This window comes from Vitis riparia, chromosome 17 (genome assembly GCF_004353265.1).
Source record: "Vitis riparia cultivar Riparia Gloire de Montpellier isolate 1030 chromosome 17, EGFV_Vit.rip_1.0, whole genome shotgun sequence".
NCBI lineage: Eukaryota > Viridiplantae > Streptophyta > Magnoliopsida > Vitales > Vitaceae > Vitis > Vitis riparia.
In genome coordinates this window covers 2,703,040-2,775,128 of record NC_048447.1, presented here as the reverse complement: position 1 = coordinate 2,775,128, position 72,089 = coordinate 2,703,040, and the positions used below count along the sequence as shown (strand labels likewise).

General features: G+C 31.8%; 1 protein-coding gene across 1 annotated transcript; it reads left to right on the top strand.

Moving 5' to 3' along the window:
• The first annotated feature begins 28,624 nt into the window (after positions 1-28,624).
• LOC117905001 (succinate--CoA ligase [ADP-forming] subunit alpha, mitochondrial-like) lies at positions 28,625-46,630 on the top strand. Its single transcript, XM_034817856.1, is given in 8 exon segments — positions 28,625-28,863; positions 28,865-28,973; positions 30,711-30,920; positions 33,643-33,813; positions 34,590-34,713; positions 37,170-37,231; positions 43,232-43,313; positions 46,160-46,630. Coding segments are annotated over 8 exon segments (1,020 nt in total). The 5' UTR covers positions 28,625-28,744; the 3' UTR covers positions 46,303-46,630.
• Positions 46,631-72,089: the final 25,459 nt, after the last annotated feature.

The window sequence follows — 72,089 nt, the reverse complement described above, 5'->3', positions numbered from 1 at the left end:
TGGAAGAACTAGGAATGATAAAAAGGTCAAAAGAAGAAGGTGTAAAACCAAACATCAATATAATCAAGATAATCATTTGAACTTGGTTTGAAGTTTTGAGAAAACATTTTGTGGCTATTAGGAAACTATCCCCACTAAATTTTTAAAATGATTTTGAAAATTTTGCATTTTGAATAACAAATATTTGTGGAATCTTTGTTTTGAATGTGAGTAATTTCCACAAAATCTATGTCAACAAGGATAAATTCATAAAATTTCCTTAGTTTTTAAAAATCATTTTGAAGAAAAAACTTGTTTTTTGAAAAGATTTTTGAAATATCTAGCGAGTCAGATTTCGAATAATGATGAGATTCAAGAATTTGAACTTTCATCAAATGGCTTTTTGTAACATAGTTACAAGAAGCTTGGTTTGAAGCAGTTGCCTAGGCAAAGGTTTGCGAAGGTTTAGGAATGCTTTCTAAGACTTGGAATTGGTTTGAAATGGGAGTTGGGGTTTTTGATACTTTGGGCTTCTCAATAGACATAACATAAGAGGCTTTTGAGTTGGCCCTATTTTTGGACTTTGAGCTACTCATTTCCCCTGTAGGAATTCCCATGAGAGAAAATCATGGAGAGAGTCTCCTTTTATGAATTCGATTTCAAAATAAAAAAATTAAAATTGTCTACCATCGAGCAAATATTTATTTTGAAAAACATTTTGAACATCTTTTTGAAGAATTTCTTTGGCACTTTTGCAATCTACTTGAAGAAGAAATTTTTTATTGAAAACATCCTCTTGGAATTTTTTAATACATAAAACAATTGCTAAAATTTCTTTTTTAATAGTTGAATAGTTTTTCTAAGGTCCACTCTATACGCTAAAATGGAAACAGACAATGGAGATTTGATTTTGAAATTCTTGTTTGAGAATACCATCATATCCTATGTTAGAGGTGTCTGTCTCTATAATAGGAAAGACTAAAGGGTTAAGAATTCCTAAATAAAGAAGACTCTTAATTTGTTGTTTGACTATTTTGACTATTTTTGTGCGTTCCTATGTCCAAGGCTTGGGATTTTGTCTAAGCCTAAGTTACAAGGATTTGATAATGGTTCTAAGGTTTGGGTAGAGTCTAACACATAATTAAAACTCCCTAAAAACCTTTAAAGTTAGGTCTTATATTTGATTTCATTAGGGAACTTACTTGCAAATTCTATGGATATTTGAATGGGTTTGATATTTCCTTGGTATATCTCAAATTCTAAGAATCTAATCTTAGTTTGAAATAGTTTAATCTTAGGGGTTAAGACAACTAAGCCATTTTCTTTGACACTCTTTTGGAATATGTTTAAATATTTGAAGTGATGCTCAATAAAATTAGAAAATGTAATTACATCATCAATATATACTATGGAGAAATTAGTATAGGGATTAAAGATGTCAGTCACTATATTTTGGAATTCTAAATGAGCATTCTTCAAACCAAATGTCATTACATTCCATTCATAATGCCCAAATGGAACAGTGAATGTCATTTTGTACTTGTCTTTTTCATGAAGTTGGATTTGCCAAAATCTTGATTTCATATCAAATTTTGAAAAGATTGAAGCATTATATAGGCGTCCAACAACATCTCGTTTATTAGGTATTAGGTACCTAATCCATCTGAGAACCTTATTTAAAGGCTTGCAATTTATTACAAGTCTTAGAGCACCTTGTTCAATATTTGAGGGTTTTTGGACATAAAAAGCCGCACAACTCTAAGGTGAGTGACTTTTTCTTATTAATTTTTTATCTAAGAGATCTTTTATTTCTTTCTTACAGTACTTTAACATTTGTTCATTCATTTGAATTGGTTTTATCTTAGTAGATATTTGATTTTCATCAAATCTTTCTATATATGGCAAAGAAACCTTGTGTTTCTTTCTATTTCAAAAAGCATTAGAACAGAAAAACACAATTTTGTTTCAATTTTATTTTTTACTTTACTTATCCTATCTTGGATTTATTTTTTAAGAAAATTTTCTTCTATTCTTTGATAATGAATTTCTTTACTTAGAAATTTGATATGTTGTTTTTTCTTTTAAATTAAATTCAATAGTTTATCTTCATTATCTTAGAGGAGTTTAAGTTCTCGAAGTTGGATAGGACTAACAAATTCGAAATAGATTGTTTGTACATTATATTGTGTTTTTATCCCTTCTTTTTCCACCTTAAAGGGATAAAGCAAAGTTAAGAAAGGTGTTCTTAGCACAACTTTTGGTTGCGTATTCTTAACTAAAAGGAATGAGGTTTTGTAGTAGACATTTTGATTACATATATGAACATTTGAAATTTTACATTCTATGTCTAAGGGTAGTAGATTTGCTCTTACTGCTCTTTGAGTAGTTTTTTCAAAATATACAGTAAGAACTAGTTTCTGTATACAATTTAAGTCTACCCTTGAATCTAGAATGAATAAGAATCTTTTAGAGAAGTTAAGCTTTATTTGGAGTTGTGTTTTGACATACAATTTTTGAGATTTCATCCTAGTAATATTATTAATATATAAATCAAAATTGAATTCGTCTTCTTCTGCCTTATCATTTTATTTGAAAGTTATTGGATCATTTTCTATTTTTTGAAGTCTATTATCTAAATTTTGGTTTCGAGTTATTAAGTCTTTGATTTGAAGCATAATGTGACTAATTTCGTTTTGAAGATCTTGAATATTGGTTGGCTAAGGTTTAGAAAACTGATCTAATACAGTTTTTAAGTTGTATTGATTTATATTTTCTTCCCTAGTTTCCCTTTATTGTCTTTGAAATTCCGTTTTTTATATATACTTGTTGAATTTGTGGGTCTGAAATTTTATCTATCATTTCAATTAATAGGTTCTATTCACTTGTTAACATGTTTAATGTTTTGACACCACAAATGCAGTTTTCTACAAAATCACAAGATGATTGTGAGAAAAGAGTTAGAGAAGTCTACTCTAATTAGAAGATGTTTTTTTACTACTTGTCTCATTTGAAGTCATTTGATCAGATGAATATGATTTTATTAGAATAATCATCTGTTGTTTGAGATATCTTCTTATGTTTAGTTCTTCTATAATTTCTTTGATTTTGCAATCTAGGGTTACATGTCTCTTCTTGCCACATTTGAACATTTTTATTTCTTTTTATATTTTCTTTTTGAATGTTCTTTTGATTTTCTATAATTTTTTTTTCCTTTAAATTTGATTATTTTTTACTTGATTTTCACTTCCTATGTTTTGATCTATAGTATTTTTCTTGTTTGATAGAAGGTGGAAGAATCTTCTCATACCTATAATGGGCATAGAAAGATCCTAACTCTTTCTTTGAGGTTCTAAGATCTTCCTTAATCTTAGCATTAACTTTGATAAAAGAGCAAAGAGATAATGCTTCCTAGTTTATGAAGTCTATCAGTTCTCCGTAAGTTGGGAAATTATAAGGTATTATCCCATTAGATTTTTCTTTGATCTTAATTTGAACCCTTTCTACTAGGGTTCTAGGAAGATCATGAAGGAATCTTTCCTTCCAATAGAATTGTTTTGTGTCTGTCCTAGTATATACCTTTGAAAGGTATACATCTTTGTACTTTCTGACGTCTCCTAATTTCTTTCATCTCAAGTTAGCAAGAATTTCTAAGGCACGTTCTTGGAAATTTCTTGGTTCTCCAAGGAAGTGTTTGTTTATTGCGAAAATAAGGGTATGTACCGCATTTTGATTTCTATTTTCATCTATATTGTGTAGGGCCATTCTTTTCTCTTCATCGGTTAGGACATTGTCTCACCAACCTTTGAGATGTTTAGTAAATCCTGCCACTATATGTTTTGCAAAAGAATGATCAATATTTCATTTTGATTTATAAGATATAAAGGCCATGATCATTTCTTGAAGAATGTTCAAGATTTGGTGTTCACTTTTACCATCTATGTTTCATTCATAGATACCATCACCATCATATTTTAATTAGATAATTTGATTCCTTTCTTCCTATTGAAGATTGGGAAGGGTTGGTCTAGGATAATAATTCCTAGTTTTAGTTTGTTGTCTAAATAGATGTGTTATTCTATTTATTTGAAGGTCATCTTCCTCAAATATCTGTCTTAACTCGTCAAGATTGAATTTATGAGTTTTTGTAATGACATTAACAATCTTTGTATTTGAAGTGGAAGGTCTTATTGTAAGATCTAATTTTTCTAATCTTTCTATTAAACATCTGATTAGTTCATCATTTGTTTTTGAAAGTTTTAATGTTTGATCTCCTACTTCCACTCGTTTGAAAATAAGACGATTTTTTATCAAAATTCTTATTTAAGATTTGAGGTAAAGTAATTTGACTATTGGTTCTAGGAGTCTCTAATTTTGTTTCTTTCATATCAAGTTGAGAGGATATTGTTTCTAGAATCCGATTGGTAAAGTTGTTTTATTGTTGAAGGCTTTTATAGTCTTTTAACAAAGCATTTCTTCCTTCATTTTCTTTTGAATTTATGGTTTTGAAGGGTGAAGCTATTACTTATGTGTTTTGTATTTTAATTGATATTTCTTCTAATGGAGGGTAGTTTGAGACCACTATTTTGTTTGTTGTAGTCTTCCAAATTTGACCTTGTTGAAACATTTTGACTTCCCCAAAAAGAAAATCAATATTGTTGTTTAAAACATAGATATCAAAATAGGTCAAAATTGGAACATTTATTTCATTTGTTTCCATATATTGATACCAATCTTCTTTGAATTTTTCCCTAACCTCATTAGTAAGTTTAGAGAAAAACCATTTTCTTTTTTTTTTAATTATGTTTTGATTTTTTTACCTCGTCTTAGATATTCCTTATCTATTTCAAAAGGTTCTTGTATTTTGATCATTAGGAGTTGTTTTGGTTCATTATCCATCATTTGTGAAGGAGTTGGAAAGAAAACATGTGATTCCTGGTTAACATACCTTGGTTGAGGAATGTTTGGAGTAAAATCTACCTCTTCTAACTTAACAGACACTTTTTAAGGTTTGTATTCAAAGGAAGGTCTCGTAGAGGAGATCTGACTACTAGGTCCTTTTCTTTTTTTAAATTGAAGTCTAACATTACCCTTGTTATCTTCCATGATATACAAGGGTTTTGAAAGTTCTATTGGTTTGGAAATAGTCAATTGTTGAAAATCCCAAACATTTTATTGAGAGAATGATTCCTAAGGTAATACTTATGGTTTTTATTAAAGAAAATAACGTCTCTTCTTTTTTTTTTTTCTTTTTTGTGCAGTTTGGAAAAGTCTTTTTTCATAAAATAGATTTTTCCTTTTCTTTTGTAAGCATTATTAATAAAAATAAAAAACTATTACTTCTAATGAAATCGAAAGCATTTTTTTTAACATTTAGAATTTTTTTGTTAATAAAATCTTTTCCAATAAAATCAAGGAATTTACTTTTAACTATATATATATATATATATATATATATATATATATATATATATATATATATATATATATATATATATATATATATATATATATATATATATAATAGCTGTATAAATCATTTTAGAATAAAAACTATTTTGGAATTTGTAAATAAATTTGTAAAATTCAATTTTCTAAATAAAAGTGTTAAAAAAAATTGTTTTTAAATAAAATGAATTGCATTAGTTTTGTAAATAAAATGGTAAAATCTATGTTTAACAAAAGTAAATAAAAATTCAACTTTTTAGATAAACTCATAATTTATTTTATTTTTATTATTTTTATTATTTTTTAGAAATAAAAATAAAAAAATAAATCTTTTTTAAGTTAAGAAAATATTTATATTTTTTAAAAGACAATTTTTTTTTCAGTAAAGTTAAATAAAAATTCTTTTTTAATAAAAGTCAAACAAAATTTCCTTCTTATATAAAATTCTTTTTTTAATAATAAAAGTAAATCAAATTATTTTCTTTTTTTTTATGAAAAATAAGGCTTCATGTTACCTTCTGAAATGCCCAAGATTAAAATTGGTTGTTTTACTGAGCAATTTTCTCGCCTTAAGTCATGAATGGAACTACGAATATGAGAACCATTCTTTTCTCATAGCATAAGAGCCTTGGCCTTTGTTTTCATAGAGAAAAATAGGAATAACTTTAGAAAGGACTTTGTGTTTTTTCAAAAAAAAAAAAAAATTGTATTCTTTCTCTTGTTTTCCTGGAAAAGAAAAACATATTTCTTCACTTTTATTTCTAGGGAAAAAAAGAAGAAAAACGTATTCTTTCTTTGTTTTTCCAAAAAGAAAGAATTCTCATAAAGTGAGAGTTTTCTCTTAAGAGAGAAAAAAAATTAAAAAAAACAAAATAGTGACAGTTTCTGAATAGTTTTAAAACTCCTAAAAACTACTCCCCTTATTCATCCCATTAACTAGGTTGGCTTAGGTCAGCCCACTTGGGCACCCAAATCCAACTCCAACATCTCTCACTTACACAAGAAGGGTTGAATTAGCCCGATCACTCATCCAACTTCATTATATTCCACTTTTGAAGACCATTCATACAGGCAAATGAGTCTTGTGATCATGCAAGCACACCTGCAATTTGAGAGCTATAAACTTATGCACCTGTTAGGAATACTTAGTAGCTCAACCTTTCAAAATTATGAGTGAATAGTAATAATCATGTCTCGTTGTACCCCAGACTTATTTAGTTACATTTTTAATGTACACACTTATTCCCTCGAAGTTGTATACTATCTAACATTATAAATTTATTCATAATTATATCAGCTACAAAAGTAATATAATTGGTTAACCATGAACACATCTTTATCAATGTAATTCAAAAAAAAAAAGTCTTCCTTTTTGAGTTCATGCCTTTTAGATCTAAATTAACTGCTTGCCTAATATGTTCCATAAGGATAAATTATTTCATTTTTGTTAGAAACATACCAAAGTAGCAACATTAATTTGTCACCTCAAAACATAGTCAAAAGTACAAAGAGTACAATAATGGATTGTTATAATTGTAATAAGCCCTAAGGATCTCACACAGTGAGGATGTAGGGATTAATCACTCACTTTCCTTATCAATCACATTCAAACACATGCAGTATGAAATTCATGTTGTGGTCATTTCTCTTCACTTAGAGAGTGTATGTCAAACTACCACCATACACACCTCAACTAAAAGCTTCACACCAGTGGCTTGTTTGAGTTTTGCATTTATGGTTCTTCTTAAACCTTTTATGCTAAAACTCAAGTCTAGTTCAAATAGGCAAATGTAATTATGGGTGATTACATTCGGTCAAGATGTCATTTATTGTGGACCTCATCTTGATACTTTATCAAGGTGACACTCATCATCTTTTGTATACTTTTCACTAATTTATCATCATTAGTATACTATGTTTCATTCCAACTCATAAACATATAGATTGGGGCAATTGCTCGTGTGAGAGAGCCAACCTCTTCCTGTTAACATACATATATATGTAAGTACCAATTACATATTCAATTATATGAATAACAAATACTCATACCATTTTATCATATATAAAGTATCATATATCCAAACAATAACGATCCATGACATATGATACACATAGATCATAACCTACATAGTCATAATGACTTTACATGTACAGAAAACATGTTTCTTAAAATGAATTTCATGAATGGATCAACAACCATTTCACATGTAGGTAAATATTTAGGATCATTTCCTTTTTGTGCAATAATATCTCTTTTAAAATTGTTCTTAGTATCTAGATGTTTAGTTCTTCCATGATATTTCAGGTTTTTTTACATAAATGGTCACAAATTGACTGTCACTTTAGGTTGTCATTGGCTAAAAAACATCTCGACTATTCCCAAGCTTTGCAAAAATCTTTTCAACCATACAACTTCTTATATTACAGCTGAACAAATTGTAAATTCAGCTTCGATGGTTGACAAAGCTATACAAGTTTGTTTCTTACTTTTCCATAAGCTGACATCATTATTAAGCAAGAATGTGTATCTAGATGTTGATTTGTGCTCATCTAGACTACCTACCCAAATGGCACGTGAATAACCCACAAGCGCAATTCTTTACCTTGATAACAAAATGAATAGTCCACAATGCCTATTAGATACTGAAGAATTCTCTTTATTGTTTTTCAATGCATTATTCTAGGATTTTCTTGGTAACGACTCACCATCCCAACAACATAGCAGATATATATAGTCTTGTACACACTGTAGCATACATTAGACTCCAAATAGCATTGGAGTAGGGAACATTATTTATTTTTCTCTTTTCTTTTGAAGTCTTTGGACTCATTTCCTTGCTTAGATTTTCACCCCTTACAAATGAAGTGTCAATGGGATTAAAATCTTGCACATTAAATCATTCAAGGATATTCTTAATATAGTGCTCTTGTGAAAGAGCGACTAGTTTATGAGAATGATCTCTATTGATCTTTACTCCAAGAATGTAAGATGCTTCTCCCATATCTTTCATCTCAAAAGTAGACGACAACCATCTTTAAATGGTTTATACAAACTCCAAATCCTTTCTAGCTATAAGTATATCATCCATGTATAAAGATAATAACACATTTATCTTTATTTTGCTTAAGAGAAGCACAATGGTCATCATCAATCATTGTGAAAACATACAAAGTTATTGCACAATGAAATCTTAAGTACCACTACCTGGATGATTATTTAAGGTCATAAACCAATCAATTTAACTTGTACACTTTGTGTTCTTGGCCTTGGATAATGAAATCCATTGGTTATTCCATATAAATTTCTTCACTCAACTCTCCATTAATGAAAGTTGTCTTAGCATCCATTAAGTGTAGCTCTAAATCCATATAAGCTGTTATAGCTAGAATGAGGTGAATTGAGGCAAATCTAATTACTATAGAGATGGTTTCCTCATAGTTTATACCTTTTTGTTGGGTATACCCTTTAGCCACTTATCAAGTTTTATAATTTTCAATGGATCCATCTACCTTTAGTTTTATTTTAAGAGTCCATTTGTTCCCAATAGCTTTTCAATCTGAAGGCAGATTAACCAAGTCCCAGACTTGATTCTTTCACATCGACTCCAATTCCTCTTCCATTGTTTTTCTCCATTCGTCCTTGGTTATGAGTCTCTTGAACCAACTTAGGTTCAACATCATCATATTGAGTGACAATATGAATTTCCCCTTCAATCTCAAATCGTCGTTAAGGAATAATTTATCAAAAAAAAATTCTCAACATTGACTCTTTTACTGTACTTGCTACAAGTACTAGTTCACTCCCACTCGATTTAAGCATCAATTGTTGTTCGGGTGTAAATCTTATGTCGAGATTCATCATTTCATAAAGATGTAAATCCGTACATGGGAAATCGTCCTCTAAGAATGTGACATCTCATAATTCCAATTCAGTTACTGTTCCATCTTCATGCTCATCTATGAACACATACTCTTTAGAGTGTTCACTGTATCTTATAAAGATACATTTCCTTCCTCTATGACCTAATTTTCCATATTTATGAAAAGAATTGTGAACATAAGCCAATGACCCCTAAGGTTGAAAATTGCTAGGATCAGGTTTTTGGTTATTCCATAATTCATATGGAGTAGATGAAAAAAACTTTGAGGGTACTTGGTTAAGGACATGAAAAGTAGTCAACAATGCATCTTCCCAATATGAAATAGGAGGATTGACTTGAGTCACCATTGACTTAACCATGTGTAACAACATTTTATTCCTCCTCTTAGCAACAACATTTTTTTTGTAGAGTCCTTGGAATAGTCTATTATGTACCAATACCCTTTTCATCACATAAATCTTTAAATTGTTTTGATAGATATTCATTACACCGGTTTGTTCTTTATGTTTTAATCCTTTTATCTAACTGATTCTCAACTAAATTAGTGTAGTGTTTGAAACAATCTAATGTTTCTAACTTATGAGAAATCATATTAACATAACCGTAACAAGTAAAGTCATCTATAAATGTGATGAAGTACAAGGCCTCATACCTCAATTTAACACTCATAGATCACAAATGTTAAAAACGGATCAATTGCAATGATGTTTTAGTTCTAGTTCCCTTTTCGAATGGTTTTCTTGTAGTTTTATTAGCTAGACAATATTCACAAGTTGGCATATCAATTTTAGTGAATTAACCAAGAAGATTTTTTTTAGCTGGTCTATTCATTCTTTCTTGTCTAATATGCCCAAGTCTAGCATGTCATATGATCACATTATCACATGCATTTCTAAAAGTAGTCATCAATGAATAATAAATATCATTAGTATTAGACAACACACAGTTATCAATGTCAAGAACAATAAAACCATTCAAAATAAATCAAGAACCATATTATGTTGCTCCCAAATACAACTCCATTATTGAATCATGAAAATTCAAATTGAAACCTAAACCAAGAAGAACTAACACAGAGACCAAATTTCATCGAATATTCGGAATATAAATAACATCGTATAGGAATAGGGTACATTCTCTACACAACTCCAATTTACACGTTCCAATACCCTTGACCTCAACTTTAAAGTTGTTTCCTACATAGATTCATCTTGTACCGAAACTAATTTGCCGAAACTTTATATATTCTCCTTGGTCTCTAGCTATATGGTTAGTGGGGACTGAGTCTACTTTGACTCAGTGCACTCATGAGTAAAATGACCTTTGTTGCCACAGTTATGACATTTAAACTTGCTCTTATCCTTCTTTGTACACTTAAACTTCTTGTGTGTCTCAATCTTTCCTTTCTTTGAAGCATCATCAGATCTCTTATTCTTCTTAAAGAATTTTCTATTACGCTTAAAGCCGGAAGTTTTTGCGAGAACTGGATTCAACTACATGAGCTTGCTCATTAGTCCTAGCAACCATAAGTCGTTTGACTTCCAATTCAAGCTGGCAAACTATATCATCAAAGGTCTTGACACTCTTATTATGTGTCATATTCACTACCATATGTTCTTAACTCTTTGGTAAAGATTTGATGACCACCTCAACTTTTTGCTCATCAATGAAGACATGTTTGGATGTATTAAGCTCTCTTATAATTCTTTTTATCTCCTTAAGGTGTTGTTTCATTATATGGTTCGGTCGCATCTTGTAATTTTCAAATTTCAGTACAAGTTCTCTCAACTTAGTAGCTAAAAGTTCACCATACTTTTCCTTTAGAGCTTGCCACATTTCATAAGCAGTTAGTAAACCTCATACTCAATCAAGATATCATCTTACATACATTTTAACAATGTAATGTGAGCTAAAAAACTTTTTTTCTTCCAAGCCATATAAGTCTTCTAATCTCTTCTATGTTGAACATAGTTTCTTTGTTTAGGTTCTTACATGATATGATTCAGTGTTTCAAGAGTCTTTTGCTCTACAAGGATATACTAAACTTTGTGATGAAAAACCTTGTAGTTATCATCATTCAGTTTCTCATCCTTGTTTAATTCTGCTATGATGTTCCCAGTTGTAGTTGATATATTCAACTACTTGTAGATATTGTACAATTTTATTAATTGGTACTTTTATGGATATTGATACTTTTACTTGCTCTAATCATCTTCTAATGTATAATAACCTTAAATTGCAATAGAAACGAAAGTTCACTATGTTCTCAATCAGTTCCTATATATAATTATAATTATTACAAATTAGAAATAATCTATGCAAGTATTTCTAATTTTAGGCAAGAAATTACTTCAATTTCTTTTTAGCCTAAAACCTCCCACTCCATATATATATATATATATATATATATATATATATATATATATATATATATATATATATATATATATATATATATATCATACAACTAGCATGTATCAATAACATATACAAAAGAATTGAAGACATGAATGTACATAAAAGACATACTCATTTATCAAACGATAAATATTCATGTCATATCTTGCATATAAGATATTTACATTACATGTATAAAGCATAAAAAAGTAACATGTAGAAAAAGAACTAATCTCCTCACTTGAAGTTAAAAGAAACAACAATATTAGGATTATTCATAATGCCTTCTATAACTCTAGATGTTGTTTTGAATAACCATAATCTTTCTATGAAAATAAAAAAACATACAGCCTAGTTGGTAGAATACAAGACTCTTATTCTTATGGTCAAGGGATCAAGGCTCTTCATAGGCAATTCCTCCTTCATTTTTATTGATTTATCATTTTTTTCAACGAGTAATGAATACTCATAATTTAAGACCCTCCTTTTTATTTTTATTTTTATAGTCTAATTATATTTGAACAAATCAACATAATTTGTCTTCAACTCAAAATTTTATCTCAAAAAACATGAGAGAAGTTCTAACCAACAAGAGTAATTCCACTTTATTTGTCTTAAAGAAGGGCTTTTTTGGGAACCATAACCAAAAAATTGTGGCTCTTGTCTTTGCACCCATTGTACCTATTTTTTCTCCAAGTGGCTCTAATCAATTTTTTTTCCTGAATTTTATTATTATTATTATTATTATTATTATTGATCTAGAACAATATCCAGCATCATATTTATCCTTTTTTTTTTAGTTATTTTTTCAATTTTTCTGAAACACAACCAGAAAAAAAAGTTTCTTCCTTGTTTATTTTTTTGTCAGGAAAAAAAAATATTCTTCTTCCTCTAAAACACAGAAAAATAAACAAAAAATAAAAATAAAATATAGAAAACAACCTAATAGGGTTTTGATACCAATAATGAAAAATAAGGCTTCTCGTTACCTTCTAAAATGCCCAAGATCCAGATTGGTTGTTTAACTTATCAATTTTCTCGTCTCAAGTTATGAATGGAATTACGAATACGAGAACCATTATTTTCTCACAGCACAAGAGTCTTGACCTTCATTTTCACAAAGAAAAATAAGAACAACTTCAAGAGAAAGGACTTTGTGTTTTTTCAGAAAGAAAAATTGTATTCTTTCTCTTGTTTTACGAGGTGAGAAGAAAAACATATTTCTTCACTTTTGTTTTCACGGAAAGAAATGAGAAAAGCACGTATTCTTTCTCTATTTTTCTAGGGTGAAAGAGTTCTCACAGAGCAAGAGTTCTCTTTTAAGAAAGAGAGAAAAACTTTTTTTTTAAATAGTGACATTTTCTAAATAATTTTAAAATTCCCAAAAACCCTTATCTCTTCTATTAATTGGGTCAAGTTGAGTCAGCCCATTTGGGCACCCAAACCCTACTCAAAACTTTTAAATAAAATTGTCAGATGTAAATTCCATTTTTAAGTAGTAAATAAAGTCATTAAAAAAAAACAAAAATCAAATTGAAAAATCAAATTGGATTGCTTTTATGTATAAAACTTGAAAATTTATTATTATTATTTTTTAGCAAAATTGGATAAATGTTTTTTCTTTCTTTCTTTCTTTTTCCTTTTTTCAAATTAGAAACATCTAAATTGAAATCTCTCTTTGTGGAGTTGAAGGATGATTTTCTTTTTTCTTTTTTTCTAATTAAATTGAATAAACCATTTTTTAAATTAAACAAAATAAAATTTCTTTTTATAAATCTTTTCTAATAAAATCAAAGAATAAGTCATTTTTGGTAAATAAAAAAGGGATTGAAACTTTTTTTAATTGAAATATCTCTTATAGATAAAGTCATACAAAAATCAATTTTATAAATAATTTGTAAAAAAACACTCTTCTAAATAGAAATTAAATTGAAATAATTTTGTAAATAAAATTGTGACAATAATGGTAAATAAAAATCATTTTCTTGTAAATAAAATCATAAATGAAATTGTTTTTAATAAATTATTTTAGTAATAATAAGTGTAAATAACTTTTTTGAAAATTGAATATCAAATAAATTTGAATCAAATCATTTATTGAAAATAAATTGACTCTTTTTCTATAAATAAATATATTGAAATCATTAATTCAAAAATTGTTTTAATAAACTCCTTTGGTAACTTTTGAAATATTTTTTTTAATTAGTTAAATAAATCAATTTACATAATTTGAGAATCATTTATCTTGTACATTCTTATAATATGATTTCATCATTCTTTTTATATATATTTATTTGTGTCTTTAATCTTGGTATGTGTGATTAATTAATTAATTGTTATAATTCTCTTGATTCATTTAGTAGAGAGCATAGGTATATGGGCTTAGAGGGGTGATTACTACTCAAAAAGTGCTATTTTATAACTTGTAATTAACTCTTTCAAACACTTTTGAGTAGTAGTTATTACCTTTTAACTCAATTGGCATGTTAAGGCCCCTTGCAATCGTTTCTAATCAAATTGTGTTAAGTTTTGGTGTTTTTGATAGATTTTTTTATCGCCAAAGCAATCTAAGATGAGGGAGAGCTTTATATAATCCATGTCAAAGCAAATGGAAGCTCATTTACATGAAGAATCCAAGCTTTGGAGCTTCGTAGTTCTTTGCCAAAGCCAATCAAGAATGCAAGGAGGAAAAAGAGAGGAATCTAACATGAAGAATTCAAGAGGATAGCAACTGTTGGACATATTTTGAGTACTTCCTGGAGTCCATTTCATGCATAATATATGTCGTTTCAAAGCTTGGGAAGTCAGAAGTCCAACGCTTCAAACGGTGCATGAATTGGAATTGAAACAAAGAAGTTATGGCCGTTTGAAGACAACCGCATCAAGCTATGCGAAATGAGCTGCGAAATGAAATCCACTTGCGAAATTTCACAAGGTGCCACTTGCGAAATTTCGCAAGGTGTTTTGCAATTGCGAAACCACCTGTAAGCACATGTGTGCCACTTTGCAAGTTGAAACTCCATTTTCACAGCTGCGAACCATGTTGCAAAATCACCTCCAAGCCGCAAATCAAGTTGTGAATCATCTCCAAATTGCAAAATCATCTCCAAGTTTCGAAATCACAAATTCAACTTGCAAAATCAAAGTTCAAACTTGCAAAATGGATAATTCAACGCGTGAATCACTTTGCGAAATCCACCTGTGCAATCTCATATATTTGCAACCGACTCAGTTAGATTTTTTCTCAAGATATTTTGTAAATTTCTATTTTCTCCTTGTAATCAGTCAAATATATTATTGGGATATTTCTTAGAAAATATCTTCTCTATATATATCTTTGAACCACTATAAAGAACCAACTAATCCATCATAGATCCGATATATGTAATTCGACGAGAAGAGGATCATAGTAAGAAATATATTTTACAGAGCACTTGCTCTGCTTTTCCTTCATATTTTTGTTTTCTTGTTATTTTTATTTCTAGCCAAATAAACTCTGAGGATGTTTCCTCAAAGGATAAGTGGCTAGGCTCTTTGTTTCTTGGAGTGAAGAAAACCGGGTAAGTTTCCGCATGCAAAAATTGGAAGTTTTGTTGTTTCAGCTTTTAATGAAGAGAAAGTGTGACTCGTTAATGGTTTTTATCTTTTTAGTTAACTTAAAACACCTTGAAATCACCTGGGCCAACACTTGATAAGGCAAGTGATCTCCGTCCATTGAGATGCACTAGTTTATCTCTTGCGAGCCTTTGGGAGGTGGTTTAAAGGTAGGATTTTCTATAATAGCCAACACTTGGTAAGCTTTTGGACTCCAAGGAGACATCCATTAGTTATCTCTTGAGAGCTTTTGACGGGTAATCCAAGGTTAAGGATCACCTTGAATGGCCAATAGGTATGAACCATTGCAAGATGCATCAGTGAGAGGGATTTAGTGTTTGAACCCATTAATGGGAAGCATCTGTACTACACCGGTTCGAGAAATAACTATATGTTACATCCCCAATGCGAGGAAAAGATTCAAGTGACCGGAACTCCCTTTTTGTATAAGGAACTTGAGCCTAGTGATCTGAAACTCCAAGAAACACTTTTCTTTGTAAGTAATTTCCGTTATTTTATTGGTTTCACTTTAAAACCAACATTTTCAAACATATTTATGTTTTTTTTTAGAGCTAACCTTGAAATGAAAAAGCACCAATTCATCTTTGAATTAATATCAATTGTGAAGTGAAAACCCATTCCAGTGAACGATCCTAGAGCCACTATGCTATGCTAGCTGAGGCTATCCTAGTACATGGTGTAATAGGTTATAAATTTTGTTGATTACTCCCATTTGAGGACCGGAATCAAGGTACACCAACTGGGCAAGAATCAAGGGGGTGCTACAATTTTTCACCGTACCATCTTGATAGGTAATCTGAGCTTCGAATCTAAGCTCAGATTTTTTTTTTTTTTTTGCACATCTTTTCCAAATAAGGAGTCACATAGGGCTTTTTTTTTTCCCCTTTAAAAAAAACCTAAAATAAGTTATGACTCCAAGTTTTTTTCATAAAATCAAATTTTCACAATAAAAAACAAGTCTCACTGATCGAGAGGGAATGCACATGAAAAATGCAGGTCCACAATAATGAAAGCAAACGATAGAATGAAAATCATGAAGTGGCTTTGTTATTCATACTTCTATATTCACACATTTTTTTCATCAAATAATTGTTCAAGGCAATTATACAAAGTTCATGTATCCTTCATTTGAAAACTAAATATAAAATAAAAATAAGTATAATTTGCTAATGTATCCTTTATTCTTCCGCTTCTTATATTTACACTATGAATTGTGAGTCTTTATCTTATCAAATGTCTCTTTTTTTTTTTTTTTTTGTACTTTATCTATTATATATATTCTTCACAAACTCATATCTCTTTCATAATTTTTTTCCCATCAATTCTTATCATTTATTTATATATATATATATATATATATATATATATAAAAAGGTCTCTTGAAGAGATAATTTTGGATCTAACATGACAATTTTTATTGCACTTACTTTCTTACATAACTAAAATTATAGTAGTTTTGTAAATATTTTTTTAATATTGTATATTATAAATTATTTTTTTAATCCACCCTATAATATATTATGAGAATGCAATTCTACAATTCGTATTTTGGAAGTAACATGGCTCTTTAAATTTGTTGTATTGCCATTATTTGTGTAGGTAGCAATAAGAAAGATGATAGCATCGTGTCTTAATATTTTGTGTAAATCTTCATTATATTATTAGTATATTTTGGTTTGTTGTTTAATGTATTTACTTTATCTATATTTTGGTATTTATGGTTTGCTAGCACAAAACAATAATTTTTTTTTTTTTTTGGGTAATTGTATAGTTGTGTCCATAGATGATTCAAATGTGAGATTAGAATACTGTTTACAAAATGTATGATGAGTATCATTAAATATGAAGGAAAGTCTTATAGTTTAGGGTTAATATAATCGAAATTGAAATTGCGATTTTTAATGAGTAAATGAAAAGAAATGATGCAATTTATTTTTACCTTCAACATAGATAAAACATTATAAGTAGTGATGATGAATAGATACATATATAGAGTCAAAATACCATTGTAATTGATCCAATTGAGAATCAATTGGATAAAAAAATTAAAATATTAAGAACAGACGAGGGTAAAGAATATTTATTAGAACAATTTAAAGGTTTATGTAATGAAAAGGGTATTAGTAGATAATTGAGTATTCCAAGGACTCCACAATAAAACGGTGTTGTTGAGATGAGGAATAGAACATTGTTAGACATGGTTAGGTCAATGATGGGTCAAGTAAATCTTCCCATTTCATATTGGGGAGGTACGTTGTTGACCACTACTTAACCCTCAAAGATTGTTGCCTATACTCTATATGAGTTATGGAATAATTGAAAACCTGATCTTAACAATTTGCAATCGTGGGGGTCAGCAACTTATGTTCACAATCCTTCTCATAAATATGGAAAATTAGGTCTTAGAGGAAGGAAATGTATTTTTATAAGATATAGTGAACACTCCAAAGGGTATGTATTCATAGGCAAGCATGAAGATGAAACAATAACTAAATTAGAATAAAGAGATATCACATTCTTAGAGGACGATTTCCTACATACAAGTAAAAGTGATAGAGATTTACATCTTTAAGATATGATAGATCCAGACATAAGATCTATACTTGAACAACAATTGATGCTTGAACCTAGTGAGAGTGAACTGATAACTATAGCAAGTATGGTAAAAGAGTTGATGTTGAGAAAAAATTCTCAACAAATTATTCCTCAATGACGATTTGAGATTGAAAGGAAGGTTCATATTGTCACTCAATATGATGATGTTCAAGAGGCTTTTACTTGTCCAACTAAGGATGAATAGAGAAAAGCAATGAAAAAGGAATTGGAGTCAATGCGAAATAATCAAGCCTAGGACTTGGTTCATCTACATTCAAATTGAAAAGTAATTGAGAACAAAAGAGTTTTTAAAATAAAACGAAAGGCAGATGGATCCATTAAAAGTTATGAAGCTTGATTATACCCAACTGTAGACCCTCCATTTTGTCCTCTTGGCATATACCTTAATCAAGTACCCTTTCAATACTTTATAGCAGTTCTTGGAAGCCTATTGTTACTCATATGTCTTATCTCTTTGAGTCATTCTGGATACCTGATACACATTTATGACAATTTGTTTAGACTTATTTAAGCCCATTAGACACGCCTGGCCCATTAGGCACACTTGGCCCATTTAGGTACGCCTAGTCCTTTAGGGTTTGCTCCAACACCCCTAAGCCATTTGTATGGCTTACATGGCTTATGTAGCTTGCATGGCTAACATGGCTTACGTAGTTTGCATGAATATGTGTCACGTACTTATATTTATTTATCTTTTTATTTATTTATTTATTCATTTGTTATTTACTTTTTTATATATATGGTCATTCTATATTTTTGTTATCATTATTTTTATTATTATCATTATTATTCTTACCATTATATTTTATTTTGATTACTTTATTATTATTATTATTATTATTATTATTATTATTATTTACTTTATGTTTTTATTTTTTATATCTTTTTTTATTTTATTCATTTTTTTTTTCAAAATGCTTATTTTATTTTATTTTATTTACTTAGGCTAAAAAAAAAAGTTTCTTGAAGAAAAACAAAAGAATTATTTTTGATAAGGAATGAAGTCCATTGGAAACTACATGGCTGCTCCGCACGGTTTAGTTAGCAATGCCACTTTTTATGCATCATCTTGTATGCATCGGTACCAGGCCCATTCTTTTCTTTCTCCTGTTACTAGGCCCATCACAACCTTCAAAATTCCAATGGTAGCCCAATGGGGCTACATCAGAAGTTGTGGAAGCAATGGAAAGACACGAAAAAAGAAAGAGAATTGGGAAGGAGGAAAATAAGGGGCTACATGGGAACCGGTGGACTACATGGGAAAAAAAAAAAATTGATTTTTGAAAAACTAATGGTGAAAAATGATGCTTGAGAAAATGGGTAGTTTAGGGTTTCCGAAGGGACTGAAAGAAAACTTAAAAGGAAGCTAAAGTTTTTTTAAGAATGAGGAAAAAAATTTATAGGGGGGTTAGAAAGTGAGAAAAAAAAAAGTTATAGAGCGACGAAGAAGAAAAATTTTGTAGAAATGGAGCCAGTAGAACAAAAAAGAGGAAGGAGAAAAGAAAGTTGGAAGTGAGACAACTCCGAAGTTTATAAGTGAGCATTCTAGGTAAAGCCACCTCAAGCTTCTTTGTATCTAATTTTCGCATTGTTTCATTCCCATTTCTAGCAACTATTCTAGGCATTGCTTTATTGATTGGAGCGCTCATCAAGGGCCGCTCGTTTGCTTTGCTAGATCTACTCCTTACATGCATGCTCTATTTTTGGCTTTATGTTTTGGTATCTTTGTTTTTCTTTGGTAAATACCTGATGCATTGATCTTTGCTTGAGTTTGATACATAAGAATCATGCTTGCTTTCTTTGCTAAATCCACTTATTCCTAACTCTTTGATGATCCATGAAAAAGAGCTAAGTTCATACTCTATTTTTCATGTTTTTTTTATTCTTCTCTGTTTCCTGTTGATGGTAGGATGATATCATCAATGGTCGGGTTATGGTTGGAGAAAATGAGATTTTTTTTTTTTATTTGCTGAAAACGGAGTTCAATTATTCCATTTGTGCTTGCTGAAGCTAAACTAAACTTGTTGAATTTTTATTGTTGTTGGTGGATTCTTGGAGAATGAATTTTTAGTGGAGTTCAGGTGGTATTATGGGCTACATATGGAGGTTTTTATGGTGAGAATCTAGTGAGGGAATGTAGTCGAATTTCAGCGCATGTTTCAATAGAGAATGTGGCTGAATTTTCAATATTAAAAAGATGAATTTAGGCGGCTGCATAAGGTGTATTGGTGGCTGAATTTTCAATAGAGTTAAGGTGATATTGTGGGCCACATATGGCGGTTTTTATGGTGAGAATCTGGTGAGGGAATGTAGTCGAACTTCCATGTGTGTTTCAATAAAGAATGTGGCTAAATATTTAATGTTAAAAAGATGAATTTAAGTGGCTGCATAAGGTGTATTGTCAGCTGAATTTTCAGTAGAGTTAAGAGGAAATTGTGGCTACATAATGAAGATTCTTATGGCTGAACATTAAGGAAGTTGTGGTTTCATAATGGAGAATTCTTATAATTGTTTAAAGTGGATACAATATGGGAAGTTTAATGGTTGAAAGTGGCAGCCATCAAATGGTTTTTTGGTGGCTGAAATAATGTAGAATATATGGTTGCATGAGTGCATGTTTTAGTGGATAATGCTCTTGATTTTTTTTTATGCCATTTTGAGTCGTGATGAAAACTTGATTTTAATGGAGATTTTCATCACCTTTTAGCTTTAATGAAAGCTTGGATTTATGAAGAGATTGGAACTACTTGATACTTTGATCTAATGAAGTTTCAGCAGCACACCAATGTTCTACCCATCCCTACCAGCATCTCTCTACCCCGAGACTCATTCCTAGATGGCTATGCATGACCACCCTCTAGTGCACTACCCCAAAGGCCAAGTGTCATCCTTTTAATTTTTCATCTTTTGATGTCAAATAATTTTCAAAACTTCAATTTTCAAATTTAATTTTTAAAACTCCAATTTTCAAATTTAATTGTCAAAACTTCCATTTTAAAATAGTTTTCCAAAATTCCAATTTTCAAATTTAATTCTTAAGAAACTTTCATTTTCAAATAATTTTCCAAAATTCCAATTTTCAAATTTAATTTTTAAGAAATCCCATTATCAAATAACTTTTCAAAATTCCAATTTTCCAATTTAATTTTCAAAACTTCTATTTTCAAGTATTTTTTTTCAAAATTTCAATCTTCAAATATAATTTTCAAAACTCTCATTTTCAAATATTTTTTCGAAATCCAAATTTTCAAAAACTTACATTTTCAAATGATCTTTCAAAATTCCAATCTTCAAATTTAATTTTCAAAACTTCAATTTTCAAATAATTTTGAAAACTTCACTTTTCAAATAATTTTCAAAACTCTAGTTTTCTTCAAATAATTTTAAATTCACTTCAGCTTTCAAATAATTTTAAGTCATCAATTTTCTGTCTTTCCTTGAGGTTTAGGGTCACCAAAAATCCCGTTTTTAATAAACTTGTTGCCTTTTTCTTTCAAGCAAGCACCTTTACAAATTTTCTCTGATTTTAAAATAATTTTCATGTTTTTCACTATTTTTAATAAGCATGAATATGATTTTCATAATTTCAAAATAATGGAATTTGTGAGATTAATTCATGCAAAATCAATTGAGCTTTGGTGGGGGCCTTACATATAAGTTTTCTCTTTTGATTATCAACTGTTATACTTAATGAATATTGTCCGATCTTTGTCTTACTCTTTGATATGCATGTGATACATTTTGTATTCATTATTGTGTACTAAATCTGTTTCATGATAGCGTTTTATTACTTGCTGCCAAGGTACACTCTCACTCTCACTTTGTTTATTTATTCATTATCATGACTTGCTTTTGATCTATGATCATTTTGGTATTCATTGATCTCCTAGTTAATTGTCACACTTGCTTCACCTTATTTACTAGAGACCCATTTTTAGGTGCTTAGAGGGGTGCTACGGTTTTTTTTTACTGTACCTTCTCAATAAGTAACCTGACCCCCGAACTCGACTTTGGTTTTCTAGAGACTATCTTTTCCAAATAAGGAGTCACACTTAGGGTTTTCTTTCTTATTTTGTTTTCTTAAAAATAAAACAAAAAAATAAGTGGCGACTCCAAGTTTTTTCTAAAAATCATATTTTCACCAAATAAATTAAAATCAAGTTCACCATTGAGTGCGAACGCATCATGCGAAAATACAAGGTCCACACCAATGAGAGGGTATATAAACTATGAAGAAACTTTCTCTCTGATAGTTAGGTTTGCCTCAATTTGCCTCATTCTAGCTATAATAGCTCATATGGATTTAAAGCTACACCAAATGGATGTTAAGACAGCTTGCCTTAATGGAGAGTTGAATGAAGAAATTTATATGGAACAACCAGTAGGTTTCATTATCCAAGGCCAAGAGCGCAAATTGTGCAGATTAAATCAATCGATTTATGGCCTTAAGCAATCATTCAAGCAATGATACTTAAGATTCCATTGTGCAATAACTTCATACGATTTCATAATGATTGATGAGGACCATTATGTTTACATTAAGCAATATAAAGATAAATATGCGTTATTATCTTTATACGTGGATGATATACTTATAGTTGGAAATAATTTGGAGTTTGTTCAAATCATTAAAAGATTGTTATCATCTACTATGGAGATTAAATATAGAAGAAACATCTTATATTCTTGGAGTAAAGATCCATATAGATCATTCTAACAGACTAGTGGCTCTTTTAGAAGAACACTATATTGAGAAAATCTTATAACGATTTAATTATGCAATATTGCAATCCCATTGACACTCCATTTGTAAGAGGTGAATGTTAGGGTAGAGCCCTTAAAAGCATCACATGATGTAATAAATTTGGAATTCATTATTTATTTAATGATGTTCTAGTTTCACTTTTATCTGTTCTTATTCCATGTATTATACTTAATGAGCATTATTGCTTGCATCTTTTACATTGTATGTGACTTAGGTGCGTTAGGAGTTGCATAGAAGATCTAAGTCATGGGCTCCTTGAAAATAGATGACTTGTTCATAATTGGTTCATGGGTTTAGGCAACCCATTAGAGGTTGTAGTGCACCACCTCCTAATTAGAGGGATGATTGGTATTGGCTATTGAGATGGGTTTCCTATGGTGAGTGCACTAATGTGTATGCTTACACATTGGACATGACCTATGGTGAGTTATGACTTAAGGTTATCAAGTAGTCATGACTCCAGTAAGTTGTTTCATTGTATTGTCTCTCAACCTTGAGAGAATATTGACCTACAGGTGAGATCATAAGCTGATCATATATTCTGTATGGATTGAGTCACTATTGATGGAAGTTGGTAACAATAGGTATTCTTAATAAAGGCACCATGATATCTCTTGGGATTGAAACAGTGTATCCCTTTGGGTGATCCTAAGGAGGTGTGTTCATGGAAAATGTGGTCATAGTAGTTCCTTAAGTGGAACTTGACATAGGCTATTTGAGAGCTAAGATATGTTAATTGAACACACAATAGGAGAATCTGTAACTAAAGGATGGTAAAGGTAGTCTTGAAAGGTTGATACTTTTCACCTTGTTAGATTAAGGACACTAGTTCATAGAGAGACTAAACATAATGGATAGCAGGTCACAGACCCAAGCACTTAGTGTCTCATTGTTTGTTACATAAGATACTAGAGTTCAGTTGATTCTGTAAAGTAGGACATTGAATCAACTTTAGAATTGGATTCTAAGGGAGCTAATATTCCTATGGGTCCTAATGGTTCCCTCTTCGAGCTCATATACCTTGCTGGCATGGGTTATGAGGATCAAATTGGCTCTAGGTTCACTTTTATGCATAAGGGCGTTTTGGTAATTACATAAGGTTTGCATAAGGGTAAGTGAACAAGGTCTCTGGATTAGGCTAATTGATTAATTAGTAGGCTCTATTGGGTTAATTAATTAATTAGAACTCATTTTGGGCTAGGTTAAGTGGCCCAAGCCCATGTAGGCTCAAGTCACTTAAGCCTGCTGCAGAACCCTATAAGTACCCCCTAGGGGTTAGGATTTCCATATCTTTTGTCTTCCACCATCTAGAGAGATAGAGAGTCATAACCTCCACTCTCTTTTCCTCCCCACTAGAAGTGTGCCAAGATCAAGGTTCGTGTCATCGGGCAGACGACTTCGTGTTTATGAGATTTCCATGATTTCAATCTTCATCTTCACCATGTGGAATTGATTTGAGAACATCCAAATCTAAGGCAGCACTTTCTGAATCCTTTTAAAGTATAAAAATGTTATTTTTTCATTGTGCATAGGATTTAGAAAAAACTTAGGATAGTTATGCATGTTCCTAACTTGACCCAAACTTAGGAAAATGAGAGATCCGAGTTTTTCCCTTCAATGAAAACCTAAACAAAGAAATGAGTCCAAAGGCTCTAGAAGAAAAAAGGAAAATGAGTAATATTCCCTACTCCAATGTTGTTGGGAGTCTAATGTATGCTACGATGTACAAAAAACTAGACATCTATTATGTTGTTAGGATGGTTAATCGCTACCAATCAAATCTTGTAATGATGCATTGGAAAACAGTAAAGAGAATTCTTAGGTGTCTAAAAGTCACTATGGACTATTCCCTTTGTTATTAAGGCAAAGAATTGTGTTTGGTGGGTTATTAAAATGATGATTGGGCATGTGATCTAGATGGACGCAAATTAATATCTGGATACATATTAGTACTTAACAATGGTGTTATCTCATGGAGAAGCAAGAAATAGACTAATATAGCTCTATCAACCATGGAAATTGAATTTATTGCCTGTTTAGTTGCAATACAAGAAGTTGTACGGTTAAGAAGCTTTTTGCAAAGCTTGGGAATAGTCAAGGATGTTTTTGGGCCAACAACAGTCTATAGTGATAGTCAAGTTGTGATCACTTATGTAAATAACCCAAAATATCATGGAAGAACTAAGCATATAGATAAGAGATATTATTATGCAAAATGAGGTGATCTTAAAATATTTACCTACACGTGAGATGGTTGTTGATCCATTTATAAAATCCATTTTGAGAGACATGCTTTCTATACATGTAAAGTCATTAGGACTGCATAAATTATAATTTATGTTGATTATATGAGATGGATCATTATTGATTGGATATAGGATACTCATATGTGATCAAATGAGGCGAATATTTGTTATTTATATCATTGAATGTGTAAATGGTACTTATAAAAATATACTTTTAAATATATTGCATCAGGTAGAGGTTGACTCTCTTACACAAGTAATCACCCTAGTTAATGAGTTTATGAGTTAGGATGAGACATGGTATACTATGATTAATGAGTGAAAAGTATACAAAGACAATGTGTGCCGCTTTAATTAAGTATCAAGATGAGGTCTACGATAAGTGATATCTTGATTGAATGTAATAGCCCAGAATTACATTTACCTATGTAACCAGACTTGAATTCTAGCATAAAAGATTTGGAGTTATTAGTTAAGGTTTGTATGGTGGTAATTTGGCATACACTCTCCAATTGAAGAAAAACCATTATAGCATGTATTTCATACTACATGCATTTGAAAGTGACTAATAAGGAAAGTGAGTGATTAATCACTACATATTCATTGTGTGAAATCCTTAGGGCTTATTACAATTATAATAGTTCACTATTGTACTATTTGTATTTTTGGTTATGTTTTGTGGTGATAAATTAATGTTGCTACTTTGATATGTTTCCAACGGAAAGAAAATAATTTCTCCTTATGGGACATATTGGGCAAGCAATTAATTTGAATCTAAAAGACACGAGCTTAGAAGATTTTTTATTTTTATTTTTTTGAGTTACATTGATAAAGATGTATTCACGGTTGACTGGTTATGTTGCTTTTGTAGTTAATATAATTGTGAATACACTTATAATGTTGTGTAGTATGCAACTTTAAGGAATTAAGTGTATACATTAAAGTGTGACTAAATAAATCTAGGGTACAACGAGACATGATTATAATTGTTCACTCATAATTTTGGGGTTAAGTTATTATGTATCCCTAACAGGTACATAACTTTATAAGCTTCCAAATTGTAGATGTACTTGCATGATCACACAACCCATTTGCTTATGTGAATCACCTTCAAAAGTTGAAAGAATGGACTTGGATGATTATTGATCAGGTTGTATTAGTCCATTTTGTGCAAATGGGAAATGTTAGAGTTAGGTGGGTGCCCAAGTTGGGTTGACCCAACCCGATCCAACTAAATAAGAGATAAGAAGGAGAGTAGTTTCTTGGAGTTGGAACTGCTAGAAACTGTCCGAAAACCACCCTAATAAATTTTTTTTTTTTAAAAAAGAGAAAGATTCCCCTCTCGCTCTCACTTTTACTTTTTTCTAAGAAAAGAAAGATCGAAAAAACTCAAGAAGAAAAGTTCTCTAAAAAAGAAAGTAAAAGGCTTTTGTGTTGTGAAATGGAGTGATTTTCGATTTTAGTGTGGTTCCATTCATGACTTGGGGCGCATAATTGAACGGTGAAACAACTATTTTTTGGATCTTATGCAGTTCAAAAATGTAATCCAAAATTTTCCTATAGTAATAATCTAAGAGATTAACTATAACTACAGTACATTTATTCCATGCCCAAAATTGAATATCTAAGAATCAAGCACTAACAAATGAAATGTTCAAGGAAATTGGGAAAAAGTATTTGAAATTGAGGCATAAAAATGGGGTTTCCATAAACTTTTAAGCTACTTTTTTGTTTGAATAAAGCAATAGGAAAAAAAAAAAATGAAAAGGAAAATAGTAATCTTATATTTGGTTTTTACTATGGAAAATAGGAAAGAGAATCAAATATACTTAAAATTAGTTAAAAAAATTTATGTATTTTAAAATTATCTAATCTTCTATATAGAAGACTTAAAATAAGTAACATGAGTTTTAGATAGCATATAAAAATAATCGATTGACTTTAAATTTATTTTTTTCACTTTCTCTTTCCTTTTATTTTTCTTTTTCTCTTTTTTTATTTATTTTATTTTTTCAAAATTTTCAAAAATCAAACATAGCTACACCAATGAGTCATCAATGGATGATCGAGTACAAACACACTCACCAAGATGAAACACTCAATTAAGAAAAAAAAATCAAGAGAAAAATATTAAGAAAATTAACCATATTACAATATTAAAAAAAATGAAAAATTTGTAGAAAGTTTGTAAAAAGGAGGCTTGTACCAAATTCACTACCTTGAGTTGGTGAATGTCCTTCATCAATAACATCCAATAAATAAGAATATGCACATCAACAATATCCTTAAATATCATAATATAATGGAAATAAATTGCTTTATACATAGCAATAAATCAAAATATTCTCATTCAATATCAAATAATTATAAATTATAAAAAATATAAAATCTTGGAGGATTAGTTTGAATATGCCCCATCCACAAATTTTAAACCAAAGTAAGCTTTATGATAATTGAAAATCAACTTGGTTGAATTGGTTCATTCTATCAATTTTTTGGTTCCTCTAATTTTAATGAACTTTTATTTTATATCTTCTTATTTTATAAAATAGTTTTTAAATATTTTATATTTAATATTTGAAGTTTTATTTTTATTACCTTATTTTTTTAAAACACCAGTAAATAGAAGTACCATGCACATATGCTATAATTTTCGTGTTGTTTCCTTAAAGCATTTCTAGTTGGAGGAGGAATTGTTCTGAAATAAGTTCTCTAATTTAATCAATTCAAAAAGAATTTTCTTATAATCCTTCTTATGAATAATATTGAGGAGACATAGACAATATTCTTATTGTTGATAGACAGAAATAGAAATATTTAGAGCAAAATTGAAACTATTTAAATTTGTATTTATTTTTTAAAAATTATAATGTAAAACTACTAAAAATTAAATAGATAAAAACACAAAATGTAGAAATGGAGTAAAAATAAAATAAAATAACTTATTAAACTTAAAATGATAAAAAAGATAGAACTAGAAACTAACCAAAATAATTAAAAAAATTATTAAAGTAAATTATTTAAATTTCTTTATAAAAAGGGATAATATATTAAAGAAAATATGGAAATAGAAAAATAAAATTTTGGTTGGAATGCATTCTTATTTTTTGTTTTTAAAAATAAAAAAATATGTCAAATATAAGATTTTTTTTTTATTTACCTTAAAAAGATAATAATTTTTATATAAATTTATATATATTTTTCTAAGAGTTACTTTATTTTATATAGAAATTATTATTTAAAATAGAAAATAAGATATGTATTCAAATTGATAATAAGTAAATAAATTTAAAAATTATTAAATAAATAAATCATTAAATTTATTTTATAAAAATAATATATTGAAGAAATATAAAAAGATAAATATATAAAAGATATTAAAGAAATATATAATGCACGAAAAAATTAGAAAATTTTAAAATTGATTTTATTTAATTAATCAGTTAAAAGAGATGAAATAGTTCTTGTAAATTTAATCCTTTTTTTTTTTTAAATAATAACCTATTTTTGATATAAATATTTTTAATTATTTCAAAGTATTAACATATACATTATATATTTGGTAAAAGGTCATTTTCATGATGAAAAAAAATGAAGATATTTTTGTTAAGGAGAGTCGGATTTCTCAAATTGGTTCCCATTTAATCGAAGAACCCTTTACAATGAAATATTCTTCTTAAATAAAAACCTAGAAATTTTGTATTTTTGTCGAAAGAACCCACCAACTTCAAAAGCTGAAAAGCAAAGGCAAATTCTAAGGAGTGAAAGTTTTAGAGAGAGAAACGAGGCAAAGGAACCTAATGTTGACGAAGATGGCTCGCCGAGCCGCCGCCCAACAGCTGATCGACTCGATCGCGTCGAAGCTCAGCTCCTCCACCGCTTCTTCGGCTCAGGCTCGGGGTTTTGCGGCGGCTGCGCATCCCGCCGGCGGTGTTCGTAGACAAGAACACTAGGGTGATTTGCCAAGGCATCACAGGCAAGAACGGCACATTCCACACTGAACAAGCCATCGAATATGGCACCAAAATGGTTTGATTCTTCTCCTTCGTGTTCCCGGCAACCCAACGGAGCATTTCTTGCGAATTCTCATGATTTCTGTTCATTGATAGATACATAAATGAATGAGCTTTTCGGTAATTTTTTATTTATTTTGATTTTTTCTTGTTTTTTTTTTTCCCTTTTATTTGTCTTCATTGGACGGTTGGAGCATATTTTGGGGATTGTCGTTTGGAGCAGATGATTTAATAGTCTGATGAGTTATGTTAATTGATGGATGCGGAAATGAGTTTTGGATTCATTTTAAATTAGTTTTGATTATCTCAGGTTGCGTTTCCCCCCCTCCATTTTATTAGAAACCAAACAGGAGAACATGTTGGAAATTCTAATGTGGAGTTAAGTGATTTATATTCATTGATCATCTCATGCAGTTGCATTTTTTTACCTTTCGTTTTCTTGGCAACCAAACATGAACATATGTTGAGAATTCTAGTTTGAAATCAATGATAAGTCATTATGGTGATTTCCGGATAAATGATTTTTGAACAATTTTCATTTATTTTGATTATCCCCTGTTGTTTTGATTTTCCCCCCTTCATTTTCTCTGAGACCAAATTGGAACATATATTGAAAATTCTAGTTTGGAGTGAGTAGTTTCTGTTCACTATCTTATGCTTCTTTGTTTTGTTTTGTTTTGGTTTTTCTTTCTTCTTTTTCTTCTGTTTATTCCTTCATTTTTCTTGGCAACCAAACACTAGCAATGTTGAGAATTCCAGTTTGCCTCAATAGTTTGTTAGTTTGATGATTCTGTCTATGTATAGATATATAAATGAGTTTTACATTTATGTTATTTATTTTGATTATCTCATGCTCTTTTCTTTTTTCATTTTCCTTCATTTTCTCAGTTACTGAGCGGCGAACATGTTGAAAACTGTAGTTTGGAGTCAATTATCGATCAACTTGTTTGAAAACTTCTCTTCTATTGATGGATGTGGGAATGAGTTTATGATTTAATTTGATTGAAAATGATAATCACTTAGTATTGGAAGTACGATCCTGGTGAAAAAGTTAATTAAAAAAATGCAAAATCATGCTAACAAATAGTCCAGATTGATTCTTTGAATATGGATGTAATCTCTAGAAAAATCAGGGTTGATTAATGCTCATGTCCTTGATTTTCCCTTGGTTTCACTTAGTATTACTCAAATCAATTTGGTTATGAATCTTATGATCATTCAAATTGAGTTGTTCAGCGAATAGACTGTCTGGTTTGGTTTTCTGAATCCAATGTCATACCATGTATTTTTATGTAAAATGAAGGGCACATATTCACTCTATGCATTGGAGGAACAAATCATTGGCGAGTCTATTAAGAGTGAATTGGATTACTCTATGATTAATCTATTATAGTTTTTTAGGGTTGGGGGCAATAAGATGCCATGTCAAAACAATTGAAGCAAACAAAAATTTCAATTCTAATTTGAGCAATGCTAGGCTTGCTGGAACTGTTTCTTGGAATCAACTCTTGTTAAGAGTTAGTGAACAATTATTCTTGACTTCAAGAAAATTTAAATTGTTTGCCACACTGAGTTGGTTGGAAAAATTGATAGGAGATGGAATTTGAAAATTTTCCTGATTTTCTTCTAATCTTGTGTTATTCCAACTTCAAGCACTTATAAGCAATGGAAGTGTTCTATAATGAATAATTTCTCTCGTTTGAATGATGTATTCTTGAACTTATTTTTATTTTCTTCTGCTGATTTGAGACAGGTAGGTGGTGTAACACCAAAGAAGGGTGGGACAGAACACTTGGGACTTCCTGTTTTCAACACTGTTGCAGAGGCAAAGGCTGAAACAAAGGCTAATACATCTGTAATTTATGTGCCCCCACCTTTTGCTGCTGCAGCTATTATGGAGGCAATGGAAGCTGAGTTGGATCTTGTTGTATGCATCACAGAGGGCATCCCTCAGCATGACATGGTAACTAAATTATTTTTCTTGGAGAATCATGCTTTGAAGATGGTTAGGATTTTATGTCTATCAAAAAAAAAGATGGTTAGGATTTTGGGTAAAAGCTGTTAGAATGTTTTTTTTGTTCCTGAATATGTATTTGATTTTTTGTCACAAAATTTTATCACTTGTTTTTTATAGGCAAAAAAATAATATTGTTAATATTGCCTAATCAAAAGAAGGTGCACCAAAGTACATAGAAAGCATACGAAGGTGTCATGAAGGCAATTAGGTTGAGATATTAGCAAAAAACACCTCTCTATAATCATCAAGATCTCAATCAATCAACAAAATCTCATATGAATAGTGATGAACCTTCTAAAGACTCTCTTGCCTAAAGCCAAAGAGGGCGAAAGAAAGATTTCTTGAGAGTTTTGACCGATCGTTCTTTATTGACAAAAGCTTTACGATTTCTCTCCTTCTAGATGGTCCAAAATGAGCATAAGGGAGCTACCCACCTTCTTGCATTTCTTCCCCCCTAGAAGTCCCTTGCCATCTTGGTATCGTTTCTCTAATTGTCATAATTTTCTGAAACCATTAGGTTGAGAGACTAACCAAAAACACCTCTCACCTCTCCATAATCATCAAGATCTCAACCAATAAAAAAAAATCTCATATGAATAGTGATGCACCTTCTAAAGATTCTCTTACCCAAAGCCCGAGAGGGCAAAAGAAAGATTTCTTGAGAGTTTTGACCAATTATTTGTCATTGACAAAAGCTTTATGATTTCTCTCCTTTTAGATGGTCCAAAATGAGCATAAGGGAGCTGCCCTACCCACTTTCATGCATTTCTTCCTCCTAGAAGTCCCTTGCCAACTTGACATCGTTTCTCTAATTGCCATAAATTTCTTGTTTCAGCACAATGAAGAAGAACATGATCTATAGATTCCTCCTCTCCTTTACAAAGATTGCATTTATTTGTTAATTTCCATCCCTTTTTTAGCTGATCTAGAGTCCAAATTCTCCCCTAGGCTGCTTCCTAAGCAAAAAGCCTACTTTCATTAGCCCCCACAGGTTCCATACTACTTTTACTAGAAATGTTGCTTCTCTTTTTGGCTTCAAGCAAGAATAGAATGCTTTGACTGAAAAACAACCACCCTTTAATTCCTTCCATACCAGTCTATCTTCCATACCTCTCTTCATTGAATACTTTTGCAGCTTTTCTAGAAAGGCATTGACACATTGTAGCTCCCAATCATTAAATTGCCTTGAGAAATATGGATTCCAATGTCCTCCCTCCTGACTTTCTCCCCAAATATCCACAACCCATGCATTCTTTTTGTTAAGGACAGACAATGAGGGTAAAGAGGTGCTTAGTGTTGCATCACCACACCAAGTATCTTTCCAAAAGCTTGTTCTCTCTCCATTTCCCTCCTCAAAAAAGGTTGCACTTTTAATATATCCCCACCCTCTTCTTATTGCTTACCATAACCAACTCCATCACCATCTTTTTCCTCTAGCACTACCGACCCTTTCCTTCCCCATACTTCCCACCAATGACTTGCTTCCATAAGGGCACCTTTGTATTGCTTATCTCTAATTCCACTTCCCAAGTAGAGCCTTGTTTAAATTGGCTAAATCTTTCATGCCCAAATTGCCTTTCTTCCTACTCATACATGCTATCGACCACTTCACCTAATGAGGTTTTTTCTTACGATTTCCCCCTCCCTAAAGGAAGTCCCTTTAAATCTTCTCAAGCCTCAAGCACATTTTTGGAGATGACAAACAAGGACATGTGGTATATTAACTAGACAAAGCACTTTTAATCAATGTTAACCTTCCACCTTTTAATAGATATTGTCTCTTCCACATAACAGGCCTCCTAATGAATCTTTCTTCCACTACCTCCCAAAAACTGTTCTTAACTTGAAAAAAGCACCTATCGGAAGACCTAGATATGAAGTAGGGAGCTTCCCCCTTTTGCATCCCAATAATGAAGCCAAAGTCTCACTGTTAGGAACCTCCCTAGGAATGATATCCCTTTTTGACAGATTAATTTTTAATCTGAAACTGCCTCAAACCACATAAGATTTCAACTTAAATACAATGTTTGCTCTTCACAAGCATCACAAAAAAATGAGTGTATCACTTGTTGTTTTTGTTCTTCATACACAAAGGCTATCTCTGTTACACTGTAACTAAATATGGAACCATATGTTGCAGCTTTGGGTTGCATGTAATTTATGTGCTTGGCATGCATGTGTATCAAATTAATTGGAGATGTAGAGCTATCCATCCCTTCACTCCCCGAAGTTAGAGTTTTGTTCTAGTTAATTAACTGGGAGAAATGTGATGTTGTGGATCAGATGACCCCACACATTTAATGAATGAGATATTTAGAATGCTGAATGCATAACATGAAAGAAAGGGTGTTCAATTCTCTGGTGATCTTTGAAAAACATGCCATATGCACAAAAGGATTAGGTGGTTAAGAGGACACTATCTTACACCAAATGTAATTTGGTCCTTATACTGCATATGTTCAAGGTGTATGTTGGGTTAAACCAAAATTTATTAATTATCAAATTTATCATTTTATAATTATCAACAACTTATAGCAAATACTTGTTGGCTTTTCAGAGTAGAATTTAGATCAATATGCCATCCATTGTCAGGCCTTTATTACATGTTACTATTGACTTTTGCAATTATAATGAAAGCGAGCATGAAGCTAATATTTGTGAATTTCAGGTAAAGGTGAAGGCTGCTCTGAACAGGCAAACAAAAACTCGACTGATTGGGCCAAACTGTCCTGGAATTATCAAGCCTGGAGAATGTAAAATTGGGATCATGCCTGGGTACATTCATAAACCAGGCCGTGTAGGAATTGTTTCCCGATCTGGTACCTTGACATATGAAGCGGTAAGTCCTTGTTAGAGTAATAAAGGATGAGGGTAAGACTGAGGCTGTTGTGCTAGTTCCATAAAGTATACTTTTGCTTTGGATATTAATGTGCATTGGTTGGTTTATGTAATTATCCTGGGATCTTGGACAAAGGCGAAATGACAACATATGGAATGAGAGAAATTGTGTAACTGGAGCAGCAGTACTCTTGCTTTTGTGTTGTTCTTTTTTCCTTTTTCTTTTTCATGTACAAGAAAAAAAAAACATTCTTTATCAGGGAAAAATTAAGTACAAAGTAGAATGAAATAATCTTTGTACTAATAACAGAAATATATTGGTTGTCCCAGGATCATCCTAGCTAAGATTAAAAGGAAAAGTTGAAAACTGGAAATAGGCCTTCACTTTTAGAGAGTTTGAACAAAATATCTCACGCTCATCTTGTTTGAGTTTCTGTTAAATGGACTATGTATTTGTAGTGTCTCCCTCATTACATGGGTGTGGAAGTTGATTTCGATCAAGTTGATGTACGATTAAGGTGTTTGATATGCTAAACAATCTGCTGTTTTTATCTTTTTCTCCTTTTACTTCTCCTTTTTACCTTATTAGCATGCCACTCACAAAAATAAGATTTGATATCCTGGATCATCGGTTTGAACTTTTCAATTGGGGTATAGGAGATTTCTGGAGGTTCATTTGTCACATGCACTTAAAAGTGTTTGTTGATGTCTGGTTTACTTGAGGGCTTTATGTTGGTACAAGTTGTTTAAGGATTTATGGTATTTGTAACTTTGCAGGTTTTCCAAACAACCGCAGTCGGCCTTGGACAGTCCACCAGTGTAGGCATAGGGGGGGATCCTTTTAATGGGACAAACTTCGTTGATTGCATTAAGAAGTTCCTAGTTGATCCTCAGACAGAAGGTAAACTGTTTTTTTTTTTTTTTCTTTTTCCTTTTTTGTGCTTTCCAGTTGTGTGTTTTTGCTGTTTGGGCCACTGTTTGGACCAATATGTCAAAACTTACCATTGATATGTTTGTGTATAGACATTTGGGTAGTTAACTGTGACTACCTCCATTTTAGTGGATTGGATCCTAGACGATGTTTGATACAACTAAAATTAAGTGCTCAAAACTTTAGTGGATTAATGGTGGTGAAAACTTTAAGTGCTGAACTTAAAAAGTGAAAATTTTATTTGCATTATCTGAAATTTAAGTGCTGAGTTCAGTTTAGCGAATGGATAAATAAAAAATTAATGTCTAAAAACTGTTTATTTTACAAACCTGTCCTTCACACTAATTTTATGGTCACCCCCTGCAAAAGCATTTGATTATAAAAAAATACACATGATGTCAATCTAAAATCAACAATGTTTTGATATATGCAAACATATCAGTTTTGGGAAAATATTGAAAATACTATTATTTATCTCATTTTAAAAAAATGTATCATCGTGATAAAAATTTCTCAATTTCGTATTTGCATGTTTTTTAAATGAAAGATTTGTTGGACCTATGATTTATTTGATGTATTAATAAAATAATTGATATTAAATTAGGTTTGAGATAGTATCTATGTAATAAAGGATTTTGGATATACAAACCTTAATTTTTTGCCATATTAAAATGAAGTATACTAAAATCGTATCAGTTTTAAGACTTTAAAGAAATTAACACGAGATGTAAGTTTTTTATGATATTTTTTTCATCCCTAATGGAAAATGAGAAAAAAAAAATGAAAGAATTGAAAAATTACTTCGTTTAGAATCAAAAGAAAAAACAAAAGAAGCAATTAAACTTTTCAAATTTGTTGAGCTGACATGGATCTTTCATAGGCAAGAAAATTAAAAAAAGCTTGGAGGGGGGCTGCTTTTTTTGTCTGTTTTGGATGTTGTAGAAGGAAAGAATCAAAAGGGCTTTTGAAGATTCAGAACAATCAATACAAGCAATTAAACTCTTTTTTATGAATACCTTTTTGAAATGAGTCAGATTGTACATAGAAGATCATTCTTAGATTGTACATAGAAGGGAGTTTGTTTTTTTGTTTTCTTCCCTTGTCCTCTTGCTTGCATACTTTGGTGACAAATGTATACACCATGTGTACTTTGTGGCGCCTTTTGCTCAGGTGCTATCTATTTATCTATCTTTATATCTATATATCTATTCTCTTATTGCCTATCAATTTTATTTTATTTTATTTTTTTAAATTCTGGCCTAAAAGATTATGTCCTTGGTTCTTTTCAAGTATAATTCTGCTCTCTCCATCTCTGTACCTATTTCTCTCTCTCTCTCTCTCTCAGATTATGGTCATGGTTCTTTTTGAGTATGATTCTGTTCTCCTCCCTCATAAGAGATACTTATAGTTGTTCTTATTCCTAGTTGTAAAGTCTTCCAGAAGTAGTGAATTGTAACCTAGGGAGGAGTGCTGTGGAATGGTGTAGAGAAATGTATAGAAAAGGTAATACTTCTGGAGTACAAAGGTGCCTGTTTTGGAGTGTTGTGTATGATCTATTTTTGGTATTGGAGTCCCAGATTTGCTTTGCTGCCTCAAGGGACACCTGTCTTACACAAAGGAAAAAAAAGAAAAGAAAGCAAGCTTAGTAGCCATGATGCTACAGAGAAGTTTCTGGCCTCCCACTGCTCATAGAAACTGTCGTCACACAGATCTTTTATCATTTGGATATCCCTTTTTACCTTCAATGTTAACCAATCACTTTGCTTGCTCTGTGTACTCTAGGTACTTTGAAACACAGGAATTGACTGCAGTCTCTTTAATTCTAGATTAATCAATAGAATTTAGGTATATTACTGCTTTGCACATGGAGTCCATGTCGTTGATAATTGACATATTGGTTTAGAACAATGAGTCAGCTGAACAGTGCTGATGACAAATGAACAATGATGTTTTTGCAACTGAGAGCTGAGCACTGATGAAGAAAAATTGTCATTAAATGCACCATTTCCTTGTTTAATCTGCTTGTACTTAGTCTTGTCATGTTAGTATCTGATAACGTAGGAATAACAGTAAGTTGCCTTTATAGAGGAGTTGATCACAAGAAAAGCCTAACGGTACATCCGATGTATAATCTACTGATTTTGTGGCCTAATTGCCAAATATTTGTTTAACATGAGTTGTGCAGGATGGGTGCATAAAACATCTTTTGCAGCATGGATCAGAGTTACTGCTCTTGTTTTAGCAACATTTTCTTTGCTGTTGTGTTTTTAGCCATTTTCTTGTTATCCTGTGTATTTAAATCCCTTTGGTTGCTTTCTTCTTCATTTCTTTTTCTCTTTAGTTTCTGTTGGGATGTTCTCAATGTGGTAAAACTGAAAAATAAATATAATGCAGATTATCTCATTATGATGCCATATCCATTACAGGTATTGTTCTTATAGGAGAGATTGGTGGTACTGCTGAAGAGGATGCTGCTCAGTTAATAAAGGTAGTGGAAATATGATTTTTATAATATGAATAATCTAAGATCTATAGATGGCTTGTGTATACCCCCTTTTATCTATGATACATTTTCTTCATCTATCAAAGAAAGATCTATAGATGGCATAACTTGTAAAGATACCAATGAATAGTACCTAGGTTGATGGGGTTTGGATCTACATTGCATAAAATCTGTTTAGAAAGTAGTCTTAGATGAGATTCAAATCCTCAGGCAATCAAACTCCTAAGATTATGTTAAGTTCTTATTTTAGTCTATCATATGTATATATAGGAAAACATACTAGTTTGATGAATGTGCATTGCACAAGTTTATTTATAATGCTGTCCAAGGCCATGCAATTATGATAAATCTTTTTTAAAATATTAAATGGTTTAGTAATGGTGGATTATTTTCAATGAGCGAGAACTTCAGAAAAAAAAAAAAAAAAAAAGAAGTAAATAGAAGGTTAGAGTAATGGTATAACTAAAATGGTAAAAAATAAGTAAATTGAAAACCTTGGACCCTAAAGCTATCAAATTGATGGTTCAAATCATTTGATTGTTGTCATTTATAATCGGTTGAGAAGGGGCATCTAAGCCTGTATTATTGAACACATGCCTCGTGTTTTGTTACCATGCTTAACTATTAGAGTTTTTGTTGTATCTCTTGTTATGATGCTTAAGGACTTCAGCTTCCTTAGCATCAAAGGGAGGATTTTTTGGGGCCAAAGTATCAAGGGTAAAATTGAAAACCAAAAGGTTGGGGAGTGCATTCAGTAAGACTGACTATAAATACAATAATTTATTTTATTTATTTTATAATTATTATATATATTGCGTCAATAATATCCCATGACTGCTTTGGATCATAAACTCATTTTTAGTAAGCTGTTGTGTTTATGGGGTTTGGAGGGTTGAGGGGTGTGTGCGTGTCTTATGCATGTGAGTGATGAGTTGCATGCATCTAGAAGTAGAGTATGACAGTTTTGTCTTGTTTCCTGCATTTTACTTTATTATTAGATGAAGAATATTTCATTTAGTAGGGAAGGTAGTTTCCTTTAAAATTTCATTAGGAAGGCTCACATATATTGATTTTTTTTTTTTTTTTGATCAATAAGTATAAGATTGTATTGCAAAGAGGTGCTAAAGAAGCAACCCACCAAATTACAGTATAAAGGGACTTACCCCCTTACAAAAGGGCCCAAACATCAAAGGACAAAGCAAAACAAAAAAACCTCTCCCTTAACGCATACACACCTAGTCTATAAAATCTATTAAGGTCAAAGGACCATCTTTTATCCACAATTTGGATTCCGACCACAAAAAATACACAAAAGATGCTTTCAGCCTTTGAATGGACAGCTCACAATCCTCAAATACAATTGAATTTCTAGCCTTCCAAATAACCCAAAACAAGCATAACGGTCCCAATTGCCACGCCAGCTTCCTTTTCTTTCCCACAAAAGACCCCCTCCACCCTAAAAGGGTTTCCTTGACCGAACGGGGGAAAACCCACGAAACACCAAAAAAGGAAAGGAACACCATCCATACTTCCCTTGTTTTTTCACAATGGATAAGAAGGTGATCAATTGTCTCCTCACTCTTATGGCAAAGAAAACATCTATTTGCCATAACCCAACCTCTCTTTTGCAAGCGATCCAAGGTTAGAACTCTCCCCCAAGAAGCCTCCCACGCAAAAAAGCTCAATTTGGGCTGCACACAAGAGTTCCATATAATTTTTGAAGGGAAAAAAGCAAGAGACCCCGGCTGCATAGTCCTATACAAAGATTTCACCGAGAAATCCCCATCCTTTGATGCCATCCACTTCACCTTATCCTCCTCATCCCCCCTAACCTTCTTCCCCTCCAAGCAATAAAATAGCCTTTCCACTTCTTCCAACTCCCAATCGTTGAAAGGTCTATTGAAAAAGGGTTCCAACTTCCCCCCCCCATTCCCCCTCGGCTGTCCACACTTCATTTACCCAAGCCTCTTTGTTCGAATCTAAAGCAAATAAAGAAGGAAAAGCCTCGCTCAAAGGGATGGTTTCACACCATTTATCTTTCCAAAACTTCACTTTCTCACCATCACCCACCACAAAGCCAACAAAAGGGGTCACTTGATGTCCCATTTTACTTATTGCCTTCCACAACCCAAACCCGTAGGCCTCCATAGACTCATAAGATCTCCACCCTCCTCTTTCCTCCCCGTATTTCCCTCTGATCACTTGGTTCCACAAAGCCTTTCTTTCATTTGCAAAACGCCACACCCATTTGCCAAGGAGAGCCCTATTGAAGGCCCCAAGATTCTTAACCCCAACCCTCCGCTTCTTTTGTCTAAACATACAATTGACCACTTAACTAAATGTGGTTTTTGCACTAGAGCCCCGCCACCCCACAAAAAGTCCCTTTGAATCTTCTCCAATCTGAATCTAGCCACTCTAGGCATCTGGAAAATCGACATAAAATAAATCGGTAAATTTGCCAATGTACTACACACTAGAGTAATCCTCCCCCCTTTTGAAATGTACTGACGCTTCCACATAGGCAATTTCTTTCTAAATCTTTCTTCTATTCCATCCCACGCTGCAACGCTTTAGGAAGGCTCACATATATTGATGATGTTCAAGTTAGCTTTTCATGCACTAACATCAATAATTATGTTGTATCTAGGATATATTTATCTTCATCATGGTTTATCCCCATTTCAGATAATTGGTTGGTAATACACCATAATTTTTAAATCAGTGATATTTTGCATTGCCTTTATAGTTGCCATTGCAATTTCCTTGATTCATAACATCTGAACTAAACAACCTTTTTTTCAACATTCTTACCTCTTTAATCACTCAAGTCTTAGCAATATAAGAGAAAACTTAATGTAGAGATAGGGTGTTGCTGATCCTGATTTTTTCTTATGCAAATCCGTCATAATTATTGGGGGTTTGCTCTATTTCATAATGACTTGGATTGATTGCATTTGATTTAGGTTGTGGGACACTGGTTCATGTGGTGACAAGTTAGGCTGTATGCACTTAGAGTATTCTTTTTATCCAGGCTATGTCTTGAAGTGTTTGGATTGCGGTTAAGTTTTCAATTGAAAGATACCTTTTCCACTTGTCATTGTTAACTATAGGAGACAGTTAAAGTCGATGATTGCGAGCTCATTTGGGTTAATGATTGTTGCTTACAAAAGAGAACAGAACAAAGGAATATCGTATTGGACATATCTAATTGAGTTAACTAAAATCATGTGCACACTTTGAGGTCTATCAAACTATGTGTCAAGGTTGTCCTGAGGGCAATCTTACAGATGGCATCTTAAAGGAGCTCTTTCTATGGACTAGTGCTTCTTGTCTGTGACTAATAACTGCAGAACACACCTGATGTCTCTGTTCTTGTTTGTTGTTTCAGTTGTGTGCTTCATGCATGAAACCTTTTAATTGGTAGAAACAAGTGGCTGATAAAATGTTGGGGAGGCAAGTCCAGATAACACATAGTTTTAAAAGGTGCACTTTAAGCACGCCTAGGTTCAAGGCGCTACCACTCCCTAGTTATAGCATCTAGTAGCTTGCCAAGGCATGTACCTTATTGAAGAGGCATGCCTTGTCTACTTTGATCTTCCTTTTTAAACACTTTTATTCCTGAAATTTTTAATTATATATTGAAAGTTATATAATTTCATTACTTTTTTATTGAATGCTTCTTTTAAATGTTTACAGTCTCAAATTTTTAATTGATTAGGTTAGATTTTGAATCATATTTTATAAAATTGATATGCATCCTAAGTCACATTTCACTTCACTTAGGCACATGCCTTGTTTGGTCCTTGTGCCCAAGCTGTAGGATACTTTTGCGCCTTTTAAAACTATGAGATAACAATATACACAAGACAATGAAGAATAAGGGAAAAAGTCATTCATGATCCATCTCTTGCACAAAATGAAGAAAAAAATGGTGCACTGTCCTTTGTGCAATATTTAGACAACAAAAGTTTAGGAGAATGTCTTTTGTACTTTTGTACTGCGAGATTTACTGCTTGAACCAATGTTTATGTTTTCTTCCTACATTCATCAAATAAGGTTCTTCCTCCTGTGTTCTTTACCCTTTGAGATCTTCTACAATGGCCTTTTAATAGATTCTGAATTGATTGAGACAACAATTAGTTCACCTGAAAGAGAAGACAAGGGATCACAATGGTGCCAGGCTCTGTGACAGTGCACAACTTAAGATCAATGTCTTAGGCTGCCCTTGAAGATGGAGAATTTATTTTCTCCAGAAACAAATCTATGCCTAAGGCTTCATTGAACCAGTTATGAGATAATAAGCTGTTAGGAAGAGGAGAATAGTATTTATTTTCCCTCTATTCTTTTTCAAAAGGGCTATTGCATGGCACAACAACTTCTTCTTGGAGTCAAACACAGAAGTGGCAGTCCTACTTAACAAAATAAAAGCTAATCTTAATAGAGAAAACATCCAAGATAGGAGGTGAATTAGGTTTTAAAAAATCTTTTTCAAACACCACAAATTCAAGCAAAAGAAGCACAAATATAAAGAGATAGGGTTAGAGGAAGCAAACTCAGAATTTATAGTGATTCGGCACCCCTTGCCTATGTCCACTCTCCTCGAACTCCTAACCAAGTGAGAGTTCCACTAAACTTGAAGTTTCAACCAAGTTTCCAACACCTTTACACTTGGATTCTAGTTCCAATGGGCTCTTACACAATCCCTTAAGTCTCTACTCACTTGAAGCTTCTAACACTCAAATAACAAGTTCAAATATCTCAACCTAGCTCAACAATGGCTCAAATACAACTCAAAGTTAGGATAAATCACAAAGGTGCACTAAAGAATATGCAAATGGAGATCTAATGCACCAAGAAAAGAATGAGAGCTTTTAAGGCAAGAACAAGTAGGTAAACAAATAAATGTAGGTGTTCTCTTGCTCATAAATGAAGTGGAGCTCTCAATTTATAAGTTTCTAATCTCGGGAGCCAAAATGCCAAAAAGTAGCCTTGATTGGTTGAGTTGGGGGTCAACCAATTCACTAGCCATTGGGCATTAAATGCATGGCAGGTGACCGTCAGGCCTCAATCGATCCTCGATCGGGAAGACATATCCCTCAACCAGGAAAGAAAGGCTACTGGAAAAGAGAGAAGACCTCGATCAGGAAAGTATAACTGATCAACCGGTACCATAGCCGATTGAGTTAATTGGCCACTGCCTCGACCGGTTCACCATTTTTGGTCTGAAAACCTGTCTTTTTCTGTTTTTTTCTCTTTTAACACTTAGGCAAAGTCTTTAGGTAAATTAATATGCTAATTTTGAAACAATTTTCCTAGAGTTCATTTGATAAAACTCGGGTTTTGATGAAAATGTAACTTTAATGCATAAATCGAGTTTTTAAAGATGCATGAAAAGATATGAAAATCCTAAGTGCACCCATGCATTCATCTTACATATGTTTCTTATGATTAAAGGTCTTCCAAAAGTCTTGATCTTGTATCCATTGGGTCTTTTGATGAATTTCCAAACTAACTCCTGAAATTCTTTATAATTCAAATCAATTAGCCACTTAACCATGGTTTATTATCATCAAAACGCGATTAGGAGAACCCTTGGGCTAACACTACTGCAATGCTTCTGTGCATTAAAGAAATGCTAAATGATCAGTTCACTCCTTCTAGGAGCCCATAAAGGGTATCTGCACTTTGTAATGGGATTTTATCTACAATATAAAATCTTTCATATGAGTAGAGACTTGAGCAGAAAACTCCAGATAGGATGAAACTCTTTGGCCTTGACACCCATCCTTTTTTAATAACATGCCAAGCTAATCAGTTATATCCTACTTGATATTCTGAGGAAATGATAATAACTATTTGTTTTTATGTTAATTAACTTCACCAATTTATCTTGTAGACTTTCTCTGGATTAATATCTTCATTTTGCTGCATTTCTTTGCTATTTGCTTGTGGGTATTCAAACTCATTATATTACTAATCAAACAGGAAAGCAAGACTGAGAAGCCTATTGTTGCATTTATTGCTGGCCTAACTGCTCCCCCTGGTCGTCGTATGGGTCATGCTGGAGGTACAATATTCTGTTTAAGCTTTAAGTATGGTTTTCTTGATTTGTGATGTCATAGCATTTATGCTAATTATTTTTTTTGTAATATGCAAAATCTTGAACACAGTTTATGCTGACTTGTAGATTTGATTTGCGATGAAAAGCGGTTTACTGTTAACAATGCTTTATGTTATCTAGTAAAGAAGCTCCATTTTCTGTCTTTGTTGTGTTATGCAATTCTCTTGTTCAGGATGCATGGATTCTTTAGGATTTGTTCAGGATGCATTTTATTGTAAACAATGTAGTTTTAACCATTTTCCTGGTTTTCTATAACAAAGAACCTCTCAGGGAGGCAAGCAAGTCCTTACAAAATCCTCTAGCCTAGAAGCACCTCACTTAGCCCAAATATCTGCTAGTTGATTAGCTAAACAAGGAATCTACAAAAAGGAGCAGACTAACTCTGGAAAAAGTAGAGGTCTTGTAAAGTTACTTTTTTAAATAGCATCCTATCGACCTTAGTTGCATACTTAATGTGAACTTTCATTGCCACTTTTGGTTTGTCAGTGGCTAGAGAAACTTCAGCATCATCTATAGGGTTGGGATTGGAGAAAGTTGCATCTGGTTGATTGGATTGTGGCATTATCATTCCAGTGAGAGGGGACCTGGGCTTAGAAAGTTGGATATTTCAAATAAAGTTCTTAGCAAATCACTTTGGAGCTTTACTATCAAGAGAGACATCTTTTGACAAAGGGTGATTGACAGCAAGTATGGAACTGAGAGAGGTATTGGTGTCCACATTGGTGAGGGCTTTCTGATGGGGAAGGCCTTGTGGAAGGGCATTAGGAGCGGATGGGATTAGTTTTTAAAATTTACATTCTTTTCTCTAAGCAATGAAGATTACGGTTCTAGTTTGATGTATGGTTTGGTGATCTCTCCCTTAAATTGATGTCCCCTGAATTATTTTCTTTAGAAGAGATAGAAAGTCCTTAGTAACCTCCTATCATGGGTGCCGCCGGGGGGGGGGGGGGGGGGGGGGGGCGGTGTTGGTCCAAAGCAATTAATGGTGTACATTCTAGTTGAGAAGGGACAGGGTAGTTTGAGGTGGAACAATCTAATGCAGAGGCCATTCTTGGTGAAAATTTTCTTAAGCTAGTGCCTCATGGAAGAACTGTTTTCCCCATAAACCGATTTGGAGATTATCAGACCACTAAAAGTTGGCTTTGTTTTTTGTCCAGACAGTAGTGTGGGAGTGACTTTTGATGTTGGATACACTGAAGGTCAGAAGCTGAAGCTTGGTTAACTTGTGTTGTTTGTGCTATAGAAATGAGGATATATATATTTATATTTTATAGGTAAATTTTGTCCTCATTGAGACTTGAACCTAGAACCTCCCACAAACCCTCCCCATCCCTTTACCATTTGAGCCAGGCCTCAAGGGCACAATGGAAATGATGAATAAATACACCTCTTTATTTGTTGTGTAGTTGTTTGAGAGTTGTGGTCCAAGGTGTGTCCTAGATGAGTTGGGTGGTTCCCAGTTCTTCGGAGAAAGTGCTTATGAGCTGGAATGGTTGCACTGTCAACAAAGTGGGAGAAAGGTGGCAGCTGTTCCTCTTCATTTTCCTCGTATATTTGGAAAAAGAGGAATAAGAAAGGACTTTTGGGAGAGTTTAAACTACAATTTCCCAAAACTAAGGAGATTATGCTACTCTCTTTACAGTCTTAGACTGGTTGTGGTTCTGGGGAGAGGCAATCACTTGTGGAGTTTATCAGTAGCTTGAGTAACACTTGTGGTTAAGGAGTTTGGTTTTCTTGTTCCTTGTTGAGTCATAGCCCCAACATGCTTCCCATTTTCAAGGATTAAGAATCCATTTGGTAGTGATTCTAGTAAGTGTTTCTAACATATATAACATTTGAAATTTTTTATTAAAAGAGTTGTTTTTAAGTGGTAGAAAGACTAAAAATGTTTCCTAGAATTAACACCAAACAAGCTGTAAGCCTCCTTTGCCACTCTTTTAATCTAATTTCTTTTATCTATAAAAGAATTAAAAAAATTTATAACCAAATAAGAATATTAGCCAAGGCCCACCTGTCAGTGTTATTCTACTACCAAGTAAGCATGAGCATCCAAGCACATGTCAAGACTATGCAGCCCATTTAATTCTCATCTAAGCTTATTATTCTACATTCTTTCCTTCTGTTTTGCTATGATTTTTTTAGAATAATATTAGGGTCAGAAATGAATATATTATATTGCCTAAGAAGAAAGAAGAATGTTATTGGGGTCCTATTACTTGATCATTTCTTTTTTCTTTTCCTTTTTTAATAGGAAATGGGAACATTTTTTTGAAGGAGGACAACCATTACAAAGAGGGATCAAATATCCTTCAAGAGTCTCACAGGAACAACAACCCTAAGAAACTTCCTGCCGAAATACAATAAACTACCTTGTGTAAATACCTGATAAAACTCAACAGAATACTCAACACACTGAGATTCTTAGATCTTCACCATTTGCTGATCCTTAAGAAATTCTCATCTAATTCATCAAGATTTCACACAAATGATATTTTTGGTAGCTTTACATTTCTTGTTTTCAGCTTCTAACTTTTTCCTGTTGTAGTACCAACTTAGAAATGTGTTCAAATGTACATTTACACTAGCTTGACCTAAACCATGCAAAAGTTTTGCTTCTGCACGAATGTTAAAATGATGTAAGTTGTATTCTCTTGGTGTCCGACTCCCTTTTGAAGAAAGAAATGAAACAAATTGTCTGGCATGTTACATTCTGGTTTTATGGTAGAAGTTTTTCTATACAAGAAATTAATACTCACCTGGTTTTGAATCTTTGTCTACTTTTGTATGTGCAGCCATTGTATCAGGTGGGAAGGGCACAGCCCAAGACAAAATCAAGACCCTCAGGGAAGCTGGTGTTACAGTGGTAGAATCTCCTGCAAAAATGGGTGTTGCCATGCTTGAAGCCTTCAAGCAAAAGGGTCTCATTCCGGCCTAATAGTCAATTTCCTTTTGTTCCACAATTCTGCAGCAGTGCAAAAACTCCATTTTTGTTCCCTCATTTGATTGTAATTGCTGTAGATTTTCCGAAGCTCGTGGGTTTTCCTCCAATTTTCTACCCCTAATATGGTGTAGGGGTTTCAAATAAAGCGCTCCATAGTGTTGTTGATTTAAATAGCACACAAGATCATTTGATTATTTGATGTCACAAACTGTTTTGGTGATTTCACTGATGTGTGACATCTCACATGAGGTAGGGAGAAAAGTTCTTCATATTATATATGCAATGAGAATTTCTTGATTATGTGGGCATTGAGTCCAAATCAGACAATGTCTACAAAGAAGGGGAAGTGGGTTTCCGCTATTATGGAAGGTGCTACACTTCACATTAAGTTTCCCTAGTTTGAGATCCTTTACTGCCTATTATTATCGGTTTCAGCTGTTTCATGACCTGTGTGATCCCAATTATCCTCTCGAGTTATGAATAGAAATGGGAATGACGGTGAATCATAGTATCATCTAAGAAGATGAAAAATATTTTATTTTTATTATTAATTCAACAGGTCTGGGTTCACCATTCCCAAATATGCATTCAGCTTTTTTAGTATCAGAAATCTTGGGGTGCCTGTAAAATGTATTCCAAAAGCTTTAGGGCAAATGTTCTTAGGAGGGGTAGGGCTTCCTTTTTGCCATTTTGGGTCTCTATGGTGATTTTCTTTTGATCTTAATTCCATATTTTGATACGATGAAGTCCATCCTCATCCTCCCGATGAATTTTAACTTCAAAAAAGTACAAATAAAAATAACATGTTCTAAAAAGGGTCATAGTGAATAAGTTTTCGATATACATGCTTAGATTAGATGGGTCTATACAAGAATCAATATTATCTTTATTTTATTTTAGGTTAAAAGAAGTTTTTTTTTTTTTATAAAATGTTGAAAACATAGAAGCTTTTACTAATGGGGAGTTTGGTAAAACATAATACTTATTATTTAATTTTTTAAGTTGATTTTAAATTAAATTATATTTAAATTATTGATTTAAAATTTATTAATTAATTTTTACTTTAAACATTAAAGTTGTTTGATGAAATTAACTTAAAATTTATTATAAAGTATTAAATTAATTAATTTATTTTTATAAATTATAATTAGGATAAAGGAAGTCCAGGTCGTCGAGTAATAAAAGAAATTGTTGAGTTAACTTTATATTATTTTTATAAATAAGTTTTAAAAATTTCTTATTACTTACAAGTGTTTTTTACTTTAAGTTATACTACTAAGTTATTTTAATAAAGATAAATAATTTATTTAATAATTTAAATTAAATTAGTGAATCACTTTAAATTATTAAGTTGATTTATTAAACACCCACTAAGTTTTTTACTTATTTTCTAAAAAAATTATAACTTCCAAAATCCAATCCAAATTGACATAAAACCTTTAAATCAGTTGAATTTTCATTAAAGTTGTTCATTTTTCAGGTATAGTTTGTTATTTTTGAATTTTTGAATGAAAGATTTTAATTTTCCCTCCATTTTCTCACACTTTCTCAACTGTCAATCATGGGAATTAAGTCCCTCAAGGATATGACATAATCAATATTATCTTTTTTTTTTTTTTTTTAGGTTAAAAGAAATTTTTTTTATAAAAATGTTGAAAACATAGAAGCTTTTACTAATTGGGTGTTTGATAAAACATAATATTTATTATTTAATTATTTAAGTTGATTTTAAATTAAATTATATTTAAATTATTGATTTAAAATTTATTAATTAATTCTTACTTTAAACATTAAAGTTGTTGGATGAAATTAACTTAAAATTTATTATAAATCATTAAATTAATTTATTTATTTTTATAAATTATAATTAGGATAAAGGAGGTCATGGAATAATAAAAGAAATCATTAAGTTAACTTCAAATTATTTTTATAAATAAGTTAAATTTTTTTCTTATTTCTTACAAGTGTTTTTTACTTTAAGTTACACTATTAAGTTATTTTAATAAAGATATTTAATTTATTTAATAATTTAAATTAAATTATTGAGTCACTTTAAATTATTAAGTTGATATATTAAACACCCACTAAGTTTTTTACTTATTTTCTAAAAAACTTATAACTTCCAAAATCCAATCCAAATTGACATAAAACCTTTAAATCAATTGAATTTTCATTAAAGTTGTTCATTTTTCAGGTATAGTTTGTTATTTTTGAATTTTTGAATGAAAGATTTTAATTTTCCCTCCATTTTCTCACACTTTCTCAACTGTCAATCATGGGAATTAAGTCCCTCAAGGATATGACATAATTGATATGATTAGATTATATTGCTAATTGGATGTATTGATTGGAATGTGTAATCTGAGTTTGGCAATCATAATTGATTCTCCTTCAGGATCGTTTATACATTTGGATCATCCATACCACCACTAATCCTGAAAGAGAATGAGTTATTATGTTAATGCAGAATTCTGAGAATATGTCATTTTTATCATATCCCCACAAGACCTTGCTTGAATTATTAGAAAAATAAAAAAATTAATTTCAAATTTTTTGAAGCAAACCATTTATTTTTTTTTTAAAATTGCTAAGCTTAAAACAAAGGCGGAAGAAGAACAATGCTAGAATCAATTATGGAAAGACAATTCTACTTAAATCTTATTTGTTGTCTCCATCAAAGTGTTGTTAAGAATGAACAATTGTTCTCAATATTCTTATTATTAATCTTCTCAAGTATAAATAATATATAACAAAGATTGCAAACAAACAGAAAGAAAATTAAAAGTAAGGGGTGTTTGATTTTGGACCATAGTGGGCTTAAACTTGGAGCTCAAAATTTGTCTTATCCAAACTAAGCTTAACCTAAGGGAACTAAGCTTAATATTGAAAATGTAATTTCGAAAGGGGAGTGAATCAGTATTCATATGCAACATTCTTCTCGGGACTTACCCTAACCAACAATAACATCTCACTTTCACATTCCTTGGGGTCATACTTTTTATTCCTTAATAAATCATTTCAACATCATGTGGAGGGGATTTGAATCAACAATCTCGTTGTCTTTCAATGGTATGGATTTTGAAGAGATAAACTTCAAAATTTTGTGAGAGCTTTGTAGTAGGGTAAAGTATTGGCAATATATCAATTGAATCAATTTTTTCAAAGAAAACTAATCAAATTGATATAGTTGGCTTATATGTAATTAAGAACCAAACTATCAAGGTTCCATCGGAAACTAGAACTAAATCAAGCTTTCTGAGGTTAGTTTGATATAGTTTTGGTGAACCAACTTTAGGCCTCAAGCCCAATTATATTTTAAAGTGAGTTTATTTTTAGTTTGAGCACGAGGCTTATTAATTTGGGTTTATATTAAGAGTGGCATCTATGTCATACTATAACCCATTATAATTTATAGTAAGGCTTGGCTTTGTAATTAAATGAAAAACCTATTTTTATACTGAGCCCATATGTGACATCCCACATCGAATCAAGGGAAAGTTATTGGTGGTATATAAGTATGGGCTCCTCTTAACTATGTAAACATATTTTAAAGCTATGAGGGCCCTTCAGGCTCAGAGTGGATAATATTTACATTGTTGGGTACGAGTCGTTATAAATAGTATAAAAGTTAATCCCTGACCCCGATGTGGGGGTTTGTTTGGCCCTATAGGAGGTGTTTGTTCGTTTAGCCCCGCAACCCCATAGAACACAACGAGGACGTTGTATCTGCATGGGGGGTATTTGTGGCATCCCATATTGGATAGGAAAGAAAGTTCCTAATGTTATATACGTATGAACTCCTATTAACCATATAGACGTGTTTTAAAGTCGTGAGGGTAGAGGGAAAAATATCTACACAGTTGGGTTCAGGTCGTGACAAATGGTATCAGAGTCGATCTCTGACCCTGATGTGGGGGTTTGTTTGGCCCTTGATTAGAGTCACAAATTGTGCTCTCATTGCACATGAGGAATAAATAATGCAAATGTAAAGGCTCAATTCACCCTACTTAACTTGAATTGCTGCTAAGACCCTAGTCATGGATCTAACATATATATCTTGATTTAAATCTTAGGTTTAAAGGATGAAAATAATGCAAGTTGGATAAGTCATTTTCAATCATGGTGGAAACGAGACTAGATATGCTTAGAACAAGCTCTAAGAGTGTGAAGCATGAGGAAAGTTTCAACAAATGAAAGTGGATCAATTCATAGCAAGAAAGAAAGAAATGAAAGTGTGGAAAGAGTTGGAGAGCATACAAACATGAGAAAGAAGGTTGAAGGATATGGCTTTAAGTTCATACATGCCAATTAGAACTCAAATTTTAGCCATAACATATATTATGAGTTTGAGGTGATATTTGGAGTACTTCCCAAGGTTATTTTTAGACATGATATATATCATTTCGAAGCTCGAGAAGTCAGGATCAAATGCTTCAAATAGTGTGCAAATCGAAGCTAAAATGAGGGAGTTATGGATGATTAAAGAAAATTGTACAAAGAGGAATCAAAGGAGTCTTAATTTCGCATGATTGTGCGAAATGGACCAAAGAGCTTGTTTTTGTAGAAGCTTGGAAATCAGTTTCGCATGAACATGATACTTTTCGCACAACCATGCCAAATGCACCATAATGATGTTAGAATGTTGCTAATCCATTTACATTTTGCATGACTATGCGAAATGGATCATCCTCATGTGAAATCAACATATTTTCATTAAAGGCTCCCATGACTCAAATTTTTACAACTTTTATTGAGAGCCCTTGATTTGGAAAGAAGATTTTACATACTCTTTAAGATCTTACCATGTGTTAACTTAACTTTTAGTCTATAAATAGGGCATTAGAGTTATTTTTCAGAGTTCGGAGAATTATTAGATGTTCTTGGATTTTCTTAGGGAGAGAAGACGACATTAAAGATTCTCGCTTTGTTTTCTTTATTTTAATCAATTGTTTCTAATTTCTTTTATTCAAGACTGGTTCTTTATTCTTCTTTTATGAATTGTGTGAATGAAATCACCACCATGAGAGGCTAAAAAGCCATCTTGGGGTGTGAAACATGAAAACCTAGGGTTAGAGCTAAGGGAAAACAATGGGTAAAATAGAACTAAAAATGGAATGAATGAAGGGTTTAGGCATAAATAGATGAAAATAGAAATATCCTCTAATATTAGTTTGAATTAAGGGATGGTATAATAACCCATTATTTGATACTAGGGATTCTTGGTAATTCTTGATCCCTAGTTATATGAGGTTTTGCTATTGTTATCTACCCTAAGACAAATCCACACATAGTGGTAAAAGCTTAACTCCTAGACCTAAACCCAATTTTGATAACCATTCATCTATTTGGTATTTCAGTAATGGAATAAAATATTAAAAGTTAGGATACAGATGCAACCCTGAGTTGTGGAACTCAGGTTAATCTCGTTTGACCCCACATTTTGAATACCCTAAGAGTAATTAAAATTATACCCTTATTTTGCTTGAGGTCCTATACCCCAAGTTGGATTGTGGAACCTCAAATCTTGAATCATTTGAATTAGAAATCAATTATTCTTTTGAATTTATTTAAGGTTTATTTTATTAAATTCAATTTTGTTCAAATCAATTTTTTTTTTAATTCAAGAATTTAGCAAAAAATAATCTTTTAGACCTAGTTTGACAACTTCCATAGGCTAGTCCTTAAGGACGATACTCGGAGTACTACAAAAGTCATAGTAACTTTTTCTCTTGGTCAGAGTTGTTACGTAATTTAGGCTTAGTATTTTGGGCAACAATGAACTACGGTTAGTCCCGTAAGGGGTGTTGTTTGTTTAACCTCAAAATCCTATAGGATATAACGAGGACATTGTGTTTGCATGGGGAGGCGGCAGAGGAGGAGGGGGGGAGGGGTATTTGTGACATCCCACATCGGATATGGGGAAAGTTCATTGTGCCATATAAGTATGAGTTCATTTTAACTATGTAGACGCGTTTTAAAGTCATGAAGATCCTTTGGGCTCAAAACGAATAATATCTACACGATTGCGTGCGGATCGTTACACCATAGCTTAATAATAAAACTTTATTATATGTATTTAATAATGTAAAATAAATATGCATTTCAAAAGCATTTACTTTATAAATTAAAACGAATTATCCATTATAGCTATGTAAGAAGACTCTAGGAGAAAAGAAATAACTAATGAACCAATAAATTTGTGACTATTTGATTTGGTTCATTGAAGGACATATATTCTTATGTCATCCTCTCAACTTTACCTTCTCACAAGTTTTATAATCTATTGTCCAAAATCTATACAAACAACAAACCAACATTAAACAAAAACAACAAACTAACATTGTCGATGATTTATATAACATTCATAAATTAATAAAGAAATAATTATACAAATTCCAAATTTCATCCCATTGCAATTAACATTACCCAAACTTCTTAGAAAGATTCCATCTAATGCCATCTCATAGCAAGTTTTAGCCTTAAGGAACCAAATTCTAAAAATCTATACTTTATCAAAACCAAGAACTAAACACAAAAATAGTTTTTTAATTAATATAATATTTAAATATTGAAAGAAATCAAATAAGAATGAATTAACTTCAAACAATAAATTAGAGTAAAATTAACAACCATGAATAAAAATAACAAAAATGGATGTGCATCTTAAATATGGGATATTTAACTCAAGTTTTTCAAAATATTTCAAGGGTTAGTGAATATCATAAGGATCAAAGTCAATTTTGTTCACAAATGAGCATTTCAATTGTTTTTGGAAATAATAAACTATAAATGGATCAAACATCTAACCATCAATACTAAATGTTGGCTCAGATGTAATGATGAAGAACAAAATTGTCAAAACATCTCTAGCAATTTCCAAAAAGACCTTCAATTTAGAGCAAATGACCTTCCATCAGTTTAAAATATTAAAAACATCAACTTGCTCATTACTTTCTAATGGTACTAGTCTAGCTTTATCTTTCTTTTTATTGTCTTTTTGTATGTCTCTTTTAAAACTAGAAATAAAATTAAGATCACTGTATTCCTTTAACCCACTATCCATAGTTTATGAAGATTCACCCAAACCATGCCCTTGATTGTTGGAGTCAAGAATTTTGTACTTATCATACAATTTCCTCACAAAATCAATCACCCTATTTGACATATCTTTGGTAACCTCACTATTATATAATCAACTAAAATAAATTTGCACAAAGTTCAACTTGTCTTGTGGGAAGCTTCTTTTCTCCACACCCTTATGATAATTCGGGTATGGTTTTGGTTCCTTCTCTATTAAAATAGAGAAAACTATACCATGTGGAGTAGAGCCATGATTAAGGTCCTCAATGTGAAGAAGAGGGTTAGCCTAATTGATGGGTTTATTTCCAAACCTTTAGCAACAAATTCTTTTCTTGATTCTTACAAACATTGCAATGACATGATGGCTTCATGGATCATAAATGCATTTAGATCAAAACTTGTAGTAGATGCCATTTATGTAGAGACATCAAGAGATCTATGAGTTGAATTGCAAGAAAGGCTTTCTCCAATAACTAAATCACTTGTTTTCAAGATCTAATGGAAAATTAGTTCCATGTCACTAAGATTTTGTTACTATTTATTTTATAAAACTAAAAACCTTGTGGGATGATGTAGACCCCTTTTAAAAAACAGGGGGAACCTTTCTTTTGTTTGGGGGGAACACTCGGGAGAGGGGAATTCTTCCTTCATTTTTTGAAGTAGGGGGGACCTCTTTCTGGACACACGAGCAGCACGGGACGCGTGGTGATCCATCAGCTGCCCGCCCATGCTGGTGGTTGAAGGCGCCATGTTTGCTGAGGGATGAATAGGAGAGCTGGTAATGGCTTGAGGGACAAGATAGAAACAGGGGGGAATAGGTTTGGTTGGAGGAGGTTTTTGTCAAGGAGGGGTGGAGTATTCAGCAGCCGAGGTGGAAGGGGATCTAGAGAGAAAGGGAGAGCTAGAAGGAGGAGAATGGAGAGGTACGATATTTACCATGATTCTCTGGACTCACTTTATGTATATAATCTCCTTATTTTTCTCTTAATAGTTTCGAGTAGATCATCCAATCATATGTTTAGTTTCATGGTTCATATTTATGGGTTGATTACTGCTATCTCTTTTATATTTTTGGGTTGTTTTGAGAGCAATGGGGCTCTGTTTTAGCCTCCCCATCTGTCATGCTAATATGTCCCAGCTCCATTTCATCACCATCTCGCATCCCATGCATGGCCGTCACCCTCACACATCCTCCTCTACCTTCCTCTCTCTACACCACAACCATTCCATCATACCCATCACGCCCATTTTGTACCTTCTCTACACCACAACCATTCCATCATACCCATCACGCCCATTTTGTACCTTACCACCTCATCACCCACCTTTCTCGTCCATCCCCATGCATACGTATCCATCTCTCATGCCCACCTCCCTATACCTAACTCACCCACCATCTTCCCCATCACCTTTTCTCTCTCTAACCGCCATACCCATTTCTCACTCACATGCGTGGAACCTTGTATACCCGGCTGCCCACCATGCCCGCGCCTAGCTCATCTCCATAGGAACCCCAAAGCCACCCACCTACATGCATGGGAACCATGCATGCAAGTCCTTCCCCCCACGGTTGTCGTTCGTCAACACCATCGGCAACCCCTACTTTCCAGCCAGTCCGACCACCTCTGCTTCAACCATCTCTAGCCAGCCATTCTTCGTTCAAGAACCCCGATCAAGGACCTCGTCAATGCCGACCACGACGATGAAATCTCCCTCATCAGCAACACCACCGCCGCCGCCGTGATCGCCCTCCAGCAAGTCGCTTGGACCTTCGCGGAAGACTGATCTCAGAGGGGCGACGTCGTCGTCGCGCTCCATTGCGTCTACGGCGCCGTCAAGGAGTCCATCCATGCCTATGTCTGTTGTGCCGGTGGCCAAGTCATCGAAGCTCCGTTGCCGTTTCCGATGAATCCAAACGAAGAGAACGTGGATGAGGTTAGGCAGGCTGTGATGGAGTTTGGAGGCTTGGGCTTGCCCATGATGGCATTGGATTTGGGCTTGAGTTGGAGCACCAGGCCCGAGTTGGTGATAGAGATGGGTTTTGGGCTTGCCCATGATGGCAATGGATAAGGGTTTTTGAGTTGGAGGCCAGGCCCAAGTCTGTGATGAAGATGGGTGCCTTGGGCTTGCCCATGGTAAGGATATTGGGCTTGAGTAGGAGCCCAGGCCCAAGCATGTTGATGGAGGGCCTCATGCTCCCCCATGCCAGCCACCCTCATGGCCCAAGTCCATGTTGAGTTAGCCCATTTGGCTACTTCATTTCTAAATAAGTTCTAAACCTCTAATATTAGTAATTTATTAATTTATTCATTCATTTTTATTTTTTATCTTATTTTGTTTTTACCAATTTAGTTAGCTCGACTTAAAGACAATTAAAAGATAAATTATTAAGGTTGAATAACCTTTTCAAAACTTAAAATAATTCGTATCTTATCTTCCCATATTTAGTTATGTCTAATCACCATGTATATGAAAATTTTTATATAATTAACTTATGTTGGTCTCGATGAATTTACTACATTCTAAACTTTAAATCCTATTTTCAAAACCTAGGTCCTTAAGCAATTCTTCAAAAATCTCATGTCCTAATTTAATTTTTCAATCCTAAAAATTCTACAATTCGTTTAAATGTTATTTTCATCAATTAGATTCATTATCCCATATTTATCTATTTATTTAAAGTCTAATCCTTCAAAAATCCCATGTCTTAATTTAATTTTTCAATCCTAAAAATTCTACAATTCATTTAAATCTTATTTTCATCAATTAGAATTATTATCTCATAATTATCTGTTTATCTAAAGTCTAATCCTTCAAAAATCTCATGTCCTAATTTAATTTTTCAATCCTAAAAATTCTACAATTCGTTTAAATCTTATTTTCATCAATTATAATTATTATCCCATACTTATCTGTTTATAATTCTTCAAAAATCCCATGTCCTAATTTAATTTTTCAATCCTGAAAATTTTACAATTCGTTTAAATGTTATTTTCGCCAATTAGAATTATTATCTCATACTTATCTATTTATTTAAAGTCTAATCCTTCAAAAATCTTGTGTCTTAATATGATTTTCAATCCTAAAAATTCCATTATCTGTCTAAATGCTATTTTCGTCAACTAGAATTACCATCCCACATTTATTCATTCATTTAAAGTCCAATCCTTCAAAAATCCAACGTCCTAATTTAATGTCCAATCCTAAAAATTCCATTATTTGTCTAAATGTTATTTTCATTAATCAGAATTATTCTCCGATATTTATTTATTTATTTAAGATCCAATTCTTCAAAAATCCAACATCCTAATTTAATTTTCAATCTCAAAAATTCCACTACTCATTTTCTATTCGTTTAAAATGTTATTTCCGTTAAATTAGCACTATTATTCCATATTTATTTATTTATTCTAATCGTTAAAGTTTAATTCTTCAGAACCCGACTTCCAAATCTAATTTTCAATCTCAAAAGCTCCACCGTTCATATACTACTGTCTAATGATTATTCTCGTTATTAATGTTATCCCATCCATTTATTTATTCAGTTATTCATATACCAAAGATCTCATCTCTAAATAAATTCTTAAGTTTTCAATCTCTAAATTCGAATCTCCAATCTCTAAAATTCCATCTTTCGCAATTATTTACCTGGTCTTTATTATTTCACCATCGTTATTATTCCATTCATTTACTTATTCACTCATCCACTTATCCACTCATTTAAAATCCCGAGCTCTTAAATCATTTTCAAAATTTCAATCTCGTTCAAATTTAATTTCTAAAATTCTCATTCTCATATTTAATTTCTAAAAGTCTGATCTTCAAATAAACTCTAAAACTCCAATTTTTAAGTAATCTTCGAGACTCCAATCTTTCAAATAAATTTCAAAAATCCGATTTTCTCTCAAATAGTTTTAATTCCACTCTGGTTCTCCAACAATCTTCTGCTCCTCTTGATTTTAATAAGCATGAATGAATTTTTCATAATTCTGGAATAATGGAATTTGTGACATTGACTCATGCAAAATAAACGGGTTGTGGTGGGGGCCCTACATAAGTGATTTTACAATTGATTGATTGGTTGATTTGATTATCACACATGATTGATTCATCCTACTCTATGACATGCATGAGATTATTCTTTTAATTGTGTATTAACCCCCTTTCTTGATAGCGCATTGATCGATTAATGCCAAGGTATGCCCCGTTATCACTTCGGTCAATTCTTTATTGATTGTTTTGATTCCTTCACGTGTATGATCACCTTGAGTATTCATTGATTTCCACATCAATTACCACAACAACTTCATTTTATTAGTAGAGACCTGACTTTAGGGACTTAGAGGGGTGCTGCGGTCTTTACTGTACCTTCCGGATAGTAACCTGACCCCCGAGCCCGATCCGGTTTTTCATAGATTACCTTTTTCAAAATAAGGAGTCACACTTAGGGTTTTCTTTCTTATTTCGTTTCCCCCTTTAAAATAAAACAAAAATAAGTGGCGACTCCAAATCATTTTTCTTAATCAATGAAATCATTTTTTTTAAAAACAAAAATTGAGCTCACCATCGAGTGGGAAACGCATGAGCTGAAATGCGGGGTCCATAGATGATTTAATTTTTATAACGTAATTCTCAATTGTTCTTATGGATCTGTGAAAATTTTAGAGTCATATAGAGATGGAGATTATACCATGCAATTACTATTGGGTTTGAATGAAACTTATTCTATTGTTGTGGTCAAATCCTCCTCATTGACCTTATCTCAATTGCAAATAAGGTTTTTTTTTTCTAGTATTTCAAGAAGAACGACAATATGGTATTGTGAGGCCACAACTCATAAATGATTCTACTTAATTATCTATGAAAGGGAATCATAACACAAGTAAAACAAAATTTCAAAAATAATCCTAAATCCATCAATGATTTTTCTAGAAATACATGACATATCAAGGGAAAATGTTTCAAACTACATAGTTAGCTTCTTGGTCACAAACCATACAAAGAAAGCAAACAAAGCAAACTTTAGTCACTATAAGTCAAGCCTCTACACTTCTTCTCTTATAAAGGATTAATCCTCAAAGAAGATTGTTAGAGTAGTTAAATTACATAGAAGCCTCTATCTTTTCAAGTCACCAACAATAACACTAAAGCTAGTAAGTGATGTGGCTTCTTCCTTTTACAATTTGTGGCATCGATATTTAGGACATCCTAGGCATAGTGGACTCAATTACTTTAGAATTACATTCTAACTTTAAATTTTAATCACCAACATGAACTTTGTAGGGCTTGTCCACTTTCTAAGTAAATTAACTTATCTTTAGGAAATAAAATTTTTGTTACACCTTTTGATTTAATTCACTATGATACTTGGGGAAATTTCATTATGCAAGTTAAGGTCCCATTGTTTCCTAACCATTATGGATTATTGTACAAGATGTACTTGGGGTTTTTTTTTTTTTTTTTTTATGCAATGTAAAAATGAAACTCATTTGCTTTTACAATCTTTCTTTTCTTATGTTGAAACCCAATTTAATTAGAAAATTAAAATCTCTCACTTGAACAATATAAAAGAATTTGATATGAGAGAAGTTTATGTAAATAATGGAGTTATCCATCAAATTAATTTCATTAAAACTCCACAACCAAATGAAATTATGGAGAGAAAACATGGTTGCTTACTCAATGTTTCTTGTTCTTTACATTTCCAAGCAAGTCTAGCTATTCAATTTTTAGGCGAATGTGTTTTGAGAGTTGCCTACTTAAAAAATTGAACTCATATTTTATTTCGGTAAAAATCCATATGAATTACACTTTGGTTCGAGTCTTATTTATATCTTAATGTTTTTGGTTGTCTTTCTTACTACACTAACACCAACGCTTCCAAAATAAAATTTGATGCTAGAGCATTTAAGTGCATATTTCTTGGATATCCTTACACCCAAAAGGTTACAAACTATATGACTCGAGCATAAAAAGAATTTGTCTCCAAAGATGTCCAATTCCATGAAGATGTTTTTTCTCTTTACTAAATGACTTGAATTTTTTTTATAATTCCCTATCCTATTGTATCCCTCAAATGATCTTGATAACAATAATGTACTAGTCCACAACTTCTTCAACAACCCAATCCAGGTTTTGAAATTGATGACCTAAATAATCATGTTCCCGATCCATCTTCCATTGAGTTACCTCCCATACAACCACAACCTTGATGATGAAGCTACAAAACTCACTCCTCTATCCTAGTTGGGTGTGTACTATTGTAAGATAGCTACAAGTGATCTATTATCTCTAAGACCTTTTTCATCTCTTGTGAGAACATGTCACTCATTGCATAACTATTTATCTTATTATAATTTTTTTTAATCATTCATTTTTAACTTCAATCAATAATAAATGGATATATAAAGTGAAGTATAAACCAGATGGCAACATTGAGCATTCCAAGGCTCAATTGGTGGCTAAAAGGTATGACAAATGAGAATTACTTGATTACTAGAGAACCTTCGCACTAGTTGTTAAGCTCATAACATGTGTTGTTTACTGGCTATTATTGTAATACAAAATTAGAATCTTCATTAACTAGATATAAACAATGTATTCCTTCATGGGAAATTAGATGAGGAGGTTTATTGCAATTTTCAAATGAGTTCACATAGTTAGAAAATAAGAATATGGTTTGAAAACTTAAAAACTCTCTTTATAGTCTTAAACAAGCATCCCCCCAATGGTATGCTAAATTATCAAATTATCTTGAGTTGTTGCATGTAGTATTTAAAAAATCAAAGGAAGATTACTTTTTGATTAGTAAGCAATTAGGTAGTTTACTTGAAGTTATCCTTATTTATGTTAATAACAAAATTATTACAAGAAATGATTATCTTGAAGCAATTGAGGTTGTAAAGGACTATCTACACAAAAAATTCAAACTTAAAGATCTTGACCATCTCAAATATTTTATGGGCATTGAAGTTATACATTCCAAGGATGAGATTTACTTAGCTCAATTTAAGTATGTTCTTGAAAAGGTTGAAGAATTAGGATTTATCATAGCACAACCTTCCTAAACCTCTATAGAACAAATACAATACTAAAGCCAAACAAATTAAATAGGTAACTTCTTTGTGATCTTTTACATTATAGATACTTGATTAGATGACTAGTTTTTCTTTTAATCACTATGTCTAATTATGATATATTACATCCATATGTATAAAGCAACAATAGTTGGTGCCTACACATGCCTTGAAGCTAAAATGGGTTATGTCATCTAAAATCTTAGGAATCTTGTGTTTTGGGAGGCCCATTTGAAAATAATATGGTTTTCAAATCCCAAGAATAAGAAATCTGATAATAAGTTGTTAATGTGGAAAATAAAATAGATTTTGTGCACTCTGTACTGACTCCTTTTTCTATGCTTAGATTGTTATCACCTACTTCCATGTCAATAGCCACATTAATGGGTTCTTTCCCAAAATAAATAAATAAATAAAATGTTGTCTGAAATTTTAGGAAAACTCTCTCTTTCACTTCCTCACCACACCTGAGACCCATCTTCCCACCACAACCAAGACCCATTTTCGCTGAACTTCTGCCTCTTATTTTGCCCTATCCCCAAATCTAAATTTTTTTTCATTTTCCTACCTCATTTGAAACTCGAAAATGTCCATTTCTCAGACATCTCATTCTCCCTCTTTACGTTCTGACCACCCGAATTGGATACCCATCTTCCCAAAACCTTCAAGTAAACCAAGTTGGACTCATATCTTCTTTCGTCATCAAAGTTGAAATTTTTTTTAAGGTTTCGGGTAACCAAACTGGAGCTTTCCTTTGTTTTCAATTAATTAATCGTAGTTGAGTTTTCCATTTAAGGCTTTGTTTGGTTGCTGAGAAAATCTTGGGGTCAAAGGTCTTCTATTTTAGTGTTTCTTCTATTTTGCTTCATTTTCGCATGAATAAAATAGAGGATAAATTTGTTTTGGTTAAATATATGATTGTATTTGTAAATAAAGTAGAAAATTTTATTTTCTTTCCACGATTTGTGTTGTCATCAGATTTTTGGGGAAATTGGTTGATCTATATTGCTAATAGTTGGTAGAATTTTTCTTTTAATTTTAATGGGATATATGACAATTACTACTAGCAAATAAAAGGAATGGGGAGATTCTGTGCTTGGTTGTTTTTAACTATTATTGCTTTACTAAATTAGTCCATACTATGTGATGTATTGTTTGATAACTTGTGTCTGTATGTTTTGATTCTTTGATGGTTCAATTTATTGTTTGTAAGAAATGTTCAATGCTGCTTCGGTTTGTGGGAGGTGGAATAAAAATGTTTGAAAAACTACCTATAAGAAATAGTGTAAAGGACTTGCACGAATTGGTTGAGGGAATGGGTATGTAGTTGTGGATTGTATATATGTATTATGTTGGTGTGTAAAAATATTTGGTTATTGTCCTGAACAAAGTATGTTGTATATCACCTTATTTAGTTACATTTGTATTCACCTACCAGTATTTTAATATACATGTGTAAAAGAATAAATATAAATTTAATTATGAATTTACAAAAGTTATATAGAAATGGTGGTAGGAAATGAATTTCTATATTTATATAACTTCTTCCACCATTTTTATATAACTTATATTCATTCATAAATAAATTTATATTTATTCTTTTACACATGTATATTAAAATATCAGTAGGTGAATGCAAGTGTAACTAAATAATGTGATATACAACATACTTTGATCAAGACAATAATCAAAGACTTTTACACACCAACATAATACGTATATGCAATCCACAACTGCATACCCATTCCCTCAACCAATTTGTGCAAATCCTTTACACTATTTCTTATAGGTAGTTTTTCAAACATTTTTATTCTACCTCCCACAAACCGAAGCAACATTGAACATTTCTTACAAACAATAAATCAAACGATCAAAGAATTAAAACATATAGACACAAGTTATCAAATAATACATCACATAGTATGGAATAATTTAGTAAAGTAATAACTGTTAAAAACGACCAAGCACAAAATCTCCCTCGTCCTTTATTTGCTAGTAGTAATTGTCATATATCCCATTAATTAAAAGAAAATTTCCATCAACTAGCAATGATAAAGATCAACCAATGTCCTTAAAAATCTGATGACAACACAAATCGTGGAAAGGAGAAAAAAAACTATGCTTTATTTACAAATACAAACATATATTAACCAAAACAAATTTATCCTATCTCATTCATGCAAAAATGAAGCAAAATATAAGAAACCCCAAAATAGAAGAACTTCGACCACAAGATTTTCTCAGTAGCCAAACAAAGCCTTAAATGGAAAACTCAATTGCGATTGATTAATTAGAAACAAAGAAAAACTCTAGTTCGGTTACTCGAAACTTTAAAAAAATTCCAACTTTGGTGATGAAAAAAAGATATGGGTCTAGTTTGGTTTACTTGAAGGTTTTGGAAAGATAGGTATTTGGTTCAGGCGTTCAAGACTTGAAGAGAGAGACTAAGATATCGAAGAATCGGACGTCTTTGAGTTTCAAATGAGGTAGGAAAATGGGAATTTTATGAGATTTGGGGTTATGAGAAAATGAGAGGCAAAATTTAGGGAAAATGGGTCTCGAGCATGGTTGGAAGATGGGTCTTGGGTGTGGTAAGGAAGTGAACGAGAGAAAAAGAATTTTCCAAAAGTTTCAGACAACATGTTTTTTTTAAAAAAAAACCCATTAATGTGGTCGTTGACATGGATGTGGATGAGGGCAATCTGGGCACAGAAAAAGGAGTCAGCACAAAGTGCACAAAACCCATATTATTTTCCATATTAATAGTTGATTCTCAAATTTTCCAATTCTTGGGATTTGAAAATCATATTATTTTTAAATGGGTCTCCCAAAACACAAGATTCCCAAGTATTTTTCCTTGTATTTCTACGTACTTTTTTAATTTCCTCTCAAATTTTCTATGCAAGAAAACAAATCTTAATCGTTAGACATGTATGGAAAAAAAAGCGAAATTTTTAAATAAAATAGAAGATTGAAATTGTTCATAGGAAGAAGTTTTGGGAAGATGAGTATCCAGTTCAAGTGGTCAAGACGTGAAGAGAGAGACAATGGAGTTAAGGCAAAATGAGACAAAGAAGTGTTGATGATGAAACATTAAAAAAAAAAATTCAACTTTGATGATGAAAAAAGAAGATATAAGTCCAGCTCGGTTTACTTGAAGGTCTTGGAAAAATGGATATCTAGTTTGAGTGGTCAGGACATGAAGAGAGACAAAGATGTTTGAGAATTGGTTGTCTTTACATTTCATATGAGATCTGAAAATGGGAAATTTCTGATATTTAGAAAATGAGAGGCGGGAGTTTAAGGAAGATGGGTCTCAAGTGTGGTGGGAAGATAGGTCTTGGGTGTGGTGAGGAAGTGAAAGAAAGAAAGAAAGAAAGAGAAAGAGAATGAGTGAGTGAGTTTTCCCAAAATTTCATACACCTTTTTCTTTTTTGGAAAAACTCGTTAATGTGATTGGTGACATGAAAGCCGATGAGGGCAATCTAGGCAAAAAAAAATGAGTCAGCACAAAGTGCACAAAACCCATATTATTTTCCATATTAATGGTTGATTCTCAAATTTTCCAATCCCTGGGATTTGAAAACCATATTATTTACAAATGGGTATCCCAAAACACAAGATTCCCAAGTATTTTTCATTGTATTTCTACTTACTTTTTAAATTTCCTCTCAAATTTTCTATACAAGAAAATAAATCTTAATCCTTAAACCTGTATGAAAAATGATGTGAAATTTTTAAATAAAATTGAGGATTCAAATTATTGTTAGGAAGACTTTTTGGGAAGATGGGTATCCAGTTCAGGTGGTCAAGACGTGAAAAGAAAGATAGTGGGGTTAGGGCAAAATCAGAGGAAGAAGTTTCAATTATGAAACCTTAAAAAAAAGCATTCAAACTTTGATGATGAAAGAAGTAGATATGGGTCTAGTTCAATTTACTTGAAGGTTTTGGGAAAATGGATATATGGTTTGTGTGGTCAAAACGTGAAGAGAAAGACAGAGATGTTTGAGAATCGACCATCTTCGAATTTCAAATGAGGTAGGAAAATGGGAAATTTCTTGGATATAGGGTTATGACAAAATGAGAAATAGAAGTTTAGGGAAGATAGGTCTCAAGTGTGGTGAGAAAATGGGTCTTAGGTGTAGTGAGGAAGTAAAAGAGAGAGAGAAAGAGTTTTCCCAAAATTTTAGACATGATTTTTATGTTTTTGTTTTTTTTTTAAAAAAAAAAAAAAAAAAAAAAAACCTCATTAATGGTTGCTAACATGGAAATGGGTAAGGACAATCTGGGCATAGGAAAATGAGTCAACACAAAGTGCACAAAAATTATATTATTTTCCAAATTAACAGTTGATTATTAGATTTCATATTCTTAGGATTTGAATGCAAATGGGCCTCCCAAAACACAAGATTCCCAAGAATTTTCCCTCGTATTTCTACTTATTTTTTTAATTTCCTTTGAACTTCTCAATATAACAAAACAATTCTTAATCCTTGGACCTTGTATGGAAAAAAGAATGTGAAATTCTTAAATAAAATGGAAGATTTAAATTATTGTTAGGAAGAAGTTTTGGGAAGATGGGTATCTAATTCAGGTGGTCAAGACGTGAAGAGAAAGATAGTAAGATTAGGGCAAAATCAGACGAAAAAGTTTAGATGATGAAATAAGAAGATATGGGTCCAATTCTATTTACTTGAAGGTTTGGGGAAATGGGTATCCAATTCGAGTGGTCAGGAAGGAAAGAGAAAGACAAAGATGTCTGAGAATCAATAGTCTTTGGATTTCAAATGAGGTAGAAAAATGGGAAATTTATGAGATATAGGGTTAAGGAAAAATAAGAGGCAGAAGTTTAGTGAAGATAGGTCTCGGGTGTGGTAAGGAAGTGAAAGAGAGATAGAGTTTTCCCAAAATTTCAGACAACATATTTTTTTTATTTTTTGTTTTTTGTTTTGGAAAAACCCATTAATGTGACTGCTGACATGGAAGTGGGTGAGGGCAATCTGGGTAGAAAAAAAGAGTCAACACAGAGTGCACAAAACCCATATTATTTTCCACATTAATTGTTGATTCTCATATTTCCTATTCTTGGGATTTGAAAACCATATTATTTGTAAATGGGCCTCCCAAAATACAAGATTCCCAAGTATTTTCCCTTATTTTTCTATTTTTTTTTTAATTTTTTCTCCAATTTTCTATACAAGAAAATAAATCTTAATCCTTAGATTTGTATGGAAAAAGATGTGAAAATTTCAAATAAAATGGAAAATTAAAATTGTTCATAAGAAGCAGATTTGGGAATATGGATATCTAATTCGAGTGGTCAGAACATAAAGAAAGAGACAGTGGGGTTAGGGCAAAACAAGACGAAGACATTTTGATGATGAAGCCTTAAAAAATTCCAACTTTGATGATGAAAGAAGAAGATGTGGGTCCAGTATAGTTTACTTGAAGGTTTTGGGATGATGGGTATTCAGTTCAAGTGGTCAGGACATGAAAAGAAAGACAGAGATGTTTGAGAATAAGTTGTCTTCAGATTTCAAATGAGGTAGGAAAATGGGAAATTTCTGAGATTTGGGGCTAAGGAAAAATGAGAGGCAGAAGTATAGGGAAGATGGGTCTCGAGTGTGATGAGGAAGTGAAAAAAAAAATAGAGTTTTCCCAAAATTTCATATAGCATAAATTTATTTATTTATTTGAAAAAACCTGTTAATGTGGTTGTTGACATGGAAGTGGATGAGGGCAATCTAGGCACAAAAAAAAAAAAAAAAGTCAGCATATAGTGCACAAAACCCATATTATTTTTCACATTAACAGCTAATTCTCAAATTTCCTATTCTTAAGATTTGAAAACCATATTATTTGCAAATCAGTCTCCCAAAATACAAGATTCCCAAGTATTTTCGCTCGTATTTCTACTTGTTTTTAAAAAACAAATCTTAATCTTGAGACCTTTATGGAAAAAGATTTGAAATTTTTAAATAAAATGGAATATTGAAAATTTTCTTAGGAAGAATTTTTGGGAAGATGGGTATCCGATTCGGGTGATAAGGACATGAAGAGAGAGACGGTGGGGTCAGGGAAAAATGAGATGAAGAAGTTTTGATGATAAAACCTTTAAAAAATTCCAACTTTTTGATGATGAAAGAAGAAGATATAGGTCCAATTTGGTTTACTTGAAGGTTTTGGGAAGATTGGTATCTGGTTCAGGTGGTCACGACATGAATAGAGAGACAAAGATGTCTAAGAATCGGTTGTCTTCATATTTTAAATGATGTAGGAAAATGGGAAATTTATGAGATTTGAAGCTAGGACAAAATGTAAGGAAGATGGTGTAAACCCTCAATTTTGTCCTCCTATCACATGTCCTATTAGATACTTATTCGATACTTTACAGTAGTTCCTTGGTGGCCCATAGCTACTCATACTACTTACCTTTTTTGAGCCACCTCGGAGACTTTAGTTGAGGGATTTATCTAACCCCGTTGTGACTCTTGGCAACCCTAATTTAGACTTAGGCCCATTTATGCACCCTAGACCCATTTAGATACAGTTGGCCCATTAGGCATCACCTTAGGCCCATTTAGATGCACTTGGCACCTTCTAGGTTGCACACATTCACCCTAGATTACTTAGACAATCTTTCAGAATAGGTCACTTGGACACTTCTTTTGGAATAGTTCACTTAGGCATGATCTTAATTTTGGTTACTTATTTTTCAGAATAAGATGAGTGTTGGCTTGACTTTTTATTACATGAAATGAATTTTTTATTCTATCTTTATTTTATTTTTATTTTTATTTTTGAAGGTTTGAGTTTGACATTTAAATTATTATAATCTGTTGCATTACTTTAATTTCTTTATTTTTTTTTAATTACATACATCTAATATTTATTTTTATACCCTTCTCAATTTATTTGTTTATTTACTCACTTATTCATTTATTCTTTAATTCCATGAATTGACATTTTGGATTTTTGTGGCTATGTGATTTGATTTTCTATTTGATTTTATTCTATTTCTAATTACATGATTTCTTATTTCAACTTTATTTTTAATTTTGCATGAGACTTGGAACCATTAAGGAGAGGAGATCACGGCCAAATAGGGAAACTTGGAAGGAATCCGGGCTGCATATAGAAAGTGGGCATATCACGGCTGAGGCACATCCGGGAGCATATGGAAAGAAGATTAAAGGGGATCTGATCACTTACAAAACAAGATACGGCTGCATCATTGGGGAAATCTCCAAGTGAGCCACACATAATAGACTTCCCATATCCACGCGCACGTAGGAAAAAATGGAAATAAGATATTCCATAAGGAGTGGACTGCCTTATAAATAAAAGAGAGAATCAAGCATAAAAAACTTTTTTTCGGATGGAGATAGGCGGAAAGAATTTTCACATGGAGACTTTTCTTTTGGAGGACAGAGAGGACACGAGAGCAATTCTTTTGAGAGGACGCACGAAGAACTTTGAGGAGCCGACACATAACCATAAAAAAAAAGAGGAGCAACCCACAAAATATCCACAAATAACAGCTTATAGGTAAGTGTACGCTTTCAAATTTATCTTTGATTTTGTTTTGATTCATCCTTTTAGTCTTTAGTGTTTTAATGATTTTAGTTCTTTGATTTAATTAATCCTATATAATAAATTTCTTGTTTTAATTTCGATTTAGTTTTAATTTATTTTTCCTGTTTAGTTTGGATGTGTTTGTGGTTTTAATTCTTTAGTTTAATTTATCCCATTAGATAAAGTTCCCTTTTTTTATTCCAATTCGATTTAGTTTTAATTTATCTCTTATGTTTAAATGTGTTTGTAGTTTTCTTTAATTTAATTGTTTCTATTATAAAAGTCCTTATTTTAAATTTTGATCTAGTTCAATTTTAATATATTTTTTATGTTTAGATGTGTTTGTGATATTAATTCGTTAGTTTAATTATTTCTATTAAAAAAGTTTTTGTTTTTAATTTTGATTTAGTTCACTATTAATCTACCTTTTATGTTTAGTGTTTGTTGTTTTAATTCGTTAGTTTAATTGTTCCTACTAGAAAAGTTCTTATTTTTAATTTCAATTTAGTTCAATTTTAATCTATCCCATATGTTTGTGATTTTAATTCGTTAGTTTAATTATTCATATTAGAAAAGTTCTTATTTTTAATTTCAATTTAGTTCGATTTTAATCTATACTATATGTTTTTGTGATTTTAATTCGTTAGTTTAATTATTCATATTAGAAAAGTTCTTATTTTTAATTTCAATTTAGTTCGATTTTAATCTATACTATATGTTTTTGTGATTTTAATTCGTTAGTTTAATTATTCATATTAGAAAAGTTCTTATTTTTAATTTCAATCTAGTTCAATTTTAATCTATCCTATATGTTTAGATGTGTTTGAGATGTTAATTCATTAGTTTAAGTATTCCTGATAGATAAAGTTCATATTTTTAAAATCCCAAATTAGTTTAAATTTTAATTTAGCTATTAGTTTAAATATGTTTGTGATTTTAATTCCTTAGTTTAAACAATTTAAGAGATAAAGTTTTTTTTTTGGATTAATTTAGTTTTAGTTTATAATTTAATTTGAATTCGTTAATGATTTCAATTCCTTAGTTTAAATAAGTTGTGAGATAAAGTTTTTTTTTTTATTTTAGATTAACTAAGTTTTAGTTTATGATTTAATTTGAATGTGTTAGTGATCCAAATTAGTTTGATTTTAATTCGTTTTTAGTTTAAATAATCACGCTAAATAAAGTTTGTGTTTGTAATTCCAATTACTTTAATTTTAATTCGTTTTTAACTTAAAGGCATTTGTGGATCTTAATTCTTTAATTTAAATGATTGTATCAAATAAAGTTTGAGTTTTTAATATTTCAATAATTTTATTAAGTAGAATTTAATTTCAATTTAGTTTTATTTTAATTTATTTTATAATTTGAATGCGTTCGTGATTTTAATGCAATTGTTTGATTAACCCTCTTAGACAAATTCCATATTTTTAATTTCAGTCTTAGTTTAATTTTATTTTGTTAATTTATTTATTTGTTTTAGTTTAAATGTATCTGTGATTTCAATTTGATGGTTTAGCCAATCTTATTAGATGATGATGATGTTCTTAATTTAATCTAGTATTAATTATTTTTAGTATTGAATGTGTTTGTGTGTTTTTTATTTCATTAACTTTGAATTTAATCCGTTTATATCCAATTTTGCAGTTGATTATAATTTTGTTTAATTAATTAAGTCAATCACGTGTAATTATTTTCATGTTTTAAGTATGGTAATTTTGGCTTTGATATATTGACATTTAGTACGAGCTTTAGGAATTTTAAGTAATTAATCCAGTTAATTGCATGTCATTGATTTCATACCTTCAAGATTGTTGAACTTCTATATTTGATTCATCATATTTTGTTAAAATGCTAATTTACCTTAATTGATTCCATATTATTATCTCCATATGCTAAGTTTGTTGGCTTTAATATTTGATTGGTTATTTTTATTTTAATTCATGTGTTTCTTGAAATCTAAATGTTAGTGTTGGGTAATATTTTGTTAGTTTATTTGATTAGGAAGTCATAAACTTGATGCCTTAGTGATTGTTAGTTAAATTCTTATTTTTTGAAGGCCACTGGAAACTCATGAAGGTTGGTCTTACCCTCATCATTGTAATTGACATGATTTTCTAAATCTTTATTTTATGATTTTCGTTTTCTTTTGTTTTGATTGGTATTTTGTTTTCTATGTTTTATTATTTTAAAAATTAATTCCTTTTATTTTAAAATCAAAACCTTTTTCTTCGAAGACCCCTTTAAGAAATTCTTTTCTTTTAAAAATCCATTTAGAGTTATTAGAATCATAATCTCATTTTCTTAAAATAATATGCAACCATTTTTTTATCGGTTTGCATCTTTTTCTGTTTTTAACAAAAATTTTGGTTTTAAATCAGACACGAATCCAAGCTTATGGTCCCACATAAATGGGATAATTCCAGGTTAGATTTGTGTATATCAATTAGGGAATTGGTGAAACCCCTACATAAAAAATAATAAAAAAATAATATTTTCAAAACTTATTTTTACTATCACCTTTGTTGGTTGTTACAATCATATCTTTTTTTTTTTTTTTGGAATTGTACATAAGATGTGTGTAATAATTGATGATTTTGTATTCTTTGATCATTTTTGCTATGCCAATTAGTTAAGAATGTTAGGGTTTCTTATTTTACTATTTATTATCTAATCCCCCACCCCGTCCTATGGAAGCACGCTATGAGTTATATATGCTATCCAGGTACATTCCCTAATACCCACTTTCTAAACCCCGTGAACATGATTGTCATTGTGTACTATGTCCATGCTTGCTATCCTATTTGATTGCCTTGATATATATTTGATGCTTGTTTGATTATCTTTGACAAAAACACATGTTGTGATATATTTTTATACTAACTTTTATGTTTCATGATAGCGCTTGAAAAGCCGTTCAGGTACGCATTTTGATTCTCTCTTATGATCAGACTTTCTTATTTGGCATGTTATTTTTTGAAATCACCTAGCCTACCTAGGTATCCATGATCAACCATTTAATTACCACGTTTCCCTCAACTTAGTCAGTAGAGACCTTTTTAGGGCTTAGAGGGGTGCTACCTCCTAGAGGTACCTTCCCAGTAAGTAACTGATCCCCGAACCTAGACTCGGGTTTTTCAAAGACATGTTTTTTCCAAAAATTATGGAGTCACGTTTTAGGGTTTTTCTTTCTTGTTTTATTTTTCCTTAAAATAAAAATAAAATAAGTGGCGACTTCGACTTTTTCCAAAATTAATTTTTTCAATAATAAAAGCGAGTCTCTCCAATCGAGTGGGGACGCACATGAAAAATGCGGGTCCACAGATGGATCTCGAGTGTGATGGGATAATGGGTCTCGGGTATGGTAAGGAAGTGAAAGAGAGAAAGAGAGAGAGAGAGAGAGAGAGAGAGAGAGAGAGAGAGAGAGAGAGAAAGAGAGAGAGAGAGAGATTTTCGAAAATTTTAAACAACATTTTTTTCTTTTTTTGGAAAAAACCTATTAATGTCACTATTGACATGGAAGTGGGTGAAGGTAATCTACGCACACAAAAAAAAAAAAAAAGTCAACACAGAGTGCACAAAACCCATATCATTTTCCACCTTAACAACTGATTTTTAAATTTCCTATTATTGGGTTTGAAAACCATATTATTTGCAAATGGGTCTCCATAAACACAAGATTCCCAAGTATTTTCCCTCATATTTCTACTAGCTTTTTAAATTTTCCCACAAATTTTGCATACAAGAAAATAAATCTTAATTTTTGGACGTGTATGGAAAAAGATGTGAAAATTTTAAATAAAATGGAAGAATGAAATTGTTCTTAAGAAGAAGTTTTGGGAAGATGGGTATCTAGTTTGGGTGGTCAGAACGTGAAGAGATAGGCAGTGGGGTTAGGCAAAAGTGAGACAAAGAAGTTTTGATGATGAAACCTTAAAAAAAAAAATCTAACTTTGATGATGAAAGAAAAAGATATGAGTCTAGTTCGGTTTACTTGAAGGTTTTGGGAAGATGGGTATCTGGTTTGGATGGTCAAGATGTGAAGAAATAGAC